At 38.8% G+C, this 72,089-nt stretch overlaps 2 protein-coding genes and 2 pseudogenes across 4 annotated transcripts in view; all 4 read left to right on the top strand.

Annotated features, from left to right (window-relative positions):
* The first annotated feature begins 8,098 nt into the window (after positions 1-8,098).
* Positions 8,099-8,496, top strand: LOC111540480 (annotated as a pseudogene).
* A 2,109-nt stretch (positions 8,497-10,605) lies between these two features.
* Positions 10,606-33,252, top strand: LOC111540475 (NEDD4-binding protein 2-like 2). Of its 2 annotated transcripts, none has more exons than XM_023208784.1 (6): positions 10,606-10,751; positions 12,474-13,732; positions 21,617-21,741; positions 27,871-27,959; positions 28,657-28,733; positions 32,136-33,252. In XM_023208784.1, exons 2-6 carry the CDS (start codon positions 12,474-12,476, stop codon positions 32,338-32,340), a joined length of 1,755 nt encoding a protein of 584 aa, XP_023064552.1. In that variant the 5' UTR covers positions 10,606-10,751; the 3' UTR covers positions 32,341-33,252. The 2 variants fall into 2 exon arrangements, with proteins under 2 accessions (XP_023064552.1, XP_023064551.1); XM_023208783.1 differs by having other exon boundaries at positions 10,615-10,816.
* Positions 33,253-38,814: 5,562 nt separating this feature from the next.
* LOC111540476 overlaps positions 38,815-72,089 on the top strand; it is a 72,482-nt gene continuing 39,207 nt past the window's right edge. The window contains exons 1-2 of one of the 2 annotated variants that reach the window (XM_023208787.2): positions 38,815-38,893; positions 71,362-71,409. The gene's annotated coding sequence lies outside the window, so the exon portion shown is untranslated. Of the gene's footprint in view, positions 38,894-59,414; positions 59,791-71,361; positions 71,410-72,089 lie in introns of those variants that run through there. The other variant, XM_023208785.1, reaches the window with a different exon arrangement.
* LOC111540479 lies at positions 52,227-53,730 on the top strand (annotated as a pseudogene).

Raw genomic sequence — 72,089 nt, forward strand, 5'->3', positions numbered from 1 at the left:
ACAAAAATTGGGAGAAAAGTTTAGGGGGTAAAGACCTGTTTACTTCATGCAGGAAAGAAAAGTCTATGAGCAATGTCTTTTGCCTGGTTGTGTTAAAAGCCTGTTTCCACCCTTATGGTTGTGGAGAAGAATGTGGTGAAGTGTTGTAGAAGGTAGCACCAAACCTACCCACTATTGCCTCCTCAGCACATCCACATCTCTGTACCCACCAGGATCCCCTACAGCTCATCCCATAGTAGCCAGAAAAGTACTGGACACATTTATAATCCTTAAGCACCCATTGGTGTTTTCTTGTGACAGAGTTTTGTTTTGTTTAATTTTTTTTTTTTTTTTTTTTGAGATGGAGTCTCACTGCAATGCCCAGGCTGGAGTGGAGCACAATGGTGTGATCTCGGCTCACTGCAACCTCCGCCTCCCAGGTTCAAGAGATTCTCCTGCCTCAGCCTCCTGAGTAGCTGGGATTATGAGTGCCTGCCCCCAAACCTGGCTAATTTTTTTGTATTTTTAGTAGAGATGGGATTTCATCATATTGGCCAGGCTGGTCTTGAACTCCTGACCTCAAGTGATCTGCCCACTTCAGCCTCCCAAAGTGCTGGGATTACAGGTGTGAGCCACTGTGCCTGGCCTGTTTTATTTTTGAAGTAGGGTCTTGCTCTGTTGCCCAGGCTGGAGTGCGCTGGTGCAGTCACAGCTCACTGCGGTCCCTCCTGGGCTCAAGTGATCTCCCAACAAGACTCTCAAGTAGCTGAGACTACAGGTGCATGCCACTGTGCCTCATGAGTTTTTAAATTTTTTGTAGAGACAGGGTCTCACTCTATTGCCCAGTCTGGTCTTGAACTCCTGGGCTCAAAGGATCCCCCACTTTAACCTCCCAAAGTGTTGGGATGACAGACATGAGCCATCTCACCCAGCCCTTGTGACAGCTTTGATTTTAATGTAAAGGTGTACTTGCTGTCTTCCTTTCTCCATATTTATTATAAGTGCACTATAATCTGAAAATCTTCTTTTATTATAATTTAAACATCCTAGTAAATATTCAAGCTTTTAGTATAATTGTTACTTAAAATTCATAGTACATAGCAGTTTTATGTGCATTTTGCACAAGTGTATTACTACAGAGATTTTTAGCACCATGGCAATAACAAACATTGCAAAAGCCTCAGCTTCTATAATCTAGATTCATAAATGATGGGTTTTCCACACAGAAAACTTAAAAAAAACTAACATATAGTTTTCCAGACACTGTTCTAAATGCACTACATATTTGATTCATTAAATCTCCTGAGCAGTCCTGTGAAGTAGAACTATTATCATTTCCATTATACAAGATAAAAAATCAAGGCTCAGAAGAGTTTTGTACTTTGCTCAAGGTCATATAGCCAGTAGGAGGGAGAGCCCGAATTTGCATCTAGGCAATCTGCCTTTGGAATCCACACTGTTAGCCATAAATGATACTGATTCTAAGCTTAAAGTAGAAGTACGTCTTGCAGAGAATAAGTGAATAAATTTAACTTTAGGAGGATTTGCATGTGTTCATGTTAAAAATAGTATAATAATTTTCATCCGATCACTATAAAACGATACTATGGAATGGAATTGAACTTGTAAAAATGCATGCAATATATTCTTGTAACAAGTCAAAAATACAGAGTACATAAAGAAAAAGTTAATCACCTCCCTGCCAGTCCTCACTGCACCAAACTCCTCTCGAGGCAAGCACTGTCTGCATCATAGAATGTCTACTTCTACATCACTTTTCAAGTTTCTACAAATATATACACACATATATGATGTTTCTTCTTTGCTGCTTCTTTTCCTTTTCCTCCTTCCTTTCACAAAACGAGATTACACCATATGTTTGCCCTTCCAGTCTTTCGGTGCTGGAAAGTACATTTCACCATGATTTGATGACCTACTTCTTTGTGGAAATTCCCTCTTCTGATACCTGTGTTGCGCAGAAGTCAAGGACAAATGAGGCCTGCCCGCCTGACAACCTGGGCCTTCCAGGGAAAACTGACAGGGCTGAGATAATCCTGTGGCCATTGCTGTGGGGGCATTGTAACTGCACAGGAGAAGGGACATTGCTGTGACACTGTGGAAATGTGAAACCTCTGGAATTGTCCTCTTGGTACATTTTGTTGCCCTTATAATTGTTAACAGGAAAATCCATAAAGCAAAGACATTGTGTATTTACCCTTTGGAGCACGGGTCTCTGAGTTGAAAATGGGGTGCACGTTCAGGCAGCCAGCCCAACTTGTGGTGTCCAAGAGTGGGCTGGAAGAAAACCATAATTAGCTTGCCTTTTGATCAAATGAAAATACTTCTCATGTTTACTGATGACTGATAATTTTTCCTGCTTTTAAGATTCTCATTCTTGGCCGGGCGCGGTGGCTCAAGCCTGTAATCCCAGCACTTTGGGAGGCCGAGATGGGCGGATCACGAGGTCAGGAGATCGAGACCATACTGGCTAACACGGTGAAACCCGTCTTTACTAAAAAAATACAAAAATCTAGCCGGGCAAGGTGGCGGGCGCCTATAGTCCCAGCTACTCCGGAGGCTGAGGCAGGAGAATGGCCTAAACCCGGGAGGCGGAGCTTGCAGGGAGCTGAGATCCGGCCACTGCACTCCAGCTCCGGCAACAGAGCGAGACTCCGTCTCAAAAAAAAAAAAAAACAAAAAACAAAAACAAAAAAACATTCTCATTCTTATGACATCTAAGGAAAAGGGTGAAATTCGATTCTTAAGAGTAATTTATAACACATGCCTCAAGGCAAAGCCTCCTTGAACAGCATGTATCTTCTTTACTGCTAGGGCTTGGAGGCGGCTGGACTCTGAACCATCCTGCGAAGTAAACTATCAGAAGAGACACCAATGTCACTGCCTTAAAGACAGTAGAACCCCAAGATTTTCTAGACTGGGCAGCCTCCTTATCCCCTTATCCAGGAAAGTTAACAGAAGAGACACGTTAGGAGCAGAAAATGTTCTCTAACAATCTCTGCAGCAATTTTTTCCCCAATGTTTTCAGTTAAAAAATTGTTAAGTGTAATCCTATTTTTTTCATTTAGTTTCCTTCAAAGAATTTTCTTTTCATTCAAGTACTTGAAAATATCTATTTTTTTATTACTGGATCTCCCTGTCACTATGACTTTGTAAAAAAAAAAAATTGGGTAAAATACACAAAAAAAATGTTAACATCTTGACCATTTTTAAGAATACAGTTCAGTAGTGTTAAATATATTTCACATTGTTGTGCAAAAAAACTCCAGAATTTTTATCTTGCAAAGTTGAAACTCTGTATGTATTAGATAACAACTTCCCATTTCCTCCTTCCCTCAGCCCCTGGCAACCACCATTCTGCTTTCTGTTTCTGTAAGTTTGGCTATTTTAGGCAGCATTTGTCTTTTTGCAGCTGGCTTATTTTACTACAATGCCTTCAAGGTTCATCCATATTGTGGCATGTGACAAGATTTCCTTCCTTTTAATTTAATTTTTGATATAAGGTCTTGCTCCATTCCCCAGCCTGGTCTGCAACTCCTGGGCTCCAGTGATCCTTGAGCCACAGCCTCCCAAAGTGCTAAGATTTCAGCATGAGCCATAGCATCTGGCCTCCTTCCTTTTTAAGGCTGAGTAATATTCCATTGCATGTTAATAGCACGTTAGGTTTACACATTCATCTGTCAATGCGTCCTAGGGTTATTTCTATGTTTTGTCTATTGAGAACAATACTGCTATAAACATGGGTGTTCAGATATCTCTGTGAGACCCTGCTTTCTATTATTTTGGGTATATACCCAGAAGTGGAATTGGATCACATAGTAACTCTATGTTTCATTTGTTTGACGATGCACCGTGCTATTTCCCACAGTAACTGCACCATTTCACATTCCCACCAATAACACACAAGGATTCCAATTTCTCTGCATCCTCACCAACACTTGTTATTTTCTGGGTTTTTTTAAAAAATTTTATTTTGATAGCAGCCATCCTAATGGGTGTGAGGTGATATATCATTATAGTTGTGATGTCTGCTGAGCATCTTTTCATGTTCTTATTGGCCATTTGTATGCCTTCTTTGGAGAAATATCTACTCAAGACCTTGCCCATATAAAGACATATAAAGACATGGGCAAGTATGAAGACATATTCAAGACCTTGCCCATTTGGAGACATTTCTCCAAAGAAGCTATACAAAATTATATTATAGTTTTCCTTTTTTTTTTTCCTGTCACCCAGGCTGGAATCCAGTGGCACGATCTCAGCTCACTGCAGCCTCCACCACCCAGGCTCAAGCAAATCCTCCCACCTCCCACCTCAGCCTCCCACGTACCTTGGACTACAGGCACGCACCACCACACCTGGCTAATTTTATTTTATTTATTTGTAGAGACAAAGTGTCTAAGTTTCACTATGTTGCCCAGGCTGATCTTTAACTCCTGGGCTCAAGAGATCCTCCTGCCTTCCCTCTGCAAGTGCTGGGATTACAAGTGTGAACTACCATGCCCAGCGTTGTCCATGTCTTTATCAAATTGTTTGTGTTGTTGTTTTGTTGCTATTGTTAAGTTGTAGCAGTTCTTTATACATTCTAAATATTAACCCTTTATCAGATACATGATTTGCAAATATTTCTTCCCAAATTTCCATAGGTTGCCATTTCACTCTGTTGATTGTACTTCAATACACAGAAGTTTTAAATTTTGATATAGTCTAATTTACCTATTTTTTCTTTTTCTTTTTCTTTTTGAGATGGGTTTCACTCTGTCACCCAATCAGGAGTGCAAAACAGGGTCTCATTCCGTCGCCCAGGCAGGAGTGCAGTGGCACGATCTCAGCTCACTGCAACCTCTGCCTCCTGGGTTCAAGCGATTCTCATGTGTCAGTCTCTTGAGTAGCTGGGTCTATAGGCGCCCGCCACCATGCCTGGCTAATTTTTGTATTTTTAGTAGGGACGGGGTTTCACCAGGTTACCCAGACTGGTCTCGAGCTCCTGAACTCAGGTGATCCACCTGCCTCAACCTCCGAAAGTGCTGGGATTACAGGCGTGAGCCACCGTGACCAGCCCCTGTTTTTTTCTTTTGTTGACTGTGCTTTTAGTGTCTTATCTATGAAATCATTGGCAAAACCAACATCATGAAGCTTTTCACCCATATTTTCTAAGATTTTTATAATTTTAGGTCTGATACTTAGGTCTTTGATCTATCACTTTTTTATTATAGTGAAATAAACATAACATCATATTTATCGTTTTAACCAGCTGCAAAAGTGTAATTCAGCTGTTGCTATCACTTTTTAACTCTTGGGATCTCATCCTTGGGGGAATAAATTATAAAGTTTTGTTGTCTGTCATCTAAGCAATGATAAAATCAATCATCTATCAAATGTGAACAGGATATGCCTTTTAGGATGTAAGGCCATGACATCTCAGATGAAGCAAAGCAGCCAATAGCACAGACAGATAGCCCTAAAATCTTCCGCCAAAGGCCCATCTCTCTTCGTTATTTTTATTGTGAGCTGACCATGCAAATTTATTAACCCAACTCTTACAACTGTTTTTTGATAGACAACAGTTGCCTTCAGTTGTTAGAATGAAGTAAAAAAATATTCTCCCCCCAACCTTGAGAGCAAGTTTCTGTCTCACAGATGCATTAAACATTTTTGTTTAGCAAGCAGGCACAAAGTAGCTTACAGAGCCTACGTAGTAAGCCTCATGACCGTTCTTTGTCCTTTTAGTGCTCTACTATGCTGCATGGCAGATGCTATAGTTTTCACAGTTGATATCAGACAACCAGAGGTGATCCTCCCACTTTGACCTCCCAAAGTGCTGGGATTACAGGCGTGAGCCACCGTGCAGGCCAGTTTGTCTATTTTTATACCAATACCATATTGTTTGGGTTATTATATCCATGTAATATATTTTGAAGTCAGGTAGTGTGATGCAAAACTTTGTTCTTTGTTCTTGTTGCTCAGGATTGCTTTGGCTCTCATGTTTTTTTTTTGTGATTTCATGAGTTTCTGTATTGTTTTTTCTATTTCTGTGAAAAAATGTCATTGCAGTTTTGATAGGGATTGCATTGAATCTGTAGATTTCTTTGGGTAGTATGTTCATTTTAACAATACTAATTCTTCTAATCTGTAAGCATTTATTTGTGTCATCTTCAATTTCTTTAATCAATATTTTATAGTTTTCAGTGTACAAATCTTTCACCTCCTTTGTTAAATTTTGTAAGTATTATATTGTAAAGATCTATGTGTAGGAGTATAGTGAGGTAAGTAAACACCCCATTTTAGATCATTGTAGCTATTGTGAATGACATTTTATTTTTCTTCAAATATTTCATTGTTAGCTTATACAAATGCTACTGGTTTTTGTATGTTAACTTTGTACCTTGCAACTTCAGTTAATTTGTTTTTTAAGTTATGGCACAATTTTGACATATCAAATATTTTAAGCTGAAGGATCTGAGAAATTGCAGGTATAAGAAGGGCTCTTTGACCTTCTCCTGAGGCAAGTCATAAGACTCTCATGTAAGAGGTGCCCTTACTCTTTGTGGAGAAAAGGAGCATCCTTACTTTTGAAAACAGAGGGACACCAACAGGAATTAAACAAAGAAGCCTGCTAATTTCCCCCAGTTTACTACACTTAGCTCATACCCCCTTTGTCCTATCACATTTTTCCATGACTTCTCTCTTCATCAAACCTTGTATAAAACACTTAGGTTTAACTATTTTTGAGGTCTTCATATTCTTATGAAGGTTTCCATGTATCAAAAACTTATGTTAAATAAATCCATATACTTTTCTTTAGTTACAGAGTTTCAGCTGAGAACCAAAGGGTAGAAGCAAAATATTTTTCCTTCCCCTACAGTATTCCACCCTAAAGGAGGAGGAGCAGAACACCCTATCTTAGTTTCTTTGTGCTGCTATAAAAAGTAGCACATTCTGCTGGGCTTGGCGGCTCATGCCTGTAATCCCAGCACTTTGAGAAGCCAAAGCAGGAATATTACTTGAGGCCAGGAATTCAAGACCAGCCTGGGCAACAGAGTGAGACCCTGTCTTTATGAAAAGTACAAAAATTGTCTGGGCATGGTGGTACATACCCATAGTCCCAGCTACTACTTGGGAGGCTGAGTGGGGAAAGGTCATTTGAGCCTGTGAGGTTGAGACTGCAGTGAGCTGTGACGGCACTACTGCACTCCAGCCTGGGTGACAGAGTGAGATCCTGCCTCAAAACAAACACCCTAGTAGAACAAACACCCTTTGGCAAAAAAAAAAAAAAAAAAAAAAAGAAAAGAAAAGAAAGAGAAAATAAAAGAAACAGCAGAGACTGGGTAATTTAAAAGGAAGAAAAATTTAGCCTGCACAACATGGTGAAAACCCATGCCTACAAAAAATGCAAAGATTAGCAGGGCATCGTGATGCATGCCTATGGTCCTAGCTACTCAAGAGGCTGAGGTGGGAAAATTACCTGAGCCCGGGAGGCTGAGGCTGCAGTGAGCTGTGATTGTGCCAGTACATTACAGCCTGGGTGACACAGTAAGACCTTGTCTTAATAAATACATAAAAATAATAACAAATAACAAACTTATTTCTCACAGTTCTGGAGGCTGCGAAAAACATCAGACAAATCCCAACATAAGAATATGCTACAAGATATCTGATCAGTTTTCCTCAAAATTGTCAAGGACTGCCAGGCACTGTGGCTCACACCTGTAATCCCAGCACTTTGGGAGGTAGAGGCGGGTGGATCGCTTGAGTTCAGGAGTTTAAGACCAGCCTGATCAATATGGTGAAACCCTGTCTCTAATAAAATACAAAAATTAGCGAGGCTTGTTGGTGGGCGCCTATAGTCCCAGCTACTCAGGAGGCTAAGGCAGGAGAAGCTCTTGAACCTGGGAAGCAGAGGTTGCAGTCAGCCGAGATGGTGCCACTGCACTCTAGCCTGGGCGACAGAGCAAGATTCTGTCAAAAACAAAACAAAACAAAAAGGCAAGGTCACCAAAAATAAGCTTAAGATACTAAAAAAATAAATTTAAGGAATTGTCGCAGCCAACTCCTTGCACTCTCCCCTCCGGTCTTCTTTCCGCCATCTTTCCGCGCTGCCGCAATGGTGCACATGAATGTCCTGGCTGATGCTCTCAAGAGCATCAACAATGCCAAAAAGAAGAGGCAAAGGCCAGGTGCTTATTAGGCCTTGCTCCAAAGTCATCGTCCGGTTTCTCACTGTGATGATGAAGCACGGTTACATTGGCGAATTTGAAATCACTGATGATCACAGAGCTGGGAAAATTGTTGTGAACCTCAAAGGAAGGCTAAACAAGTGTGGAATGATCAGCCCCAGATTTGATGTGCAACTCAAAGATCTGGAAAAAATGGCAGAATAATCTGCTTCCATTCCACCAGTTTGGTTTCATTGTACTGACCACCTCAGCTGGCATCATGGACCATGAAGAAACAAGATGAAAACATACAGGAGGGAAAATCCTGGGATTCTTTTTCTAGGGATGTAATACACATATTTACAAATAAAATGCCTCATGACAAGAAATTGTCACAGCCAAAAGGAGCCTAAGGAAACATGATAACTAAATGTAAGGTGGTATCCTGGATGAAATCCTGGAACAGAGAGGGCATTTAGGTAAAAATTAAGGAAATTTGAACAATGAATAAGTTATATAACTAATATATAACTGATACGTAACTTAATGTTACATATAATATATTATAACTAATAAGTTATAACAAGTTAATGTTAATGTATCAATGTTAGGTCATTAGTTGTAACAATGTAAGAGGTTAGTAATAAGGGAAACTGTGTGTGTGTGTATGTGGTACATGGGAACTCTACCATTTGCTCCATCTTTATGCGCATTTAAAACCATCCTAAAAATAGTCTATTAATAGTAAACAAGTAAGGAGAGCAATGGAGTATAACCGCCTGAACAAAAGAAATCCATAAATTCATACTGATAGTGAATAAATAAACAAGTAGGGTTCTCCTCTATAGCAGCATCTGGATTGACAAATGTGAAAGACTTGAAGGAGGTGGGAAAAAAAATGCCAACATTTATGAAATCTGAATCATAAGGTCAAGTTTGATTAGGAGCAGGATATTTGCTTGGTCTCAAAGTATAACCTCATAGATTGATTGCTTATTAGTTTTGTTTTTTGTTTTTTTTTTGAGATGGAGTCTTGCTCTTGTTTGCTCTTGTCACCCAGGCTAGAGTACAATGGCGTGATCTTGGCTCACTGCAACCTCCACCTTCAAGCGATTCTCTTGCCTCAGCCTTCCAAGTAGCTGGGATTATAGGTGCCCGCCACCATGCTCAGCTAATTTTTGTATTTTTAGTACAGATGGGGTTTCACCATGTTGGCCAAGCTAGTCTCGAAGTCCTGACCTCAGGTGATCAGCCCACCTCAGCCTCCCAAAGTGCTGAGATCACAGTCGTGAGCCACCGTGCCCGGCTGCTTATTAGTTTTAAGGGGGAAAATATGCCATGGAGAAACAGGACGATACCTTGATGGGGTGACAAAGATTAATATTATTTTATAATGAGCATAGTGTGCCTGCGGATGTAACACACTGAGAACGCCACAACCTCACGTAAATGTGGCTGTTTCAAAGGAGGATGCATGACTTTAATTATGAGAAGACAAAGGTCATAGTACAAATCTGTATTTGGGATAGATTTCTTTCTAAAAAGATGGGTTGCTTTGGTGAACTCCCTTGATCACAAGGCTGTTAAATAATCAAATGTATATATTCCAGACTGTAATTTTAACAACAAATGAAATTGTTAACACGTCGGAGATGGAAAAAGGTACATATCCCTAGAAATAATTACTTAAATATGAAGAGATGATCAGTTTTCCTTGCAAGGACCTGAAATTATGGGGGATGGGGAACCAGTGGAGGCAGGACGGGTTGGAGAGGTGGTGGGAAAAGAAGCCCTCAGTTGAGGACTGCCAGTTGTTTGATTTGTATTTATTTTTAATGCAACAAACAGTTACATAACGCTTATTCTTACCAGGAGCTCGCTGTCCTACGTGCTTTGCATATATTGACTCTTAATGGGAAAGCTCAGTCATCGGTCTGTATTTCCAAAAACAAAACAGCGACATGACACTAAACGATTTTGTTCATAAGTATTTTTATCTGTTATTGGGGACCTGCGCCGCAGTAATTCTTTCCTTCCACAGAAAAGCATGAACCTAAAATTACGTCAGGTGGTCTTTCGTAGAAACGGCCGGAATCCAAATTTGTGATACCAACTGTAGAGTTCCGTTGGAAAAGTCAGCTGGCTCTTTGTCTTCTAGAATGCCCTAGGAAGCATGCACTGAGAGCCAGTTACACATCTATTTCGGGTGCCAGGTTCTCATATTCCCTTTTCCTTCGGGGGCGAACGCCAGAGGAGGTCGCTGCTTTCTTTTAACTAAAGTTGGTGTTTTTCGATAACTTCCCTTCTCCAGATCTAGGAACTAATTCCGGTCTGCTTTAGTTGCCAAATTAGTGCGTTTATCACGCCATGGATTCTGGGAGACCTAGTCTCCGTACCGTGAGGTTTACGGAGCCGGTGTGAACGTCAGACTTCAATTCCCACAATGCCTGGCGCAAAAGCCTAGTTTTTGGCCCGGGTAACCGAGAGGTGGTCGCCATCTTGCGTACGGAGGTGCCGTTTGTTTCCGCGCTGGGGTTTTAGTCCTTCCAGACCTCGGCTTTAGGGCTGTGTCTCCGCTTTTCTTTCACCTTCACAGAGGTTCGTGGCTTCCTAGAAGAAGGTTTTATTGGGAGGTAAAGGTCAATGCGTAGGGGTAGAGTAAGGTGAGTAGACACCCCGTTTTAGAAGTGAGGGTGGGGTGGTGGTGGCGTTTTTCGCTTTCACTTCTTGACCCTTTAGCTGTAAACGTAGAAGCAAGCTCATTGTGAACTTTTGCGCCTCAGAGACCTCCAGAATTCCTGGACAGGACCTGAGCATGTCTCCATTGGGACAAAAATGCTGGGTGACGCACTTTTGCCTGGGCCGCTCACTGGAAGTCTGGAGTCATGGAGCTCGGATAGTGTATAGGCCGCGCTCTGTTAACCCAGCCCGGTTGCTCTTCTTCGGGACTTTTCTGACGCATTTCGAATGGGGAAATGAGAAACCGAGAGGAGGCCTGTTGGCGTTCTCCGCAGTTGTCCTCTTCCAGATCTGTAGCCTACTTCCATCATTCTTTAGTTCGCCTTTTTGTCCATTTCTTTTTCTCTCGTGTTAGAAACATCAGAGAGTGGCACAATGAAGAATTGGGTGGAATAGGCCTCTGGGCTGTACTTTGAGGTCCCTAAGGTGTTTCAATTTTTTTCTTTTCCCCCGAGAGGGGTCTCGCCCTGTCGCCAGGCTGGAGTGCAGTGGAACCATCTCGGCTAACCACAACCTCCGCCTCCCCGCCATCCCCCCCCCCCCCCGCACCCCCCCCCCCCCCCCCCCCCCCCCGCCCCGCACCCCCCCACGCCCCCCCAACGCCCCCCCCTACGCCCCGCACCCCCCGCCGCCGCCCCGGGCTCCAGCGATCCTCCCACCGCAGCCTCCCAAGTAGGTGGGACCACAGGTGCGCGCCCCCATGCCCGGCTAATTTATTGTATTTTTGTTACGAGACGGAGTTAGGCCATGTTGCCAGACTGGTCTCGACCTCCTAAGCAGCAATCCGCCCGCCTCAGCCTCCCAAGTGCTGGCATTACAGGCTTGAGCCACTCTGCCAGGTCTAAAGGGAAGCAAATTTTGTCTTCATGATAGACTATTCGGAAAAGATGAACGCTTTGAACTTGGGGAGTTGCCAGATTTCTTTATTAAACGAATTACCGTTATCGTCTTTGCAACTTTTCCTTCCTTTTAAATTAACGCACTACACCCATTTGGGAAACTCTTTTATACTAACTACTCACAGTAAAGGGCCTCCAAAGACTGGCATTTCAGTTAATCTAACATTTGGATGCTAAGGAGATTGGTTGTCTGAGGTTTGGGAGGGAATTGGAGCTATTTACTCTAAAAAACACAGTGATTTTAAGTAAGGAAATGCTTAGGATGCAGTGTGTCAGCCAGTTTGAGTATGTGTTAATTTGGTGTTGGCAGTTTCACTCTCCTTTTAAATACACAATTGTGTATGTATATCATAAAAATACATATTACTGACTCAACTTTGCAGACTTACTTAAATCTTTTAGGTCCTCGAAATTCAGAAATAGATCGTTTAAAGTTGAGATCTATCTATCTATCTGTATATATTTTTTAAAGGATATTCAATGAGATCCCCTCCCATAAACCACCCTGTTATGACTGTACTTAAATAATAAGTGGTTATAAAATTGACCCTGGTACTTTGGGAAATTGTTACCATTAAATATATCACAAATTTAAATGTCTTTGTCTAATTTCTTGTTTTTGAAGAAATTTTTATTTAGGTTTTTAATAAGCTAGTAATTGTATGATTTATTTATTTCTCAGATGTCTTATGGTGAAATTGAAGGTAAATTCTTGGGACCTAGAGAAGAAGTAACGAGTGAACCACGCTATAAAAAATTGAAGTCAACTACAGAGGCATATGTTTTTCACAATCATAGTAATGCCGATTTTCACAGAATCCAAGAGAAAACTGGAAATGATTGGGTCCCTGTGACCATCATTGATGTCAGAGGACAAAGTTATTTGCAGGAGAACAAAACTGAAACTACAGATTTGCATAGACCTTTACATGATGAGATGCCTGGTAATAGACCAGATGTTATTGAATCCATTGATTCACAGGTTTTACAGGAAGTACGTCCTCCATTAGTATCCACAGACGATGAGATATATAGCACAAGTAAAGCATTTATAGGACCCATTTACAAACCCCCTGAGAAAAAGAAACGTAATGAAGGGAGGAATGAGGCAGACGCTCTAAATGGTATAAATGGCAGAGGAGGACAAAAAGAGAAACAGAAATTTAACTCTGAAAAATCAGAGATAGACAGTGAATTATTCCAGTTTTACAAAGAAATTGAAGAGCTTGAAAAGGAAAAAGATGATTTTGAGAACAGTTGTAAAGAATCTGAACCTTCTCAGGAACAGCTGATTCCATTTTATCAGGACCATGATAATGGTCTCTTAAAACCTGACGAAGAAAAGAAAGATCTTAGTAATAATGTTTTTCCATCACATTGTGATTATCAACAGAACTTGGGGAATGAGACAGGCAAATATCCCTGTAATGGACAAATAATACCTACATTTTGTGACACTTCATTTACTTCTTTCAGGCCTGAATGGCAGGCAGTGCATCCTTTTATAGTGCCCCATGGTCCTCCTCTTCCCAGTTTGAACTATCATTTAAATATTCAAAGATTCAGTACTCCACGAAATCTACCATCACATATTTTCCAAGCGCAAGATGACTCTCAGATACAAAATGGATATTATGTAAATAATTGTCATGTTAACTGGAATTGTATGACTTTTGATCAGAACAATGAATATGCTGATTGTAGTGAGAATAGAAGTAGTGTTCATCCCTCTGGAAATGGCTGCAGTATGCAAAATGAATATGTGAGTAATGGTTTCTGTGAAGTCAGAGAAAGATGCTGGAAAGATCCTGGCATGGACATGCATAATGGAACAGACAGGTTTGTGAACCAGCAGTTTCAAGAGGAAAAGTTAAATAAATTGCAGAAGTTACTTATTCTTTTAAGAGGTCTGCCTGGTTCTGGGAAAACAACGTTGTCTCGGTGAGTAGAGGATACCAACTGAATACTTGATAATTCATTATTTAAAAATTATAAATGATACTTGTCGCCGGCTGCAGTGACTCATGCATGTAATCCCAACACTTGTGAGGCCAAGGTGGGCTGGTCACTTGAGCTCAGAAGTTTGAGACTAGCCTGGGCAACATAGTGAGAGCCTGTCTCTAAAAAATGAAATAAAAATGTTAAAACTATAAATGATATTTGTAATCAGTGACAAATGCTTTCATGTTTCTAGTAGAAGAAAATCTTTAATTTGCTATATTTGAGAATAGCATCTGACAGTGTAACTATTTAAAAATCTTTTCTGATAGAAGAAAGGAGAATTGGCATATATGTTTATATTTAGATTCTGCTAAGGGCTTTAAAAATAGATAACACTTTGTATAATTATGACAGTGATGAAAGCCAATGCTACTTGAGGACTGTCCTGGCCTGCCCTTTTGAGTCAGCTATTCAAGAAAAGTTGGACTCAGTGTTTGAAAATTTGGGTTTTTCAAATTCAGCTGGAGGTGAAAAAAGAGAGAAAATTTGGGTATTGACTCAGTTATTTCACTTTTTCACCTTGGGCAAGTTTTGCTCTGTTAATGGAATAAATGATACTTAATTTTTCTGGAATTATTTTGGGAATCAAATGAGACAACCTAAGGAAAGGAATTTTGATTGTGTTGAGCACTGTGCCATGTTCATACCACTGATTGGCTGAAGGAACCCTTTTTTGATTTCTTAAAATTCAGGAGTTTGAAGTGAGCAATATCTGAATTGGCATTAGAACTGGTGATGGTTTATTGTATTACAAGATATTTCAAATTCCTTTTTGTGTTTACATTTTAAAACTGTTGATGCACTTGAATATATTTATGCAATTGTGAAAAAATAGTGTAAAGTAAGCAGTACAAATTTTCTGCAGTTTATATAAGACGATTCAAGATTTGTGCCAGACTAGGGGAAAAAGAAAATTTTCTGGTATCTTTGGGTGAGGATGGAGAAGTCCAAGAAACCATTTTGCAAATGTTTTATATTTACTAACAAGACAATCTAAACAACCTAACTAAACTTTTTTTTTCAGAGAAAAAATACTAAAGATTTAATTTGTGATATTTTAGGCTAGATTATAAACGGTGATCTTTGTGAATGAATTAGTTCATTCCAAAGTTAAATTTTGGTCTTTGTATTTTGATTCCTTTTATGTTAGTGAGGATTTTGTAGAGAAGATAAAATTTCACCTCTATAATAATAGAAGTTAGGAGTGAGGTCTCACAAACATGGGCAGTCTTCTAGATTTGGGATATACTATCAGAGAAAATAAATAATTGAAATTTGGAAATTGGATAAAAGAATCTGCTAGTTAGGACCACTTGACTAAGAGGGGGTATAGAAGAAACCTAACGAAGAAAAGTTAGACTTGAGACCACATATTGGAGTATGTTGAAACTAAAGGTGAATAAAGTAGTGGAAATTCAATAGAATTTAAAGGAGACATTGTAGTGGGAGATGATAGAGGTGATTAGATATAATATGTATACTTATTTGAAGAATAGACCTAAGAATAGAAGTTATATGTAGCACCAACAAGTACTATTTGTATTGTGATTCACAATTTACAGAGTATTTCCATACATACAAATCTTGTGAGATGGGTTGTTTTTTCATTTTATAGATGGAGCAGAGGCTAAAAGAAGTTGAGGTTAAGTGATTTAGAAGTTACAAAAGCTAGCAAGAGATCAAACTAGGAATAAAATGATAGTATGTTTTTTCCCTTGCCTTCACTTTAATGCTTAATGGATATGTAGTCTTATACATGACTCCTGACTTCAAGGAGCCTGGTCTGTAACTCTTTAGGTCAACACTTTTTGAGTGAAGTGGTTTTGGTTATTTGGAATTAGATATAAAGTCACATACTCTTTGGTGAGGAATGGCTTCATATGGGAGTTCACATTCAAAACAAGCTTTGACAAAATAATAAAGTGAAAATTGATACATCAGAGTTGAGCTGATTTGGAGGACCAAATTAAAAGACCGGCTGAGCGTGATGGCTCACACCTGAAATCCCAGCACTTTGAGAGGCCAAGGCAGGCAGATTGCTTGAGCCCAGGAGTTCAAGACCAGCCTGGATAACCTGGGTGTCCCAGCTACTTGGGAGGCTGAGCCCCAGAGGCTACAGTGAGCCATGATCGTGCCATTGCACTCTAGCCTGGGTGATAGATTGAGACCCTGTCTCAAAAACAAGAAAAAAAAATTAGTAATGCTTGCATTTGGTATGTGGTAATGAGTGTAGGCTGTTGAATAAAATTCAGATTCTTTGGAGGTAATGTTCAAGTCCTGTTCTTATTTAATTTAGTCCTTGCCTACATCCCAATCAGCATGTCTCTAACATGGTAAGTATTCAAGATGTCTGATGATGGTTCTGAGAGAGACAGTAGGCCATAACAGCCTTGGCCATAGCTTTGGCCCATAGGGTGGTTATGGGTAGGATAGCCCAATAAAGATGTCACTTTTCTCCCTAATTGATTTATAAATTCAGTGAAACTTTAACCAAAATCCCAAAGGAGTTTTTGTATGAATTTGAGAAGCCAATAAAGTTTGTTTGGTATGTAACTATAACAAGGACAGTTTGAAAAAAATGAGACTTATCCCACCAGCTATCAAAATATACTTAGAAACTACTATAATCAAAACTTTGCAATAATTAGCAAAATAACAAGTAGATAAAATTAGAGAACCCAGAAACACATTAGGTGTGGTGGCTTACACCTGTAATCCCAACACTTTGGGAGGCTGAGGTGGGGAGCATCACTTGAGGCCAGAAGTTTGAGATCAGTATGGGCAACATAGACCCTGTCTCTATTTAAAAAAAAAAAAAAAAAAAAAAAGGAAAAGGAAAAGAGAATCCAGAAACATACCTACATATAAGAGAATTTAATATTTGATGAAATGACATTTTATATTAGTGGGGCAAAATATTCAATAAATGGTAATAGGATATTTGATTGTCAGTCTGGAAAAATATTTAAAGCCCCTGCCTTAAATCATTCAGAAAAATAACTTCTAGATGAATAAAGGACTAAGAGTAAAAACAAAACCAATAAGGAAACTGGAAGACAATAGAGAATGGGTAAACGCTGGGATCTTTCTTACCCCCCAAGAAATAAAAAGTGAGGGAATTTAAGAAATTAGTTTTTTGTTGTCATCTGTTTTTAATTACAGATTATTGTGGATATTTGCAATTGGAGGGTGAATAATGGCCCCCCTCCAAAGATATCCATGCTTTAATCCCTAAAAGCTGTGCATATGTTGCCTTACATGGTAAATTGGATTTTGCAAATTTGATGAAGTTAAGGATCTTGCAATGGGGAGGCTGTTCTGGATTATCTGGATTGGCCCAATGTAATAACAAAGATTCTTAATAAGAGGGAGGCAGGAGTAATTAGAGAAAGGGTAAGACCAAAGCAAAGGTGAAGAGAGAAGATGCTACACTGCTGGCTTTGAAGATGGTGGAACATCCCATAAGCCCAGGTGTGCAGCTAACCTTTAGAAGCTGGAAAAGGCAAGGAAACAAATTCTGTAGAGCCTCCAGAAGGAACACAGGTCTGCACACACTTTGTTTTTAGCCCAGTGAAACTGATTTTGGACTACTGACCTTCAGAAATGTAAGATAAATTCCTGTTATTAAGTTTGTGGTGTTATAGAAGTTACAGAAACTAATATGTTTACCATAGTTTAGGGAGAGATGGGAAAAGCCTTATTTTTTCTCCCTTCTTTTGGAGGAGGCAAGTCTCCTTAATTCCAGAGGAAAGACTTACCTTTCTTAGTGTAGGTCCCTTTATTCTTAATTCAGGGAGTGTTTAGAGTACCCCAGTAAAGTTGTCTCAGGAAGTATATAAAGGCACTCAGTAAATAAGGGGAAAAGTGTTCATGATGTATCAGTTTTACTCAGATTTTGTATTTTTTTTGAAAATCACTTGTAAATGCACATGAAAGTATTAAAATAATGTGCAGGTCGTAGAAATTTAAAAAACAAACCTTGAAAATGGACTCTCTTTTAGGCCTTGTTTTGGAAACAGGTTCTCTTGGTTCACTTGTTTCTTAAATGAGAAATTGTAAGTATAGAGTACCTTAGTTATTCAAGGCTGTATAACAGATTACCCTAAAACTTAGTTGTTTAAAGCAACGAACATACTGCCTCATAGTTTCTGTAGGTCTGGACTCTGGCTATAGTTACCTGGGTGCCTTTGGTTCAGTGTCTGTAAGAATGCTGTGACCAAGATGTTAGCTAGGACTGTGTTCTGGTCTGAAGGCTTGATTTGGGAAGGATCTGGTTCTAAGAGCTCTCTCAAGATTGTTGACAGAACTGAGTTCCTTGTGAGCTATGTTGGATTGAAGACTTCAGTTCCTTGCTGGCTGGAGACTGGAGGCTTCTCTCATTTCTTTGCTGCTTGGCCTCTCTCCATTCACAAGACAGCTGATTTATTTCAGAGAGAGAGAAAGCATGCAAGCTCAAGCCTTAAGACAGAAGCTACTTTTTTTTTTTTTTAAGTAATCTCCAAAGTGACATCCCATCACCTGTATCACATTCTATTTCTTAGAAGCTGGGGACTAAATCTAAGCCTACTGCAGAATAAGAGGATACAAGGTTGTGAGCACCAGGAGGCAGGGATCATTGGAGGCCGTTGGTTTTGGGGTCAAAGAGATGCCTTATCTTAGTTCTCCCAGTACCATCTAACTTGCCAAAATTATTTCTTCTCCTGAATTGGTTTATTATCAAATTGGCAGGCTTTTATGAGTTGGCAGGCTTTTATGAGGATTAAATGAGGTCATAGGTTTATGTAAAGTATTTGACATATAATAGATTCTCAAAAAGATAGCTATTGTTTTGGGGAAAAAAAAAAAAGAAATCAAGTGGCCACTGAGCCCAGATTTGATTTTTTAAAATTAGATATTTGATTTACTCAGATCTCTAAATTTTGACATTCTCTGAATCCATTTTAGTACCTGACTTGAGAGTTCTGACAGAGTCTAAGAATTTTGAAAATAAGAATGTTCTTAAATAATTTATTTTTGCTTTAGAGGCTTGGTATGACATTGAGATATTCCTAGGTTCATATAGGCATTTTTTTAAGTCCATAAAATAAAGCTTCATGGTTTGAAGTAATTCAGGGAATTTGAAAAAGATGCATGAACAGTCTGTGCTGCCTGGGAGGAAAAGTACTTTCAAGCTAAACATTTACTGTAGTTACGATTTATATATTTAAGAAAATGTTCTTCATTGAGATTTGTTCATATGTAATGTTTACTTGTTTCAATGATATAAATTGGTTTATTACTTCTCCACCTTTTATTTTGAGAAAATTTAAACCAGTTCTTAGATACAAAAACTATGATTGTCATGTAGAATGATATTATTAACATCTTAAAAATCACCCATGCCAGGCACGGTGGCTCACGCCTGTAACCCCAACACTTTGGGAGGCCGAGGTGGGAGGATCACCTGAGGTCAGGAGTTCAAGACCAGCCTGGCCAACATGGCGAAACCCCGTCTCTACTAAAAAGACAAAAATTAGCCAGGCGTGGTGGCATACACCTGTGGTCCTGGCTACTCGGGAGGATGAGGCAGGAGAAACGCTTGAACTCTGGAGGTGGAAGTTGCAGTGAGCCAAGATCATGGCACCGCACTCTACCCTGGGTAATAGAGCAGGACTCTGTCTCCAAAAAAAAAAAATCACCTGCTAATAAACTGGTAGAATGGAAAAAAAAAAAAAAAAAAAAAAAAACATAGAGTATTTACAAAAGGTGTTACCTGGATTTCTGGTACTGTTGAACATAATTAGATATTATGTGATTGATTACAACCAAAATCTCTTTTTGGGTGATTGAGTTTTGCTTTAGAATGCTAATATCATGGCATTTTCATATTCTGGGTTATCTGCATAAGCAGTAAAATGCCAAATGTGTCATACAGACATGTTTTGGAAAAATCATGGCTGCCTGAAAAAGAAATCCAACTCCAGTCCCCCAAGGAAGCAGACACACAACCCAAACCATTAACTTTCATTTGGTTTGTCTGAAGTGATTTGAACTGTAATTCTGTAAGTGGAAATAGAGTTTTGTGCAAAAGTAATCGCAGTTTTTAATTGGCGTTTTAATGGCAAAAACTGCGATTACTTTCACACCAACCTTTACGTACTTAAATTGCTTTATTTTGATACTAGTGGTTTTATTTTTATAAAATATACCACTGGCCCTCCATTTTTGTTGATTCCACATCAGTGAATTCAACGAACCTTGGACTGAAAGTATTTGAGAAAAAATATTGCGTCTGAATTGAAATGTACAGACTTATTTCCTTGTCGTTATTCCTTCAACAATACAGTATAATAACTATTTACATAGTATTCACATTGTATTAGGTATTATAAGTAATAGATGAGTTAAAGTGTATGGAAGGATGTACATAGTTTATATGCAAACAGCTATTTCTGTATCAAGGTCTTGAGCAGCAATTGTGGTCTTGGAACCAATCTCCCATGGATATTGAGGGAGAACTGTATATGATACCATTATAAGCTGAGGGATGGAGAGATGACACTTGTCATCTTAACAGTTGAAACCCTTCCTACTACTTTTTTAGTAGGAAATAAGTCAATTTGACTCATTCCAGGCCAATATTCTTTTAGTCTCAATTCCTTCCACCTTCCATCCCACCAATCCCCGCAGAAGTATACAGTGGTGTCCAGTTGCCTAAAGGTTGAAGGAGAGGAGAGAAACAACAGAATACTTTCGTTGTTGCTCTCACCAAGTCATTATCTTGCTGCATTTTCCCTATCACAGCACACTCCCAATTTCTTTCCTGAGTCATTGGTAATGCAAGTTCTCTCTGAGTACTTCTTAATCTTGCTGTGCTTGTCAATTTAAGGCAGTATCATTTTCAAAGCAAAGCTTGATTATCATTGATTTGAACTGAGCGTTTTTCATTTAGTGTTTAATAATTAATTTGATTTAGCAACTTAATTTCTTGAAAATTTGAACTTTGATTATACTTTGGAGGATCACAGATTGTTCCATAACCTTAAGCCTCCAACTATTTCTGACTTTCACTAGAGGATCATATATGTTTCATGGAAATGAGTTTATTAAAGCTGTCTAGAGTCACATATGGTTTTTTCCAAATGAATTGCTTGCTTAGGCTTACTTGCTTTTTAGGTTACGTGTTGCACTAGATTGAGGCAATTTTAGACAACAAATACAAAATTTACTAACGTGAAAACATGGATAATAGTTGATATAATTTTGAGATTGGGTAAAGAATGTTTTAAAAAGTTGCAATACAAATGCTGCTTTAAAAAGTTTTTGTTACGGCCGGGCACGGTGGCTCATGGCTATAATCCCAGTACTTTGGGAGGCCGAGGCAGGTGGATCGTGAGGTCAGGAGTTCAAGACCAGCCTGACCAACATGGTGAAACCCCGTCTCTACTAAAAATACACAAAATAGCCGGGTATAGTGGCACATGCCTGTAATCCCGCTACTCAGAAGACTGAGGCAGGAGAATCACTTGAACCCAGGAAGTGGAGGTTGCAGTGAGCCAAAATTGTGCCACTGCGCTCCAGCCTGGGCAACAGAATGAGACTCCATCTCGGGAAAAAAAAAAAAGTTTTTGTTAGTGTCTGTAATTGTGTAGGTGTGAAATGATTTGAACTCTGAAATCTTTGTAAGATTATTCAGCTCTTAGGCTGTTAGGTTCGTAATATACTTTCAGGTAAGTATCAGAAATTCATTTAATAACCTTTCCTGTGTGATTTATTTCAGTTATATTTATTTCTGATGGTTATAGATTTTGTAAATGGCACCTTTATGATTTCTTTTGTTAACAGAATTCTGCTTGGTCAGAATCGTGATGGCATTGTGTTCAGCACTGATGACTATTTTCACCATCAAGATGGGTACAGGTATAATGTTAATCAACTTGGTGATGCCCATGACTGGAACCAGAACAGAGGTTTGTTTTGGGCCAAGTCTCCCGGGGTAGAATATTTGGCTCAGAGTCAAAAGACCTAGATTTTGTTCTCAACTTAGGTTTTTACCAGCTGAATGACTTTTGGCAAGCCGTTTCAATAGCTTTGAGACCTAATTTCTTCATCTGTTAGAGGTGGTGATAATTATACTTGCCCTACCTGATCAGGGTTTTTGTGAAAAGCAGAGAATTTAGATAAAATGCCTTGTAAACTGTAAATAGTGTATCAGTATAAGCTGGTAAAATGATAGCAGTGTGGGATATTTTAAGAGGCTTTATTTTATACTTGATGAGTAAATTCAGAGAACTGTGAATCTGTACCGTTGTTATGTGGTTCCAAAATTATTTCCCTGAGAATAATGCTAATGTTTTCCAAGGCTTAATATATTGGTTGTGAATATTAAAAGGTTTTCTCAATATTGCTCTATAAGAAACCTACTTAAGGCTGGGCGCGGTGGCTCACGCCTGTAATCCCAGCACTTTGGGAGGCTGAGGCAGGCAGATCACCTGAGGTCAGGAGTTCAACACCAGCCTGATCAACAGGGTGAAACCTCTACTAAATATAAAAAATTAGCCGGGTGTGGTAGCACATGCCTGTAATCCTAGCTACTTGGGAGGCTGAGGCAGGAGAATCACTTGAACCCAGGAGGTAGAAGTTGCAGTGAGCCAAGATTGTGCCATTGTACTCTAGCCTGGGCAACAAGAGCGAAACTCCATCTCAAAAAAAAAAAAAAAGGAACCTACTTAACACATAGGTTCCTTTTTTTTTTTTTTTGGAGACGGAGTCTCACTCTGCCGACCAGGCTGCAGTGCAGTGGCCGGATCTCAGCTCACTGCAAGCTCCACCTCCTAGGTTTAGGCCATTCTCCTGCCTCAGCCTCCCGAGTAGCTGGGACTACAGGCGCCCGCCAAATCGCCCGGCTAGTTTTTTGTATTTTGTAGTAGAGACGGGGTTTCACCATGTTAGCCAGGATGGTCTCGATCTCCTGACCTCGTGATCCGCCCGTCTCGGCCTCCCAAAGTGCTGGGATTACAGGCTTGAGCCACTGTGCCCGGCCTTAATACATTTTTTTAGCGGACATGGGTCAGTTTCTGTTTATCATTAATAGGGATTCTTGACCTGGCTACACTTTTGAATATCTTGGGGACTTTAAAAAAAAAGCAAAAAAAAAAAAAAAAAAAAAAAAAACCCAGACAAAAGTGTGCCTGACCTCAGCCCTAGATATTTTGGTTTAATTGATCTGGGGTGGGGCCTAAACATTGATATTTTTTGTTTTGAAAGTTCTCCAGATGATTCTGTTGTATAATAAGAATTGAAAACTGTTCATCTAAACTATAAGTAAATATATATACAATGTTATTTTAAAAGAAGGATGGATTGATGATTAAACAGATAGCTTTTATTATGAAAAATTTTAAAGAGATTAAAGAGACTGTAATGAACCTCATAGACCCGTCACCCAGAATGATCAGTTATTAAGATTTTGGTATATGGGCTTTTATCTTTTTGTTTTTACCCCTTCCTCTGTTTAAAGCAAATTCTAGATACCATACTTTATACATTTCAAATTAATTTTTTTACTTAATCACATCTTTCACTTTATTGCCGTTATCACACATATTAAAAAAATACCAGTTCCTTCAGGTCATGTAACCCAGTATAATTGAATTTCATCTGTTGTCCTAAAAATCTCTTCAAAGTTATTTTGTTTGAATTGGGATCCAAACAAAGTCCTCAAAATGCATTTTGTTTTATTTTATTAAGTTAAACCATAGCATTTTCCCTCTTTTAACCCTTATACCATTGTTACAGAAACTAGGTTGCTTATGCTGTAGTTATCTATTTGCTTCTTGGTGATAACCATTGAACTTGCTCCTCTTCTTTGTTTTATGTGAATGGAAATTAGCTCTAGAATAGAGGCTTAATTAGGTTCACCTTTTTTTTTTTCTTTTTGGCAAGCAGGTATTTGGTTGTCCTAGTCTTAGTAATAGTGAGCTTAATCAGTAGCTTCACAGGGACAACCCTTTCCCTCTGTCGGTTATCAGGTTCCCTATTAACCTTATATATGATGGTTTTATCCAACAATAAATTGTTTCCTGAGTCAGTTATTTCATTCAGAATTGCAAAATGGTGATTTTTAGGTTAGTTATTCCTTCCATGTTTAATAGAATTATTCTGTAATGAAGAACTTATCTCAAAGCTACCAACTAGGGTTGCCCAAAGTATAATATATACAAGAAAAATAGTAATACTTTTCTTTTTATTTGTCAAATACAGTAAGGAATTTCAGTGAGGATGTTTGTGTGTGTGTTTTAGAGATGGGGTCTTGCTTTGTTGCCCAGGCTAGAGTATAGTGACACAATCATAGCTCAGTGTGGCCTTGAACTCCTGGGCTCAAGAGATCCTCCTGCCTCAGCCTCCTGAGTAACTAGGACTACAGGCAAGTAGTTGGGACTACATACGTGTGCCAGCACACCCAGCTCTTTTTTTAAAAAACTTTGTAGAATTTTGAATGAGCCACAGTGCCCACAGAGAAAACACAGTGAGGGTGTTTTCGAGTAAAAAGTTTTCACTCTGTTACAATTTATGGTTTCACGAGGATAAATTTGATCGTAAGACTGTTTCCCAGTATTGATTTTATAACTCTCTAGAATTTCTCCAATATATTGGAGAGTGGCATAGCAGTCTCAAAAAACACTAATTTTTTGATTTTTTTTAAATGCCATAGAACATTGCTGCTCAAATCAAATAATGATGGGATTGCAATTCTGAAAATGTTTGGGGTTACTGGCATAAAGTTAAGGGGAACAAGATTAGTTGATAAGTTGAAGGAATAGACAGGGCAGAGCCAGTATACCTTTGGTGAACTAGTAAGTTTATTTGTGTGGGACATTTTTTTCTCATTGCAGTACTAGAATAGCTGGGTGTGGTGGCTCATGCCTATAATCCCAGCACTTTGGGAGGCTGAGGCGGGCGGATCACTTGAGCCCAGGAGTTAGAGACCAGCCTGGGTGACATGATGAAACCCCATCTCTACGAAAAGTATAAAAATTAGCCAGCCGTGGTGGTACATACCTGTAGTCCCAGCTACTTGGGAGGCTGAGATAGGAAGATGACTTGAGCTAGGGAGGTCAAGGCTACAGTGAGCTGAGATTGTGCTACTGTACTCCAGCCTGGGTGACAGGGCAAGATTCTGTCTCAAAAAACACAAGCAAACTAGTACAGAATATTTCATTAAAATGTTTATGTCATTTGTATTATGTTAATTATATGTGTTAAATGGAGTAATGGTATCTTATTAAACTGGAACAGTAAATATGGACTTGAATATCTTTAAATGCTAGGCACCATTCTATGAAAGTCTGTCTGCTTCACATTTATTATTAAAATAATGTAAATTAATTTTAGAACACCTAAAAATGGAAAACATCTCCAAAGTGTAATTCTTCTCTTTCTTACAGTGTGATAGTTCATTTGTTTAAGAAAACTATTCCCATTATTTGGGTACTCAGACATGTTTTTACTTAGGAGCTCTTTTCTAGCGAAATGTGCTAGACTGTGGAATTGGATGATAATGGAAAGAAGATAATCTCCCCATTCTTACAAATCAGAAATTTATTTGGTCAATAAAAACTTATTTTCTAGAACACAACTCCTTGGATGTGTGAGCGTATCAGACATTAGGAGAATAATTTTAATAAGGTTTTGAATGGAAGATTTGATCATTATGATTAGAGATGGAGCAGTGGGAGATGGTAGTCTCTTGGTGCTAGCATCAAGCTAGCACTAATAGATGATGGCACCTATTTATGACCCAAATTCTAAATTTATTTTGGTGTTTAGAGACATCTCCCAAATATGTATTTCCCCATAGTGATTATTCTAACTGACCTTTAGCATTCTGTCTGTCCTAGACAGCTGTATAAATGTTTTCATTCTGTTGAACTTAGTGGTTTGAATTCTAACTCCTGAGAAAACTTCCATATCTTTGCATTTTGCTTCAGCCTTTTTTTCCCCATAGTGTATTGGGGAACAGGAGGTGTTTGGTTACATGAGTAGGTTCTTTAGTGGTGATTTGTGAGATTTTGGTGCAGTCATCACCCAAGCAGTATACACTGCACCCAATTTGTAGTCTTTTATCCCTCACCTCCTTCCCACCCTTTCCCCCTGAGTTTCCAGAGTTGCGTCATTCTTATGCCTTGGGATCCTCATAGCTTAGCTCCTGCCTGTGAGTGAGAACATAATGATGTTTGGTTTTGCTTCAGCCTTTTAATTTTTTTTTTTTTTTTGAGACAGACTCTTGCTCTGTCACCCAGGCTGTAGTGCAGTGGTGCGATCTTGGCTCACTGCAACCTCTGCCTCCCGGGTTTAAGCAGTTCTCTTCCTCAGCCTACTGAGTAGCTGAGATTATTACAGGTGCCTGCCACCACACCCCACTAATTTTTGTATTTTGAGTAGAGATGGGGTTTCACCATCTTGGCCAGGCTGGTCTTGAACTCCTGACCTTGTGATCTCCCTGGCTTGGCCTCCCAAAGTGCTAGGATTATAGGTGTGAACCACCATGCCCGGCCTTTTTCTTTTCTTTTTTTTTTTTTTTCAGAAATAGTCTTACTCTCTTGCCCAGGCTGGAGTGCTGTGGCGCGATCTTGGCTCATGGCAACCTCCACTTCACAAGATTCAAGCAATTCTTGTGCCTCAGCCTCCCGAGTAGCTGGGACTACACGTGCACACCACCAAGTCTGGCTGATTTTTGTATTTTTAGTAGAGACGGGGTCTTGCCATTTTGGCCAGGGTGGTCTTGAACTCCTGACCTCAGGTGATCCACACCACCTTGGCCTTTCAAAGTGCTGGGATTATAGACCTGAACCACTACACCTGGCCTTAGTTTTTTAAATTTATCAAAGGTTCTTAATTATTTTTCTTCTCTCGTATATCTCAGAGACATACATACTCCTGTCATTAACAGTGGCTTCTTGTGACAGTGATTCTTTTTTTTTGAAATGGAATCTTGCTCTGTCACCCAGGTTGGAATGCAGTGGTACGATTTCAGCTCACTGCACCCTCTGCCTCCAGGGTTCAAGCGATTCTTCTGTCTCAGCCTCCTGAGTAGCTGGGACTACAGGCGCACACTACCACGCCCGGCTAATTTTTGTATTTTTAGTAGAGATGGGGTTTCACCATATTGGCCAGGTTGGTCTCGAACTCCTGACCTCGTGATCCTCCCGCCTTGGCCTCCCAAAGTGCTGGCATTACAGGTGTGAGCCACTGCGCCCGGCCTTGTGACAGTGATTCTTATCTCTTGGTAGAAAAGATGGCATTTGGATGGGAGTCAATAGTTTAGAAAAGTTCCATTCTACCGCAACTCCCAATTTGAAGACCATAGTTCTAAGAAATATCTACAAAGTCAGTTGAACTATGATTTTTAGCTACTTGATATATAAAGTTTTGCTGGTAAGTAATGACTTAAATCCATAATTTTTCAAAAACATGAGCCTTAGTTCAAAAGCATTATTTGTACATTGTAGAAAATTAGAAAATACAGATAATCATCTGCAGTAACTTTCCCAAAAAAGAGAAAATACAGATAAAATATTAAATGAAAATATTCTTACCACCTGCAGGTGACCACTTTTAACATCTCCATAAATCTTCCCCAACTCTTTTGACCTAAATAGGATTATATTTAACTATTGTCTTGTAACTTGCCATTTTCATTTAATAATCTCCATCCTTCTGTGTCAAAATAATTTTTCACCTCTTCTCTTACTTAGTTTATATTCAGATGTAAATTGTTCATCTCTTATATTTCCCATAAGTGAAAGTTAGTTCTAGACTTGAAAGCCTTATTAGCTGTAAGTTCAACAAAATGTCTTTCAGAGCCAGTTTGTCAAAGCCAGCATCCAGTCTGGAGAATACACCTGGCATATGATTATGTCCTTTAATTCCCTTTCAATCTATCGGAGTTCTTTTTTCATGACACTGACTGAAGAAATTGCATAGTTTCGGTTTTAAGTAAAGAGATGTAGTACATTTCTTAACAATGTTTAACTTTTATTTTGTGTATTTTAACCTAATCTGTTTTTTTTCATTTTTAAATTTATATTTTATTTCAGCAAAACAAGCTATCGATCAGGGAAGATCTCCAGTTATAATAGATAACACTAATATACAAGCTTGGGAAATGAAGCCATATGTGGAAGTGGTAAATATGAAATATGAGAAAGTTTTTATTTTTTATTGTCAATTTTTTCACATTCTAAAATTTGGGCTGGTTTGATCTTGATTATTAAAACATTTGTCCTTTGTTTTCTAAAAAGGTTTATTGGTTTGCTTAGTTTTTTAAAAAAATTGTGAATGATGTTTTTTTAAGGAACATGTTCATCTTGTTAATTTTTTTTGTTTGTTTTTTTGAGACGGAGTCTCGCTCTGTCGCCCAGGCTGGAGTGCAGTGGCACCATCTTGACTCACTGCAACCTCCGCCTCCCCAGTTCAAGTGATTCTCCTGCCTCAGCCTCCTGAGTAGCTGGGATTACAGGTGCCTGCCCCTATGCCCAGCTAATTTTTATATTTTTAGTAGAGACAGGGTTTCACCATATTGGCCAGGCTGGTCTCGAACTCCTGAGCTCAGGCAATCTGCCATCCTTGGCCTCCCAAAGTGCTGGGATTACAGGCATGAGCCACCATGCCCAGCTTCATCTTGTTAGTTTTGAGTTTCCTTGAGAATAGTAATCAAAATTTATCCAGTTAAGTAGTCTTAACTTTTATAAACCATGTTATTTTATAAAGCATCATTTTTCTTGGTTGAGCAAGTTTATAGTATTGTTGAAATGAAATTTATCCGTCTGCCTTTTTACTTTAAGAAGTACTTCTCTGGGTTTTTGTTCCTTTCCTTTGTGTAGGCCATAGGAAAAGGATACAGAGTAGAGTTTCATGAACCTGAAACTTGGTGGAAATTTGATCCTGAAGAATTAGAAAAGTAAGACACTCGAATTTTTATTGAATCCTTAACTTCATTCTTTTGTGATTTCCAACATCATTTCACAGTTTATTGAATACAAGTGTAGGTTCAGGAAACTGAGGGTAAAATGTGAGGACCTTTTTTCTCTGGTTTTTGGCTAGGCCACTTCTCTGCATTGTCCTTCCACCTTCATCTCCTACCCATTTTAGGTCCCATCAGCTTTTTACTTTGTGCCTTCATGTTGCTCCCACTTTTCTGTCTTTTCAACTACGGGACCATAATGCTATACCAAGATCCTTGGAAACAATGTGTTTTGGAATTTAGGTTTTAGTGATTTTAGAAAGGTAATGTAGTACATAAATACCTAATCTTAACTCCCTTTTCAGAGTTTGGGGGAGCATGTTATAATCAAACATCTTAATATTTCTGCAGCAGATCATGACTTGTCAATTCAAGTAAATGACAAAGAATCAGCATAATGTAAAGTCAGTTCTGATTATGTTGTGCTGCCAAATGTGTATAGATCTGGTTAGAGTTTGCTGCCAAATGAGTCAGTGGAGAACTGAATTTTCACAGCTTATCAGATTTCAGTATTTGTGGTGAGAGAGTGTGGACTTCTCTTATTTTCAGTCCTACTCTTCCATTTGTACCTACATTTACCTTTTCCGTTCATATCACAGCATTTCCTGACTGTTACTCCTTTTTTTTTTTTTTTGAGATGGAATCTCGCTCTGTCGCCCAGGCTGGAGTGCAGTGGTGTGATCTTGGCTCACTGCAAGCTCCACCTCCTGGGTTCATGCCATTCTCCTGCCTCAGCCTCCTGAGTAGCTGGGACTACAGGCACCCGCTACCACGCCCAGCTAATTTTTTGTATTTTTAGTAGAGACGGAGTTTCACTGTGTTAGCCAGGATGGTCTAGATCTCCTGACCTCGTGATCCACCTGCCTTGGCCTCCCAAAGTACTGGGATTACAGGTGTGAGCCACCGTGCCTGGCCTTTTTTGTTTTTTTTTCACTTCTAGTCTCTTCCTTATCTCCACCTCCCGACATCTATTTTTAGGTAACAACTTTATTGTGATACAATTCACATACCCTTACAATTCACCTGTTTAATTGCATACAATTCCGTGTTTTTCTGTATATTCACAGAGATGCGCAGCCTTCACCCGTCTTTTTTTTAAACCAGTTTTTCCCCACCTACCTCAGTTTGCTTCAAGCTGTTACTCTGTGTATGGGGTCAAACTAATTTATTTCTCTCTTGCCTTTCATTCGTTTGGCTACTTTCTCTTTCTCATCTGTATGCTGTGTGTTCATGTATAGACAGACAAACAGATTTATTAGTATTAATATCCGGTATTTTTTGCCTACCTAGGTGTGTGTGTGTATCACACCTGAAGTGAAAGAGACAGAAGCTTAAAAATTAAAAGTATTTGAGTAATGCTGAATAAATGAATGATAAAATGCTATGCAGTTATGGCTTCATTACATTTTTGAGGAATTGTTAAAATTTATTATTTTCTTATTACAAATTCACCTTTATATAACAAAGCCACGTTAGCTGATATCTGGCGTAGTTTGAATTTTTAAAAGAATAGATTGAATCATAAGTCTTGACATCTTATGGATTTAGTCTTTTTTTTTTTTTAATTAAAATATTTTTTGAGACAGGGTCCACTACTGTCACCCAGGCTGGAGTGCAGTAGCAATCTATTTTTATTTTTTTCAGACAGAGTCTCATTTTGTTGCCCAGGTTGGAGTGCAGTGGGGCAATCTCAGCTTACTTCTGCCTCCCAGGTTCAAGCGATTCCCCTGCCTCAGCCTCCCGAGTAGCTGGGCATATAGGCGCCTGCCACCATGCCTGGCTGATTTTTGTATTTTTAGTAAAGACAGTGTTTCACCATGTTGGTTAGGCTGGTCTCAAACTCCTGACCTCAAGCAATCCACCCGCCCTGGCCTCCCAAAAGTGCTGGGATTACAGGTGTGAGCCACTGCACCTGGCTTGTAGTAGTGATCTTGGCTCACTACAACCTCTGCCTCCTGGGCTCAAGCAATCTACCCACCTTGGGAGTAACTGGGACCACAAGTGTACACCACCATGCCCAGCTAATTTTTGTATATATATGTATTTTTTTGGTGGAGGGAGGATTTCACCATATTGCCCATACTGGGCTTTTGAACTCCTGGGCTCAAGCCATCAACCGGCCTCAGCCTCCCAAAGTGCTGGGATTACAGGTGTGAATCACTGCATCCAGACAGATTTAGTCATATCTTGCCAATTTTCAACTTCATCTCAATTTTTTTCCTATCTTTTTTGCTTTTTCTTTTTATCTTGAATGTAGACATCAGCTTTGCAAAGTAAACATTTCTGGCCTTTTTTTTTGTGATAAGTAAATTGGCATTTGTACATCTAGAATGATAAATGTAAAATATGTTTTCTGTATGTTTTGTCATGTCCAGGTCAAGTTACAGGAAACTATGAGGGTAAAATAAGTTGTCAGAAGTTCTTTGAGGGTCCAAAATAAATTTTAAACCACTTTTTAGTGTTATATAACCTCACATACAGAAAAATACATAAATATAAATATATAATTTAACAAAGTTCTTACAAGATCAACACACGTTTAGCTATCATTCACGTCATGGGAGCATTACCAGCACCTCAGAAGCTCTTTGCATTCCTCTTCCCAGTCATAGTTACCTTTTTTTCTCTAAAGGTAACCATTGTTTTGCCTGGGTAATCGTAATCTTTCTTTTCTTTAAAGTTTTGCCATAATATCTTTGACCTTAATATCATCGTTTAGGGGGCAGGGGCAAGGTTAAAAAAAATACCATAGCTTAGGTTTGCCTTTCATCAAACCTTTATATTACTTATGTATAAGACATATGTATATATGGAATCATACAGTTTATATTCATTGTGTCTAATTTATTTCACTCAACATTATGTTTGTAAGATGTTCAAATTGTGTCTCTAATAATAATTTGGTGTTGATAATAAATTTTAAAAATGTGGTAAGAACCGTCATTAATAAGTTCTAAAAAATGATATTTTACTTCTCCTTTCTTAAGTCCTAGAAGTCCACTCAATCTTTCTGTAATTCTTAAAACAGTATCTCATAATCTTCAATTTTGTTATTAACAAGGGGATATAGTCAGCAGGCTTAGTGAATAAATAGGTAGTTCTATGTGAAGAGGATGTAATTAACATTTTTCTGTGATGTATGGAATCCTTTTACCTTTTTAAAGTATTGATAAAAACATTGAGTTTTTAATCTTTTTATGTCAAATGTGGACAGATGAAACATATTCTGTTTATTTGCAAAATATTGTTTAGAATTTGTATACTTTTTCTCTAAAACAGTTAATCTCTAAGCCTGTACATTCTGCAACAAAGATTTATAATCCTTTTCTTTTTTGTTAGGAGGAATAAACATGGTGTGTCTCGAAAGAAGATTGCTCAGATGTTGGATCGTTATGAATATCAAATGTCCATTTCTATTGTAATGAATTCAGTGGAACCATCACACACAAGCACACACAGACCTCCTCCCCCTGCACAGGGGAGACAGAGGTGGGGAGGCTCTCTTGACTCACATAGTCATGTCTGTGTCACAAATAAGAATTAAATTAGCTATTTTCAGCTAACACATTTGTTGTTGCACTTGAAAGAGTTAGTGAGCCTGTCTTGGAGTTTAAATAGTTTCAAATAAAAAAAGGCTACATTGCCTCACAAAGGATTTTCCCAGCAAGTTGTTTAATTTCCCAGCAAATTGTTAAAGTGTAAATAAAAATTAAATGAAATTGTATTTTAAATGTTTTTATATTCTCTTGTTGTAATGATTTTGACTGTTATGAAAACACCTGAGTAGTAGAGTGGTGGGTAGGAGCTAGGATGTTTTTCTACAATCGAATTTTAAACTAACTTTATCTATTTTATAGATACTATTGAACAGTTTTTTAATAGTTTGTACCTAACTCTAACTTTTCATAAAACTTTAGTGTTTTTCCTTCACTACCTTAAATATGCAAGAAATACTAACTTGTTATAGGGCACCTTAACTGTTTTCTCTATTCATTAGGTAAAATTATATTTCAGCTGATTGATCTGTGTGACAGAATTATTACTTAGCTATAATCAGCACATCACTTACTTCAAACAAAATTTCCCCAGCAATAGTAGTAGGTATATCAATCACCTGGGGAGTTTTCTTAGTAATATACATATTCATCTTGTAAAGCATATGTAGTCATCATCCTCCTTCTCAACCCATCTTCCTAACCCCACATGCTTGCCAGTTCTTGAAGGGATAAAGTGATTCTAATAATGTTTGATTTCTCTCTGTTCAATTTAATGTGATATAATTCTAGTATAAAAATATTTTAGACAGTTGTTTAACAATTGGTCCTCAGTGGATTTGTACTGTCGAATATCTTCTAGTACTAATTTTTCTGTAGAGCAAACCATATTTCTCTCACTGGATAGCTTTCTTTATTAGATATGTTTCTTCACTTAAGATTAAAAACTGAGATGGAATTCATTTCAGAGGTCTTGTCATTCATCCCCTGCCTTCAAACCAAGCTTTACCTCGACTAACCTAGATAATTAAGCATTTCTCTTTGCAACATGAGGGAAAAAACACTACTACCTCTCTTAATACCATTGTTACCAATGTCTTATGAAAAATATTTCTTCAATAGTTTTGATTTACAAAACCCCCAGCTAATTAGAATGCTGTTTAAAAAAATTAAGCATTATAATTCTTTATATGTTTTACATAATATTTTGTGGCCTTTAAGCTTTCTCCTAAACCATCGCATCTTGAATCCCATAGTATTTCTTTGTTTTAAAACGTTTTGCTATTCCTTTCAACTTTAAATATTCTCTCCATGTTTATATTACTTTTTAAGTTGTGAGGCCAAAAACTAGATTCAGTGCTATCAACAATGTCTTTGTTAAATTGCCTTTAGTGAAATAAGAATATGATTTTTATTTGTACTATTCAGTGCTGTTAACATTTGAATGAATATTACCTTTATCTTGTTTAATACGTGTGTTTGTATATATTTGTTCATCTTAACTAAATACGATGTAAGAATATGCTAATTCATGTTTTGTGTGTAAATGTATATTATATACATATACACATCTTCATCTATGTTTTCATACTTTTATTTCAGAGTAATACTTGTTAGTATTTGCACTTGTGTTTCTAAGGATTTTATTCTATAGATTAGCACAGTTTGAAAATTGTACAAAAGGATTTCATTTTGGGACAGGTGAAACAACTCTTAGGTAGACTGTGTATCCCTTTCCCTCTGTCTTCATAAACTTAGGAGAAGTAGTACTATAAATTTAGTTTTTTGGCTGGTGCAGTGGCTAATGCCTGTAATCCAGCACTTTGGGAGGCCAAGGTGGGTAGATCACCTGAGGTTAGGAATTTGAGACCAGCCTGTCCAACACAGTGAAACCCCGTCTCTACTAAAAATACAAAAAATAGCTGGGCGTGGTGGTGTGTGCCTGTAATCCCAGCTACTTGGGAGGCTGAGCGGAGAATCACTTGAACCTGGGAGGCAAAATTTGCAGTGAGCTGAGATTGCGCCACTTGCCGTCCAGCCTGTGAGACAGAGTGAGACTCCATCTCAAAAACAAAAAAAAAAAAATTAGTTTTTTAAAATAACTTTTAATCAAATTTATTTTCAGAAAGTAGAGGATTGCCTTTGGGAGAAACATGATGAGGAAATATGTTCATATTAAGTTTATTTATTTTAATACATTTCCAGATTTTATTTTAGACTTGTCTTCATCTTCTAGTTCCAGCTACTAAATAATAATCATTTAGAGATCATTTGTCATTACCAATTAATTTTTTTACATTATAATGTTAGTGAGATGGCTACTGTTGCATTACGAGGTCCACATAAATAAATAAATCTTACTGAGGCAGGAAAACTAACATTCTTACTCAGAATTAAACAAACGAGGTCTTGTCCTGTTACATGTGCTGGATGTAGTGTGGTGGCGTGACCATAGCTCGCTGTAACCTTGAACTCCTAGGCTTAAGGGGTCCTCCTTTCTCAGCATCCCAAGTAACTGGGACTTCAAGCATGTACCGCCACACCTGGCTTATTTTGCATTAAAAAAAATTTTTTTTTTATGGAGATGGGATCTTGCCATGTTGCCCAAACTGGTTTTGTACTCCTGGCCTCAAGTGATCCTCACAAAGTGCTGAGGTTACAGCATGAGCTACTGCACGAGCTTTAGTGGGTTTTTTTTTTTTTTTTTTTTTTTGTGGCAGATTCTTGCTCTGTCTCCCAGACTGGAGTACAGTGGCACCATCTCGGCTCACTGCAACCTCCACCTCCCGGGTTCAAGCGATTCTCCTGCCTCAGCCTCCCAAGTAGCTGGGATTACAGGCGCGTGCCACCACACCCAGCTAATTTTTGTATTTTTAGTAGAGCCGGTGTTTCACCATGTTGGCCAGGCTGGTCTGGAACTCCTGACCCCAGGTGGGCTGCCTGCCCCCCAGAGCAGTGGGTGGGATTACAGGCGTGAACCACCACACCTGGCCTAGTTGGTTTTTTTAAGGCAGAAAAATAGTTGTTTTCCTAAACATTGTGGCTGATTTTAATTTAAAACAGAATGGAGGAATGAATATGCAGTGGAAATACTAAAATCACTAAAGTCATTGCTTGGTATTTGAAAATCTATAAAAATGTGAAATTTACAATTTTTCATCAAAATTCTATTCAGACTTTTTTGGGGGGCGGGGTTAAGAGAGGAGGTCTCTTTCTATTGTATAGACTGGGCTTGAACTGGTCTCAAGTAATCCTCCTGCCTCAGCTTACCTGGTAGCTGGGAGTACAGGCACCCAGCCAGATACAGTGTTAGTGGAATAGACCCCTGCTGCTATACCCCATTCTAACCATCTCCATCACAAAGAATTAAAGTAGGCATTAATCATATTTAACTAAGATGGAGTACATCTTAGTTAAGTAGAATACAACTTCTAGTTTGGTTCAATAAGATTAAATTATATGTAGTTGTTCTTTTGTTCCATGGGTTTAGTGCAAAAGTTACTTTTTTGTGGTAAATGAATATATAGTTTTTTATGTTTCATAATTTTAGTAGAAATTCTTGTGTGGTAATTAAGTTGAACTTTTGGTACTGCTTTTGAACCAGGTAATCTTTATTTTCAGTATTTATCTTTGTAAAAGATAATATTAGCTTTTTCATATTTTTGTTTTAAAAGTAAGATTATTTACAAAAGATTGAACTTTTTAAATTGTTGTAGTGGGTGATTTAAGTATTTGAACTTTGCTTATCTCTTGTCTAATTAATATAGATTCTGGAATTTTCCAGTTTTACATATAGATAAGTTTTGAAAGTTTATGATTTAAGAGGATATGAAATGTTTGTATTGGCTATACTTGAATATTTTTATTGCAAAAATGTCTGATTTTTGTGAGACTGGTTTTCTAAGTATTTATAAAGGAAATTGGTGGTGGTGTCTTTGGAAAATGTAGGAGACATGTAGTTGTGTGTTTTAGTGCCTTGACCAGATAGACTTGCCAGTCTTTATTGAAGTTTAATGTATTCTGATAGGAATACAATAACTAATAAGGGCTAAAGTTGTATTGTTGTTTTTTTTCTTTTTTTTTTTTTTTTTTTTTTGAGACGGAGTCTCGCTCTGTCACCCAGGCTGGAATCCACATTGAACAGTGTCTTAGTCTGTAATCATAACAAAGTCTTAGCTTATGATTCAGAATAAATAATTCAGAACATTCAGAATAAATAATTTGGTGGCAGCAGCAGGAGTAAGTTAAGTTGGTGATTTTTAGAGTTAAGTTTTAGGAGCTATAATTTTTATAAATTAAAATTTTTCCTATTAAAGTTGTCAGCTCTATCTTTGTAAATTTTCTGAGAAAGAGAGATTGTATTAAGGGATTAATGAACGTTTGGTGATAAGATTGGCATGCAAATCTTTATTTTTAAAATTAAGGTATCATTAAAACAGCTGGCTTCCCTGTATGTATACTGTATTTTCTTCTTACACTATCCTTAGGATGGTAAGAAGTAGTATTAAATTTCTTGAAATAGATCCTAAAAATACAGGGATTAGTGATTGTCTTATGTGTCATTTTGATTCCTTTTTTACTTTGCAAAGCAGTATTTAGATTGATTCAATTTAGTTGATTAAAATTGCCAAATATGTTAAGCCTAAGTTTTCACTTTTGCATGGTTCGTAAGTTTCAGAGCAAACCTTGAAAAGCTAATAATTATGATTGTCTGCAACTAAGTTCAGAAAACATTGTAAAAGAATGGTTAAAATTTACTCTCAGTAATTTAGACTACATTGAGTGGTGTAATTTTTGTAATAGAATATACATGTATGTAAGCAGTTTTTTGGAATATCTCCTACAGAAATTCTTAATATATTATCACTCTTTATGCACAAGAACAAGGAGAAGGAGTAGCACAAATAACTTTGGAAAGAGAGTCTCAAGAGTAAATAGTTACTAATTCCAGTAGCTAAGCTGTATGAGTTGAAAAGTTTTGACTTTTTATACATCCAATAGAAATTCATTTTAATCATTCATAATCTCTTTTTCTTTCTTCTCCGTCTGACAAATTTTGCTCTCTGAAAAATAACCCTGTCACATTCCAGTTGTGATAATTGTAATAATTACACATTATAATTCACTTTCTAAAATGGAATATGTTAACTTCAATAAGTTCTCTTAAATTTCAGTGTGAAAAAAATAGATTATTTTTCTGTAGCACGGACACAGGCGTAGTCCGATCCCTAATCTCAAAACTAGACACAATTGCATTAGCAATTGGTGAGTAACTGAAGACCTCACATGGAAGTGTTGGTTTGGTTTTTAATATTACCATTTCCTTTTTTTTTTGAAATTGAACTACTTTTTGTAAATCAATGGGAAGATTGAAATATTTTGAGAGGAGCTGTTGGGTTTGCCTCTAAGTTTTGCTGGTAACTAAGGGAAAAAGAATAATGTGGTTATTTGTGGTTGAAATTGTGTTTTAGTAGAATCCATTAAAATACACTTTATTATTTGGATTATTTTCTTATTTTTCAGTTTTAACTGTTTTCAGATGATACATGTAAAATTAAAGTTTTATTCTTGGTATTAATTTACAATTGGTAATTATAATTATACAGCTTTCAGAATGTCTTCATTTTTTTTTTTTCGGTTTTTCTTAATCTTAAAAATCGTATTTCTTTTTCTTTCATAGTCTTTTCTTGTATGCATGTTTTCTTTCATTCTCTCCGTTTTTTGCTCAGCTATCCTCCTGTAACCTCATAATGTTTTTATGAAGATGATGGGATGGTAAGTGACTGGCAAAGCTGGAGATAATATCTTTTTCCCTCCTGTGTTATACTGAACTTGTTGTTCCTTCTGAGCGTTACTTAACCAAGTTAAACTTACAGACCACCAGCTCTGCATTTAGTTTCCTGACCCTGTGGGTTAGGTAGAATTTAGATACGAAAGTGGCTGGAAAGATTTGTAAAAATCTTTGTGTTAATCGTTGGTGGGGAATCCATAACATGGCATGGAACTTGAATGTACAGATTTGAGAAAAAATATTTACATTAACTTAATTATATGATGATGGATGTTAATTGATAAGCACTAGGTTGAAATTCACTGTTACAGAATTCACTATTATGTCATGATTGCTGGTTGCCCTTAACTGAATGATTTTGAAGGAAAGCTGATAACTATTTTGAGTTAAATTTTTACAAGTGGTTCCTTATATGATGCAATGCTGCTGCAACAAACAGTAGGAATTTTGTAGCAAAAAGTCTTAATATCCATTTAAATAACTGCTGTTTATTTAATGCCCATCAGTGCTAAGCCCCCATCTAAATGTGATTGTTACAGTCTCTAAATTTTCACAATTCTACAATGGTTTTAGAAAGAGGAAACAAAAATTTAAGTTAAACAACTTATCCAAAATGATTTCTCTAGAAAGAGCTAAAACTGATTCAAATCTATGTTAGACATTTATCTGCTGTAACCCTGTATTATTTTTAAACCACATAGTTATCCTTTTTTTTTTTTTTTTTTGATTTAGTGTTTTTCCAAGATTAAAAAGAAATTCCAGTGAAGAGTTGATTCCATCTTTATGGTATCTTTATTTTATAAGGTTATAAGGTATGTTGATTTATCACGGAAGTTGAATGAAGAAATCTTTAAGTGGCCATTTAGAATTCTGTTTTTAAAAGTCAAAATTGAAAAGAGTTGGGCCGGGCACAATGGCTTACACCTGTAATTTCAGCACTTTGGGAGGCCAGGCGGGTGAATCACCTGAGGTGAGGAGTTCGAGACCAGCCTGGCCAACATGGTGAAACCCTGTCTCTACTGGAAATAGAAAAATTAGCCGGGTGTGGTGGCGTGTGCCTGTAATCCCAGCTACTTGGGAGGCTGAGGTAGGAGAATCGCTTGAACCTGGGTGGCGGAGGTTGCGGTGAGCTGAGATTGTGCCACACACTCCAGCCTAAGTGGACAGAGTGAGACTCCGTCTCAAAAAAAAAAAAAAAAAAAAGGAAAGGGTTTATACTATTTGATGTTAAATGTTTTCTGTAAATTAAACATCCATACACTTAAGCATATCTCCGGAACATTTTTTTCCATTGAATTATTTACATATAGTGTTGTGCTTTAAGGTTTTAAATTAATTTTAATATTTGATGATTGTAATTAGCATTTGAAATGTATAGTGTTCAATAAATGGATTGTTACATTATGTAAGTTGGGTTTTTTTTACCCTAATTAATTTTCAGGTAGTATTTCCTAAAATAAGTCAATACTACTTGTAAGTGGTTTTACTTATTTTTCTTTTATGTCCACTTACTGCTTAAGTATGTTAGTAGTAGGTATCTTGGAAATTACATAAATTTTCTGAATATTTGAAGAATTAAAGGAGCTTTTTCTCTATAGGAACTTTTTTATTCTTTTATGATATTTTAAATTAATTTTCTAAAAACACTAAAAGAAACAATTACTTAAGTTTGCTTTGTAAATAATTTAAATTTTACGAGGAAAATCTTTAAGTATAGAATTCTTACTGTTGTGTATTTGCTTTATTTTGTTTTAGTCAACTTAAAAAAATGGAAAACCTGGGTCTTGTTTGGTTTCTCTTAATTCCTTAAGAGTAGTTTGTGTTTTTTCTTCGTTCTAAATGTTAAACTAGAATTGGAGTTTTTGTTTAGAATAGAAAAGATTTCATGAAAGAAGAAATGTGATTGGTTTTATGAATAGATTACATAGTTTTCAATTCAGGAAAGTGGTAAGCAGTACTTAAGAGTATTGAGATTATTGGTATATAGTTCAGTGTAACCCTTGGCAGAGATGCAGTTAAGACATCTAGAATATTAGTAAACTGAAGTGTTTATAGGAAATGTGATAGGAGCTATGGGCTAGACATTTTGAAAATTAAAACCAGGGATCTTGTTATCTTTGGATCACTACTGTGTCCCAGGAGCTTTATCCTTTACTAAGAATCAGTAACTGTTTATTGGATATTAGGCACAGTCTTCTCCCTGAAACAGTCAACAAACTTTTGATGCAAAGGAAGCAGTGATCAAAGAAGAGCAATATTACAGGGCAGTTCGTAATAAAAGTTTAATGAATATCCCTATCTGAAATGCTTGAGACCAGAAGTGTTTTGGAGTTCCGATTTTCTTTTGGATTTTGGAATATTTGCAGAATACGTACTGATTGAGCATATCTAATCTGAAAATCCAACGTGCTTCAGTGAACATTTTCTTTGAGCATCATGTCAGTGCTCAAAAAGTTCAGGATTTTGGAGCTTCTTGGATTGTGAGTGCTGAACCTGTATAGGAAATGTGGACATGGAGCCTGAGTTAATTGTATTTGATACTTGCTGAGGAAAGGATGTCCAGACCACCAAAGAAGAAGGATCACCCATTTAACTTGGTGTATCCAATGTCATATCAGAGCCTTTTCTTCCATTTTAACCTCACCAGTAGTCTTTATTTAGATTTGTGGTTTATGATCAATAAATTAAATCCTAGAATACAGAGTAGTAGAGCAGAGTTGAGCCTTTTCATTATTTCTTTTAAGGTTCTTTTCAGATTGTGTTCTAGTTTTTTGCTTTAACAGTTTACAGAAGAATTTCTAGACTATCACTTTTTAGAACGCTTTTTCCAAAGAACTGTAATCCTATGTGTAACTTAAAAAAAGAAAACATACAAATGCTTGCATCTTTTTTCACATATTTATCTGTATTCAGCAATCAAGAATAGCTTGTACTGATGCATATCTTCACATGATTTTTCATTATTTATCTGAAAATAATATATATTGGGTCATTATTTGGCTCTTCAACCTCAGTAATTCAGTAACTTTCTTTTGGTTATTTTGTTGACCTGTTTTGGACACTTTTCAAAATATTCATAGCATGATTTTAGTGGGAAGAACACATTATTATGAGAGTTAGGCAGTCTGAATTCCACCTCCATTTGTGTCCATCCTTTCTTCCATTTGTTTATTGAATGCCTTCACCTGTACTCTGAATTGCATCTCTTTCCTTCTCAGGAAATTTTATGCATTGTCGGTTATTCCTTCTCTCTGTAACTTCAACCTCGCCACCTTTCCTGAGTCTGACCCATCAACAGTTAAACATGATCAAGTCTTCCAATCTGACAGAGCTCATTTATAGCCAAACTTCTTTCTAAAGAGCAGTCTACATTCCTTGTCTTTTTCTCCTTCACCTCTGATAATATTGAACCCACTCCATTTTAGGTTCTGTCCCTATCATTCCTCTAAATTGATTTTTAAGGTCTCCAGAATATTCCTTTGTATTCATGGGCATTATTCACTACTCATCTTATTTGACTACTCAGCAAACATGTAACTTTCGATCAGTTTTTCCTTAAAATACTTTACTTGACTTCCTTGACATATGATTTTTGTTCAGATCTCTGTGGCTATTTCTGTCTCCTTTGCTGCCGCCTTCTCCTCTTGGTTCTTGACTTTTAGAATTCCTCAAATTTCGTTCTAGACAATCTTCTATTCTTACTCATAGCTTTCCCTGTGTGGTCTCATCATTTCTCATGTGGACATAGTAGTCTCCCCACTTTTATTTTTGCCACCCTACAATTTTATCCACACAGCAGCTAGAGTAGTCTATAAATTCTTTTTAAAATACATAAATAATATCATTCACTGCTTAAATGCAACATAATCTAGTCCTTGGCGGCTTCTCTGACCCTCTTATATCAGTCTTCATTTACTACAATCCATCTATATTGGCCTCTTTGAACTATTCTTCAGACATGATAAGCTTGTCCTTGCTAAAAGCTCTGGCTGTTATTTCTCCTTGGAATGCTATTCTTGTCTACTCTTCCTATGCCTAGCATTTTCTTAATGTTCAGGTCTCACCTGAGATGTCACTTTCACTGTAGTACTTGTAGTTGACGTTGCTACTGATTTGTTGACAGTATTCCTGAAATAGAATATAGGATCAAGGTGGACATGTTTATTTTGTTCACAGCTGTGTCCACAAAATCTAAAGCAGTGCCTGTAGTACTGTAGGAGCTCATTAAATAGTTGGCTGATTGATTTTTGTACCTACTGGTTCTATTAACAATATTAACCCCCAAATGTATTTTCTTCTTAACCTTATCCTCTGAACTCCAGTCTGTATATTTAACTGTCTATCTGACATTTCCACTTATAAGCTTAAAAGGCTGCTCCAGTTGAACCTGTGATCTCTCTAAATCTGGGACTCCAGGATTTCCTGCCCACAGTGAATGGATTTACGTTCATCTATTTCTGTAAGCTAGACTGTTGAGAGTCTTCTTCAATGCCTTCTTTCCTCCTCATATTCAATCCATCAGATAGATTCTATGGACTTTGCCACCTGAATATCTCTTGGATCTATTCCTACATTTTTAACTACCATCATTTGATGGATTTTCACACAGTGAGTGTGTCTATATAATTAATACCCAGGTCAGGAAATATGACATTACCAGCACCTTAGAAGCTCCTTGTCGCCTCTCTCTGTCAGAGTGATATTTTCAAGGGAAAATGTGATCATGTTTAACGCCTTTCAGTTGCTTCCCATTGCTCTTAGAATAAAGACCAGAAATCATAATATGATGTTTAAGATCCTGGATTATTTGACTGTTTTTCCTATCCGACTTCATGTTTTTTTAGCTACTCTTCTCACTTTCTGTATTCCAGCCCTGATGGCCACCTCTTAATTCCTTGAATGTGCTATGCTGTTCCCTCTTGCTAAAAAGTATGTGCACATACCCCTCCCATTCTTGTCCTTCCGATTTGAGTTTTCTTGGACATAGCAAGCTTGATGAGGTCTCAAATGCTCTCATGTACTTTATTCATTTGTATATGATTATTTCCCTTCATTATTTTTAAGCTACATGAGTCAGGTATTATACCTGTTTTGCTCACTATTGCATGGTCATCAGTTAGCATGGTGGCTGGAAAAGATTGGTATTCAGTATTCATACAATAAGTGAATGCGAATAGTTTGGGTTTGTTATGGGATGAATTATCCACCTCCCCCCGCCCCCCACCCCGCACACACACACAGACACCCAGCTCATATATTGAAGATTAAAGTTCTAACTGTAGAACCTAGAATGTAACTATATTTGGAGATAGGGCCTTTAAAAAGGTAATGAAGATAAAATGAAGTCATATGAGTGGACTCCAATCCCATATGAGTGGTTTCCATTAAGAAGAGGTGATTAGGAAGCAGACACACAGTAAGGTAAGACCATGTGAAGACACTGGAGGAAGATGGCCGTCTACAAGCCAAAGAGATCTACAGGCTTTAGAAGAAACCAACACTGCTGACACCTTGATCTTGGACTTCTAGAAGTGTGAGAAAATAAATTTCTGTTCTTTAAACTGCCCAATCTGTGATACTTTGCTGTGGAAGCCCTAGTAACTAATACGGATTTTGGTATTGGAAAATGGGGTGCTGGTGTAATTAATACCTAAAAATGTGGAAGAGGCTTTAGAACTAGATAATGGGTAGAGGCCAGAAGAAGTATTTGTTAGAAAAAGCGTAGACTGCCTTGAGGAGATTGTTGGTAGAAATATGGATGTTGAAGGTGATTCTAGTGAAGCTTAGAAAACAGAGCTGTAGAGAAAGCTTCTGTCATCTTAGAGGTACACATATGTCACCTTGAATAAATATTGGTAGAAATATGAATGTTACAGGTGTTTCTGGTAGGATCTCAAACAAATGAGGAAAATATTGTTGGAAACTGAGGGAAGGACAATGGTTATTATAATGTGGCAAGTAACCTAGCCAAATTGTGTTTTGTGGAAAGTGGATGAACTTGTAAGTGATGACTTGAATGTTTAGCTGAGATTTCTAAGCAATCTAAAGATGTGGTGTGGTTTCTCCTTGCTGCTTAAAGTAAAATGCAAGAGGAGAGAGAAATTTAAGAAGGAATTATTAAGCCAAAAGGAACCAGAACCTGAAGATTTGGAAAATTCTCAGTCTATTCATATTCAAAAATTTAGCATGTTCGGAGAGAACATCAAAGTTGTTGCAAGACAACCATTTTCTAAAGCAGGGGTATGTGACTCATGGATCCAGTCAGCCATCTTGGCAGCAACTAGCAGAAACCAGGATAGAGATGGGATTATACCATTGGAAATGCTGCTGACTGGTAGTGAAGGGAACAGAGGGATAAAAATGAAAGAAGTCTGTTGGATTTCTGGGGTTCTATAAAATGGGTCAGTAGAGCTATCTAGCTGTGAACATGTGTTCTCCTTCAAGAAAAGGGAAGAATGACCCTGAAGATGATTAAGAAGTCAAAGGGGCTACTGTTGCTACCACAAGACTAGAGGGCTCAGGCCTGAGGAGTCAAGGTGGGCTACCATACTGGTGGGCTCAGAAGACAGGGCTGCCACCCCTGTCAGCTGGGAAGATGGAAAATGAAGCTGAAGAAGATTATTCTTGAGCCTTAAAATCTAATGGGATTTGCCTTGATACGTTTCAGACTTGCTTGGGACCCATCACCCCTTCTTTCTGATTTATTTGGAATAGGAATGTTTATTGTATGCACTGGTGTATTTTGGAAGCAAATAACTTGTCTAGTTTCACAGGTTCATGCTGGAGAAGAATTTTGCCTCAGGATGAAACCTTGAGTATGCCTGTACCTGATCTAAATGAGATTTAGATGAGATTTGGGGCTTAGAGTTGATACTGAAATGGGTCAAGACTTTTGGGAGTGTTGGGATGGAGTGAATGTGTTTTGTGTCTGAGCAGGACATGAAGTTTGAAGGACCAGATGGCAGAATGTTAGGGGTTGAATTGTATGCTCTCCATATTTATAGGTTAAAGTCATAACTCCTAGTACCTAGAATGCGAGCATATTTGGAGATGGAGCCTTTAAAAAGGTAATTAAGATAAAATGACATTATACATATGGGCCCTAATCCAGTATGAATGGCGTCTTTATAAGAAGAGGTTAGGACACAAACACAAAGGGAAGATCATGTGAAGACACTGGAGAAGGCCATCTACAAACTGAGGAGGGAGGCCTGAGAAGAGACAAACCCTGTGGACATCTTAATCTTGGACATCTAGCCTTCAGAAGTGTGGGAAAATAAATTTCTATTGTTTAAGCCACTTAGTCTTTGTACTTTGTCATGGGAACCCTAGCAAATAAATATGTAGCTCTTAACACTGGTTAGTTGAGAGGCACTTAGGAGACATTTCCTTCTTTTCTGCAGTTCCTTTGTGTGTAAAGTTAGGGCATTTGCCTTAATCAGTGGTTCTTTTAAATTTTAGGTCCTAATTCATCTGCTGTATGTTCTTTCCAAAAATTTTTGCAGTTTTACATATCCCTAGAAGTCCATCGGGACCCCAGGTTCAGAATTCTTAGACAAGACTCTTTCTTATATTTTTTTTTAAGAGAGTCTTTGTTTCACCCAGGCTGCCAGGCTAGAGTGCAGTGGTGCAATCATAGTTCACTGTAACCTTGAGCTCCTGGGCTCAAGCAGTCCTCCCAGCTAATTTTTAAATTTTTTTAGAGATGGAATCTCACTGTGTTTCCCAGGCTAGTCTCAAACTCCTGGGCTCAGGTGATCCTCCTACCTTGGTCTCCCAAAGTGCTGGGATTACAGGTATGAGCCGCTGTAGGTGGCCATGATTGCGTTCTAAGGAAGTTTTACCTTGTTTTTGTAGCTTATGATCTATTAATATAATTTGACTATTTGAAGTGAAAAAGTTGATTGTGTGAATTAATGATGGAAATAACTTGTTTGTCGTTTATACTGCTTAAAACTTTAGCTTTTTAAATTTTAAGGAATTGTTACCTAGACTTGCATTGAACATTTATTGCACCGCTTTTACATGCTAGTGATGGAAATATAAAAGTAAATAAGGTAAGCCTCCTACTCTTGAATATATAGCTTGATGAAGGGAATATATAGCTTGATGAAGATGGTGGGAACCCGATGGCTCTTACATAGAATGTGGATTAGTACTAGTCTTGCTTTGTGGGATTAACATTTTTGAATGCAGGAACTGTGTTTTTATATCCTTAGGGTCTGGCTCAGTATTAAGCACCTAAGAAAAAGCTTGATTTGTGTTTGAAGAGTGAATACCGCCAGAAATTATTTCTGCTGGCAACTTTAAGCAACACTGAGATGTTAGAGTATTATACCTTAAATTTAATTAAATCGTACTGTGTTCCATAACTGTTTTGAGGCACTAATTAGTGCAATATAAATGCTTTTTTTTTTTTTTTTGGAGATAGAGTCTCGCTGTGTCACCTAGGCTAGACTCCAATGGCACGATCTCAGCTCACTGCAACCTCCACCTCCTGGGTTCAAGCGATTCTCCTGTCTCAGCCTCCGAAGTAGCTGGGATTACAGGCGCGTGCCGCCATACCCAGCTAATATTTGTATTTTTAGTAGAGACGGAGTTTAGTAGAGCCAGGCTGGTATTGAACGTATGACCTCAGGTGATCTGCCTACTTCAGCCTCCCAAAGTGCTTGGATTACAGGTGTGAGAGACCATGCCTGTCCAAATATAAATGCTTTTAATGACTTCCAGTATTCAAAGCTTTCTGAAAATGTAATGTGTTTCATCAAGAAGTATATAGTAAGTTGCTTGACAGTGGTGTTCACGGAGCAATGGAGTTCTGTAGTTTCAGACTGCTCCTTAGAAGTATCTCAGGGATTGTTGTAAAGGGCAGAGGGAGACAGAAACCACTAATTTAGTACAACACAGAGTTTGAAATTGCAGAATTCAAAGTTAAGTTGCAATTTTGACTGCAGCTTGATCAACTCACGTAATTTTCTGAAACTTTTCCTCATAATTAAATGATCAAGTCTTTTTAATCTACAATGTAGGGTTATTGGATGGATTAAGCAACATGAATATTTTAGAGTTTCAGCTGAAATAGTTCTTATTTTAGTCTTGGAATTCTGTGATTTTTGTTTGCCTTTTGATGATTTTACCTCTTTTGATAATACACTGAAGAAGAGCAGAGAAGGAAACAACCCATTTTTATAGTAGTTAGAAATGCTGTAATAGGCTGGACTCATGCCTGTAATCCCAGCACTTTGGGAGGTTGAGGAGGGTGGCTCACTTGAGGCCAGGTGTTCAAGACCAGCCTGGCCAACATGGTGAAACCCTGTCTCTACCAAAAATGCAAATAAAAAATAAAAAATTACCCTGCTGTGGTGATGCATGCCTGTAATCCCAGCTACTTGGAAGGCTGAGGTAGGAGAATTGCTTGAACCCAGGAGGGCAGAGGTTGCAGTGAGCTGAGATCGAGCCACTGCACGCCAGCCTGGGTGACAGAGCAAGACTCTGTCTCAAAAAAACAAACAAAAAATGCTGTAGTAGGTCTAGAAGGATAAAGTTTGATTTTTTTCATTATCGAATTTATCAAAGATATATTCCTTATTAGCATTGATGGATTAGTCTGGAATTGCTCAAAACAATTTATGATGATGCAAATGCCTTTTTATCGTGAGTAATGGCAAAGTTTTCTCATCTATGTTGCATAGTCTCTTGGTATGATCTAATTACATTGATATTTCCTTTTGTTTTTGAGACGGAGTCTCGCTCTGTCACCCAGGCTGGAGTGCAGTAGAGCGATCTCTACTCACTGCAAGCTCCGCCTCCCGGGTTCGTGCCATTCTCCTGCCTCAGCCTCCCGAGTAGTCCGGCTAATTTTTTGCATTTTTAGTAGAGACAGGGTTTCACTGTGTTAGCCCGGATGGTCTCGAGCTCCTGACCTTGTGATCCACCCACCTTGGCCTTCCAAAGTGCTGGGATTACAGGCATGAGCCACCACGCCCGGCCGATATTTTCATTTTTTTACTGGCAAATTTGGTATGATTAATTTCACACAGCAGTGTATTGGGCAGCCCACACAAACCCATTTCTTTAAAAGAAAAAAAAAAGGTTTTTATTTTAATGTCAAGTTAATGTGGCAAGTCTTTTTCTCCTATCTCTTCGTTTTCATGGAGACATTTTCCCCCTTGTTTCTCATACATAACATTATGTGTAATGTTCATGTGATGGTGTGGTATCAGCCTACCTGTGGTTACATGAAACCATTACTTAACTGCATCCTGGGCTCCTGTGAAATGACTCATTCAGAATGGAAGCATCATTTTGAGAGAATATCAGTTTTCTATTTTTACAATAGTTAGAAAAGTGGGCCAGGTGCAGTGGCTCACACCTGTAAGCCCAGCACTTTAGGAGACCGAGGTCAGCAGATCACTTGAGGTACCAGCCTGGGCAAAATGCTGAAACCTCATCTCTATTAAAAATAGAAAATTAGCTCGGTGTGGTGATGCATGCCTGTAATCCCAGCTACTGGGAGGCTGAGGCAGAAGAATTGCTAGAACCCAGGAGTTGGAGGTTGCAGTGAGCCGAGATCATGCCACTGAACTCTAGCCTGGGCAACAGAGTGAGACTCCATCTCAAAAAAATAGAAAAAGAAAAAAAGTGATAGAGATGTCTTAAGACTCAGTAGACAGAGAGGAAGAGGGTACAGTTTGGAAGGCACAAGAGGCAGTTTATAATATTTTAAGATACTGTTAACACATTTTTTATTTTTAAGAATAATAGTATTTTTTTTTTTTTTTTTTGAAATGGAGTCTTGCTCTGTCACCCAGGCTGGAGTGCAGTGGCATGATCTCGGTTCACGGCAACCTCCACCTCCCAAGTCCAAGCAATTCTCCTGCCTCAGCCTCCCAAGTAGCTGGGATTACAGGCGCCCACTACCACACCCAGCTAATTTTGTGTATTTTTAGTAGAGATGGGGTTTCACCATGTTGGCCAGGCTGGTCTCGAACTTCTGACCTCAGGTGATCCACCCACCTCAGCCTCCCAAAGTGCTGGGATTACAGGCGTGAGCCACCACGCCCAGCCTTTTTTTTTTTTTTTTGGTGATACGCAGTCTCTGTCACCCAGGCTAGAGTTCAGTGGTGTGATCATAGCTCACTGCAGCCTTGAACTCCTGGGTTCAAGCAATCCTCCTATTACAACCTTTTGAGTGGCTAGGACTACAGGCATGTGCCATCCTGCCTGGCTTTTTGTTTGTTTGTTTTTTAATTTTTTTAGAGACAGGATCTCTACAGGCTAGTCTTGAACTCCTGGCCTCAAGTGATCCTCCCAAAGTGCTGGGATTATGGGTGTGAGCCACTGCACCTGGTGACGTATTCTGAATGTTTAATTATATTGTTCTTCCTGACTTTTTATTTTCTACTTTTAAACTGAAGTAGAAGTTATTTAGAAACAATTTACTTGTAGAGAAGTAATTTTATTTGTAGACAGGATAGATAGCATTCAGTAGAGAAAGGAAATGAGAAGCAGCTCATCAGTAGTTAAATAATAGTTCAACCAAGATGTGGATAAATTGCTATGGTATGCCATTGATGTGGAATTTCTAAGAAATGTGTTTGGTCACGTGAATTGTTTTGGGACCTAGGTAGACCTGCTAAAGGCACAGAGCCCATAGTAGATCTCCAGGGCTGAAGCTCAGGTGGGCATCATACCCAAGGCAGCAGGCAGTGAAAAGAGCCACAGTAGAACTTTTAGGAGACTAAAAGTCTCAGAAAACACCAAAGGTTATGCTTGGGAAAAAAGTTCAGTCAACAAATATTAGACAAGGGCATGGTAAACTGGTAGACAGAGTCAGGAGCCAAGAACTAAAATGGAACTGAGTAAGGTTAAGTGTAGAAGAATGATTCTAGAGCATTGCCATGAATGGTGTTGGGATGTTTGAGGCTTGTTTAGTGGCTGTTAGCTGTATGGTTTCTTGGTGAGAGATGGACTGATTTAAAAGTACAGAATTGGACTACAAGCTTCCTGCCTGCCTTCCCAGCCCTGAACAAGGGCTTTATCTGGATTGTCCTTGGTCATGATAGGGGGTGGGACAGGAAGAAGTAAGCTTGGGTAAATTTCCATAGTTTACTCTGACTCTTTATGCCCAGGTTGTCTGTGCTTAGCCAAGGTACAGAGCAGAGATTGGAGTCCATGCAGGTCAAGAACAGTGTGAAGAACATGATAGATGTAAGTTGGAAATGAGAGTTCATGAGATTGACTTTGAATAGACCCAGAAGAAGACTTCTAGCATTTGGCAGTCATGAGAACATTGTATAGAAAAAAAATGAGGCTTCCTCGCTGCACTGACTTTCCCGGTGTATATAGGAATGCTTTTTTTTTCCCTTAATTTTTTAAGGTGTATCTTGACCCTTGGGACAATGTATGCAGTTAATGTAAAGAAGTACTTAGTGTAGTAGGGAAGTAACAGGTGGAAGCCGTAGTTACTAGGGATGGAATGGTGTTTTCTGGTTTCAGAAATATGAACCAGTAGTGAGGAGAAGAAGTAGTAAAATTCTGTTGTCTGCGTGAATGTGTAGCTGTGTAGTTACTTTTCACTGTTCAGTTTATGGATTGGTAGTCAATGAGTGAAAAGTAGAGGGCCAGGTTCAAGGAGTGCTTCCTGTAGGAGTTGGTGCCTAAGCCTAGTTTAAATCATACTTGGCAAGAAGGAGAGAATATGAGAAAAGGGCCTGTAGGCAGTGGCAGTTGAATAATCAAAGGTTTAGAGGCAAGAAACAGTAATGTATTTATTCATGCAACAATATTTCTTTTTTAAATTTAATTTAATTTAATTTTTTTTTTTTTTTTTTTGAGACAGAGTCTCACTCTCACCCAGTCTGGAGCGCAATGGCACAATCTCTGCTCAGTGCAACCTCCATCTCCTGGGTTCAAACAATTCTTGTGCCTCTCAGCCTCCTGAGTAGCTGGGACTACAGGTGTGCGCCACCCCGCTCAGCTAATTTTTTTTGTAGAGTTGGGGTTTCACCATGTTGCCCAGGCTGCCTCGAACTCCTGGGCTCAAGCGATCCACCTGCCTGAGCCTCCAAAAGTGCTGAGATTACAGGGGTGAGCCACCATGCCCAGCCAAAAGATAAATTTTTTAAAAAATTCCAGTCCATCACAGTCTGATACTTTGGTAATGTGTAATAAAGAAATGATTACTAGGTCAGGGTGTGGTGGCTCACACCTGTAATCCCAGCACTTTGGGAGGCTGAGGCGGGTGGATCACTTGAGGTTAGGAGTTCAAGACCAGCCTGGCCAACGTGGCAAAACGCCATCTCTACTAAAAATGCAAAAATTAGCTGGGAATGTTGGTTCACACCTGTAATCCCCCCTACTCAGCTGAGGCATGAGAATCGCTTGAACCCGGGAGGCGGAGATTGCAGTGAGCCAAGATCGCACCACTGCACTCCAGCCTGGGCAATAGAATGAGATTCTGTCTTGAATGAATGAATGAATGAATGAAGTGAATTACAAAAAATTTTAAAATACAAACCAAATATTTTGTTAAATTCAACAGACATAATTACTGTGTCAGCTACATGCAGTCGCTCACGCCTGTAATCCCAACACTTTGGTAGGAATTACAGGGACCAGGAGTTTGAGACCAGTGTGGCCAACATAATGAAACCCCATCTCTACCAAAAAATATAAAAATTAGCTAAGTATGGTGGCTCATGCCTATATCCTAGCTACTCGGGAGGCTGAGATGGGAGAGTCGCTTAAACCCAGGAGGTGGAGGTTGAAATGAGCTGAGATCACGCCACTGCACTGCAGCCCGGGTGACAGAGAGAGACTCTCAGAGAAAAAAAAAAAATTACTGTGTCAAATTTCTATACCCGTTTTTGTTTTTTTTTTTTAAACTTAATTTCTGTACTTGTGGATCAGTAGCATACTTCATGGGCTGGCATCAGTATAGATGACACTTGAGTAGCACTGTTTGGTGTGGAGGGAGGCCACCGAACATTTTGTCATGTTTGTTGAATAACTTGTGCAGCCTGAGGCAGCCTGTCAGGGCAGTGGTGTGGCAAAGCCATAATATTTGTGTGGGGCTCATTCTACTGAGAGGCACATCTGCCCATCTGATAGTGTAGTCTCCATTTGTCCTCCAGCACTCTGCTCTTTGGAAGGCACTGCAGGGTGGCCGTGACTTTGGTCAGGTGTAGCTTATGTTTGGCCATCTCTTGGTTGATCCAGTTTATTTGTCTTAGTTTCAGTGTTGGCCAGAGGGTTTGGTGTGGAGCATCTCTCAGGGTGATGTGACCTCTGTTGTTGCCTGGATTTCCAGATCATGTGACAGAGAATCAGCTGGATCATTTCAGCTGTCCAGGTTATCGGTTAGAAGAAACTGAAAACTTGGGAGCAAGGAGACCTCTCTGATGTAAAGAAAGACGAGTAGACTGGTTTATCCCTTCTGTGCAGTTAGTACATGAGACTACCCTGGTCCTTTTAGAGCCAGAGTTCTTTGGGGTTTTTGTTTTCCCCCATTGAAAAGCACTAGCATTTATTAGGGGAAGATGGGGTTCTCCTCAACTCGTGTTTTCCCTCTCTGTATTGTGGAAACTGAACCTCACTCTGAAAGTGAATACATCCATTTGAAAGGGATGACAGGTTACCAAGAGTGTCATTTAGTGAAACCCCTCTTTTTCTTGACCAAAGGAGACTTGTTTTCTTTGAAAAGCAGGAGTTCACTTTAATTTATATGAACACCTCACATCACTCCCATATAAGCCTACCTACCCTAATATGGGCTGGCCTGTCAAGTCTTGGGCAAGAATGGTGATAAGGTGCTATCAGGTCAGAACTCATATTAGAGTAGTTGAAAGATTCAAGAGTTCTTATTTTGAACTTTTGCGTGTAGAATCATTACAAGATGTCTCTTAAATGCAGTTAGAATGAGAGGAAAGCTGGAGCTGTGGGTGGGGAACATGTCAGAGGTGGAGCTGAGCAGGAAGTGGGACCAGTGCCTGCTGGATGTGTTAGATAGGTACTGGTTTTGGATTAGGGATTGTTTTCTCACTTACCTTCTTTAAAAGAAGAATGTGGCCATTAGCCTTTGGTTCTGGCATGGGATTAGGAATGGTTTATTCCAACTGTCAGCATGATTTCCATGTTCCATATCTTCTGCATGGAAAACATGTCAAAGGACAGGAGCAGTGACCACCTGACAACATCCCAGTGGGAGGAAAAAGAGAAATCATGTTTATTCCCCAGGAATACCGAAGTACCCTGGAGTAAGCTGTCATTCTTCTGTAACAATGTTATTAGTAATGCTTTAAACTCCAGCACACTCTTTATGTATTTGAAACCAAGTCTGTTTCTTGTTTCGTATTTTCTCTCTGGAAATTGTAAGGAGGTGGTCTTAAATACATTAAACAAAAATAGTAAAAAAATGCAGTTAAAATTTGATGGCCTATCAGCTAGCTGACCCAATTCTTGGCACAATCAACAAGTGTCTTTGATTGTTTTTTCACCAGGGCTAAGTCATCAGATATGTTGGAAGGGGTAAAAAAAACATAGGTAGCTTGGTTGCATATGCCTTTTTTCAGAAGTAATATTTAAATTATGTAATAGTTGGTGTGGTGGCCCCATCCGCCAGCTAGCATATTGCCCTTCCTGGCTGCCTCATTCAAAATTCTGGGCCGGCTGCAGTTCCCACAGGTAACCAACCACATGAAGGCAACTCCAGGGAATCAGTGGTGAGTAGTCACAGCCTCGGAATCAAAAGGCACCGGCAGGGCAGGGTGACTCATGCCTGTAATCCCAGCACTTTGGGAGGCTGAGGCAGGCGGATCATTTGAAGTCAGGAATTAAGACCAGCCTGACCAACATGAAGAAACCCCATCTCTACTGAAAATACAAAAATTACCCGGGCATGGTAGCAGACACCTGTAATCCCAGCTACTCAGGAGACTGAGGCAGGAGAATCGCTTAAACCCAGGAGGTGGAGGTTGCAATGAGCTGGAATCATGCCACTGCACTCCAGCCTGGGCAACAGAGCGAGACTCCATCTAAAAAAAAAAAAAGGCACCGGGCATTTGCCTGATGAGGTGCCAATACCATTGCCACTGGTATCGTATCTCCTGTCGGGTACCAGGCCAGCTCTGGCAGAGGAGACATGAAAGAACTGGATTCAGTAATCTGGACTGGCTAGTGCTATATCTAACTTTCCAGACCCATTTGAGTTGCCCCACGTCTGGGTGGGAAAGGTAAGAAATGCACAGCCTAGTCCTTGGGAGTATCTAGAAGAATCCAAAGGCATTGTCCAGAAGGTACAACTTTGGGGGCTGGGAGTAGGGGTTGACTGCATGGCTACTAACCAGTCAGAATAGAGGCTGGTTACTATGCTAGAGAAGGGACCTGTGGGCCCTTTAGGGTGCCCATCCTTAGCCTGTTGATGGGTTAGTAAGGATCCTAGAGAATATGCTGGGCTACAGGATTAGGCAGTGGCTCAGGACACTATGCCAATGGTAAGAATTTCAGTATTTTAACAAACTTTGAGGTCGTAAGAGTATACTGGCTGATGTTAGCCCTTTGAAGTCTGAGACTCATGCATTCTTGAGTGTCCATGGCAGCTTGTGCATAAGAAAGCTGTGCAGTTTATTCAGTTTTTTTCTGGGATAGATGGAGTCCCAGAGAGACTGAGACGAGAATGCCTAATGTGAAGTGCAATTTGCTGGAACTAGTTGGAAGCTAGAATTTACACCCTCCACCTTTCCTGGGTACAGGGAATAGAGTGTGACCTCTCACTTGTACATGTCTGCCAGTTTTAGGGAGAAGTCTGCAAACTTGTGCGGGGGAGGTGGGAGCAAAGGGACTTTGTTGAGGTTTTGGCCAGCCAGATTATTGATAGAACATACATACGTCTTAGAGAATACAGCTAGGGCAGGATATTCTGCTTGGGAAAGTTATGGAAAAATGTGGAAGGAATGTTCAAGCCAGCGTCTTTAGAGAACCTGGGAAACCAATTTCATTCATTGATATCAAGGAGTGGGAGCCTGGGAGTCCTGAAAGAGCATAAGAGAACAATCACGGAGGAAGGAAGGTCCAAAACCACTGTAGCAAATAGTACAAAGAACCTCTGGTGTCTTTTTCAGCCACTTGATGCTTAGGTGTATTGGATCTGTTTAAAGGTACCGGCCTCGAGCAGATACTGATTAATGTAGAGATAGTAGTGACAGAGTCTTTATGTGGTTAAAATTTATGTAGAAAGTAAATTATATAGAAAATGAGACAAATCCTGTACCTGGAACTCTAATTTGTATCCTTAGGAAACGAGAAGGTATCATTGGTAATTATTCTAATGCTAGAACTGAAGGGGAAAGAGAATGTTTTGAATACCAAGCAGTAAAAAACTGAGCAGGGTAAGTCTGAGTCCATTAGAGAGAAAATTGGCTAACTGGGAGTGGGAGAGGTTCCACACATTGCTAAATATTGCCAAACAGCAACAAAGGTAGTATAGAGAATAGAAAACTGCAGTCACAACCAAGATACTAGGACCAGCCTGGTGCCGTGGCTCACACCTACAATCCCAGTACTTTGGGAGGCTGAGGCATAAAGATCACTTGAGCCCAGGAGTTTGAGACCAGCCTGAGCAACATAGTGAGACCTCATCTCTACTGAAAAAGTAGCTGGGCATGGTAGCACATGCCTTTAGTGCCAGCTACTTGGGAGGCTGAGGAGGCAGGATCCCTTGAGCCTGGAAGGTCGAGGCTGCAGTGAGCTTTGATCGTGCCTGGGCGACAGAGCAAGACCCTGTCTCTAAAAAAGGGAAAAAAAAAAGTTAAAAATTAGTGTAATTGTTCTCAGGATGCTACAGTTTTGTGACCTTTTACAAGTTGCTGTCCCAGTCCATGACTCATACTGCATATAAAGATAGTACTTTTTTTGTTTTCTCCTGTGAATACTGTGAATGAGGTGCTATTTATGGATTTTCTGGATTCTGTCAAAAATAGTAAACATCTGATTGGTTTCTATTTGATGGTATTTAACATGCTAAAAAAATGAGTGTTAGGGCTAAAAGGGATTTACAGGATATCTCCTTCAAATCTCACATTTTATTTTTTATTTTTTGAGACTGAGTCTCGCTCTGTTGCCCAGGTTGGAGTGGAGTGACACGATCTCGACTCACTGCAACCTCTGCCTCCCAGATTCAAGAGATTCTCATGCCTCATCTACCTGAGTAGCTGGGATTACAGGCATACACCACCCAGATAATTTTTTTTTTTTTTTTTTGTATTTTTAGTAGACCTGGTGTTTCACCATGTTAGCAGGCTGTTCTCAAAACTCCTGGCCTCAAGTGATCTGCCAACCTCAGCCTCCCAAAGTGCTGGGATTAAAGGCGTGAGCCACCACTCCTGGCCAAATCTCATATTTTATAGATGAGGAAAGCAAAATCCAAAGAGAGAAAATAACTTACCACTTACAGTCAGTAGAGGGACTAGCATCCAGGACACCTGCCGTTTAGTCATTTCTTTGCTCTACCAGAAATCTAAGTATTATAGTGAGTGATATTAGCTTGCAGTATTTAATAGTTAATCAATAAGTCTGAATCCTTGTCAGTTGCCACGCTGGCTACCCAGAAAATTTCAGGCAGTTATATGCCTATGGCAGTTACATGAAGGTTGATTTCCTTCTTATACACTAAAAATAGTGTGAAACATGATTGAAAATACACTGTTTTAGTCTCTTGATTTTGTATCCACTTTCAACATTTTAATATGAAACCTTGACAGAGACTTTGCTGTAATTTTGGTCTTGAGGAGCAGGGGGACTCATCCAACTCACAGTACCCAGCAGTCTGAGTTCTTCAGATAGGCATAAAGAAACAAGTTATATAATTTTTGAATGAGTATGGTGATGTTGTCTAATGATAAAAGCCTAAGAAAAACTGTTTGTGTACCAATTTAAACCATGAATGTACTGTAAATAGGTATTTTTGTTGGTTTTTTTTTTTTTTACTTTGACACCACTGAAAGTCAACACTTAATTCTTGGACATGTGCAACGTAATGAAGCACAAATAGGTAGAGGCATGAGAACTGAATCAAAGAAGTCAAGCCTGAAGGAAAGCCAGAAAATGGGTGTGAGCTATCGCTTAAAAGAAAAAAGAAACAGGCCAGTTGCGGTGGCTTAAACCTGTAATCCCAGCACTTTGGGAGGCTGAGGTGGGTGGATCACCTGAGGTCAGGAGTTCGAGAGCAGCCTGGCCAACATGGTGAAACCCGATCTCTACTAAAAATACAAAAAATTGGGCCGGGCGCGGTGGCTCAAGCCTGTAATCCCAGCACTTTGGGAGGCCGAGACGGGCGGATCACGAGGTCAGGAGATCAAGACCATCCTGGCTAACACAGTGAAACCCCGTCTCTACTAAAAAAAAATACAAAAAACTAGCCGGGCGAGATGGCGGGAGCCTGTAGTCCCAGCTACTCGGGAAGGCTGAGGCAGGAGAATGGTGTGAACCCGGGAGGGGAGCTTGCAGTGAGCTGAGATCCGGCCACTGCACTCCAGCCTGGGCAACAGAGCGAGACTCCGTCTCAAAAAAAAAAAAAAAAACAAAACAAAAAACAAAAAATTAGCTGGGCGTGGTGGCAGGCACCTGTAATCCCAGCTACTCAGGTGAGTGAGGAGGAGAATTGCTTGAACCTGGGACACGGAGGCTACAGTGAGCTGAGATCGTACCACAGCACTACAGCCTGGGCCACAGAGTGAGACTCTGTCTAAAAAAAAAAAAAAAAAAAAAAGCTACAAAACATTCACACATTTTGTTGTTTTCTAATGTCCCTGTATAAATGTTTAGCTTAAAAGTTAATCTCCCGTTTTAAATATACAAAATTCTTAATGTGTACTTTTGAGGCCATGTAATTTTGGAAAATTTTTATTCTTTGAGAGCATGATACTTATTTGTTACTCTCGTGTTTGAAAAGGTTTAGAAATGTGGTTGCTAAATTTGTTTTAAAACAACTGTGACTGTTTTACATGTGTCCAGTATGTTGAGAACTCAAAAAGTAGTAAATCGGGCTATCTTAATAGTGCGCCTGTTACTAATGGAATTTACTAAAAAGTAAGTTTGCCATATGAAAGGGTATTAATATCCTTTTCAAGCGTAACATACAAATGAATTTTCATCTTAAATATATTAAGTTCTGATAAAACAGATGCTAAGCCTAAAGATATTTGCTACATAGGAAAAATTATTTTTTAAAAATTTGTCTTGGGCGCCTGTAGTCCCAGCTGCTCGGGAGGCTGAGGCAGCGGAAGGGCGTGAACCCGAGAGGTGGAGCTTGCAGTGAGCCCAGATCGCGCCACTGCACTCCAGCCTGGGCGACAGAGCGAGACTCCGTCTCAAAAAAAAAAAAAAAAAAAAAAAAAAAAGTCCTAAATCTAAGTTTGTAAGAGTGATGCACATATGAAATTATGCACAGATGTCATCTATCTCATTTCAGGCTCAGGACAAGAAGCAAAATTAAACAAGTTACGTAATATAACATTTTTCTTTTCTGATAGTTTTCAGAAAGCCATTTGTTGCTTTTCAAGTTGTCAGAGTTAGACCTTTGTGGGGAGTATGTGAAAAGACTTTTCTTACAAAGTAAATCTTTTTTCTATTATGCAAATTTCATAATAACTCGCCAGTGCAATTAGGAAGAGCTTCTGGTAATAAATATACTTTTTTTGGCCAGGTGCAGTGGCTCACGCCTGTAATCCCAGCACTTTGGGACACCGAGGCGGGTGGACCACGAAGTCAGGAGATTGAGACCATCCTGGCCAACATGGTGAAATCCTGTCCCTACTAAAATACAAAAAATTATCCAGGCGTGGTGGCATCTGCCTGTAGTCCCAGCTACTTGGGAGGCTGAGGCAGGGGAATTGCTTGAACCGGGGAGGCGGAGGTTGCAATGAGCTGAGATCGCCCCACTGCACTCCAGCTTGGTGACAGAGAAAGACTCTGTCTCAAAAAACAAAACAAAACATACATATATATATATATATATATATACACACATATATATATAGTTTTTCAGTTTTTATTATTATAAAAACTGTTGATTGTTGGCATAACTACTTTGTAGCCTAGAGTTCTTTTGGTGTGACCAGCCCATCAAAAGGCATTATTTGTAATTTAAAATTATTAGAATTTATTCTACATCCACAGAAATTATTTTCCCTTTTTGTGTTTCATTTACTTAGTATAACAGGAGCATGAGAAGTCAAAGTAGTAATGGTAATGCTGGAATCTGTGAACCTTTGTAATTTATCATGAGCATGTAATATAGTTTTATAATGTATGTAAAATATGCATGGTAAGTGTGATGAAAAACATTGCAATAACCATGCAAGAAGAGTCTTTTGAGACTTCCTCCAAGATAGCAAAAAATTACCACCCTGCCCCTTTTCTCTTCAAAATCTCAGAACTATGAATTTTCTTTGGGTTCTGTTTTGTTTTTTTCTTTTCAGGTTCAGAGCCACTGTATAAGTCTGTCTTAAACCTTGAAGGCATTAGTAGGTCTCAAGGCCCTGAAAAAAGTTTTTTTTGCTTTAATCTGGGTGAAAAATGAGGATTTACTCTAATTACAAAACTAACCATTACATTTCCACCCATTTGTATAAGTCAGGGATCCCTAACCCCTGGAACTTCGACCTGACCTGTTAGGAACTGGGCTGCACAGCAGGAGGTGAGCGGTGGTCAGGTGAGCATTACTGTCTGAGCTCTGTCTCCTCTCAGATCAGCAGTGGCGTTAGATTCTCATAGGAGCACGAACTCTATTGTGAACTGTGGATGTGAGGGATCTAGGTTGCTGCACTCCTTATGAGAATCTACCTAATGCCTGATTGTCTGAGGTGGAACAGTTTCATCCCCGAAACCACCCCAAAAAACGTTGGGGACTGCTTGTGTAAGTCACCAAATACTCAGATAAAAACAGTAGCTTTGGCCAGGTGCAGTGGCTCATGCCTGTAATCCCAGCGCTTTGGGAGGCTGGGGCGGATGGATCACCTAAGGTCAGGAGTTCAAGATGAGCCTGGTCAACATGGTGAAACCCCGTCTCTGCTAAACGTACAAAAATTAGCCGGGCATGGTGACAGGTACCTGTAATCCCAGATGCTTGGGAGGCTGAGGCAGGAGAATCGCTTGAACCCGGGAGATGGAGATTGCAGTGAGCCGAGATTGCACCACTGTACTCCAGCCTGGGTGATGAGAGTGAAACTCCATCTCAAAAAGTAAATAAATAAATAAATACATAAAAAAACAATAGCTTCCACTGCCAACCTAGTGGGTAAAATTATTCATTCAACAGCACCTGGTATGTCACAGGCGCTGTCCTATGTACTAGTAGGCAGACAACTTCACAAGTGGAAGAAGACAAGTAAATTATATGGATGTTAGAAGGTGATAAAGAGAAAAAGCAGGAGGAGGAGAAAAGAGTGCTTTGCCCAGGGTAAGATTATGTGTGTAGGGGAGGGGGTTGGAGGGGAACTGGTTGCAGTGTTAAACAAGGTAGGAGTCAATATGGTGGGCTTTACCTGGGAAAGTGACATTTGAGCACCTTAGTTGTCCTAATTTTGGTTTAAACAATTATTAAGAGAATTATTGCACAGCATAAAATCTAAGCCTGATTTTTTTTAGTGTTTATTATATGATAACAAAAAATTATATTTAGCTGTACAATTTTCTTAGCAGTAGGTATCTGTGAAGCAATGTTGTCAATGTATTGTGTTATTTCTTAGCATTGGAAATGAACTGCAAGTATTTTTTTTTTAATCAGGAGGGGAATTGACCAAATCTTTTTTTTTTTTTTTTTTTTCGGAGTCTTGCTCTGTCGCCCGGGCTGGAGTGCAGTGGCTGGATCTCAGCTCACTGCAAGCTCCGCCTCCCGGGTTTACGCCATTCTCCTGCCTCAGCCTCCCGAGTAACTGGGACTACAGGCGCCTGCCACCTCGCCCGGGTAGTTTTTTGTATTTTTAGTAGAGACGGGGTTTCACCGTGTTAGCCAGGATGGTCTCGATCTCCTGACCTTGTGATCCGCCCGTCTCAGCCTCCCAAAGTGCTGGGATTACAGGCTTGAGCCACCGCGCCCGGCTGACCAAATCTTAGTGATTAAACTAGATTTGTAATATTAGAGGATGAACATTTTGATAGAATTGGAGTTAATGTTAGAATATTGAACCAATTTACCTTGTTAATCATAGTTTATATACACACAGCAGTGTGATCTTGTCAAGGGGAAATAAAAAGTTTTTCTATATTTGAAGCACTGAAGTAATGAGAAGGTGTTAGAAGATTTGGAAATTAACTAGTTCCTTTGAGGAATTTAACTTTCAGGAAAATTATGTTTTTATAATCTATATTCTTAAAATATATGCCGCTCGATCTCCATACATTTTTTTAAAAATTTGGCTAAGGATAAATATAATGAGGTCCGTTTATTTAAGGTTAAGGTAGATGTTAACTTTGAGGACTTAGCAGTTGCTATTGTTATTACTGGCAATAATAAACTTTAAAGCACTATTATCTCAGAGTAAAAACAGCGTACGTGACAGAAACAGAAAAATTCAACACATCACACTATAGTTCAAATTGGAATTATTCCAATTCATAGCTGATGAGAATGTAATGAAATCATCAAATAAAAAACTCACCAAATAAACTTTTTTAGAATCTGAGAGTTAACAATTATTGTTAAGCCTTATTAGCTAAGACTGAATTTGCACACAGGGTGTTTCTGTTACAGAGTAAGTTTTGTTTATTTGTTTGTTTGTTTGTTTTGAGACAGAGTCTTGCTCTGTCACCCAGGCTGGAGTGCAGTGGCGCAATCTCAGCTCACTGCAACCTCCCAGGTTCAAGAGATTCTCCTGCCTCAGCCTCCTGAGTAGCTGAGATTGTAGGTGTGCGCCACCACGAGTTTATGTTTGTTAATCAAAGTTTATACTCAATATATAAGTGGATTTATTATTCTAAAGTGGAGCTTAAATACTGAGAAAACTTTAAACACATTGATTTGTATATTTTCTTTTTTTGCCTAATTTCTTTATTGAAGAAAATATTTGGAGTGCATTTATTTATTCTATTACAAAAGTAGCTTATTTACCACACATAATCACAAAGAAACCAACCCCTAAAATTTACCACTATTAACATTTTGCATATTCCTGTCTTTCTAAAACATGTATATGCATATGTTTAAATACATAAACAAACACATATACACACCTTCATTAAAATTGTGGGATGATAATTTACAATTTAAATGTATAATTTTGTTTTATTTTTATTTCAACTTATAGTTTAGTTACAGGGAGTACATGTGCAGATTGAGTACATGGGAATATTGTGTGATGCTGAGGTTAGGAGTATGGATTCCATCGCCCACGTAGTGAGCATTGTACTCATTACCCATCCCATCCCTCCACCCTCTAGTAGTCCACAGTGTCTCTTGCTTCCATATTTATATCTATGTGTGCCCAATGTTTAGCTCCCATTTATAAGTGAGAACATGCAGTATTTGGTTTTCTTTTCCTGCACTAATTTGTTTAGGATTATGGCCTCCAGCTCCATCCATGTTGCTGCAAAGGACATAATCTCATTCTTTTTATGGCTGCCTAGTATTCCATGTTGTATATATACCACATTTTCTGAATCCAACCTAATGTAGCTGTATAGTATAATGGTACAGAACATAACATTTGCAATCAGAGAAGTTTGGGTTTAAGCCTTTAGTTCAATGTATTTATTAATTATGCAAGCTAGGAAAGTTTGTTAGCCTTTATTTCTTTATTAAATGGGGATGATAGTACACCTCTTATTAGTCGGGCGTGGTGGCACACACCTGTAATCCTAGCTACTTGGGAGGCTGAGGCAGGAGAACCACTTGAACCTGGTAGGCGGAGGTTTCAATGAGCCAAGATTGCACTATTGTACTCCAGCCTGGGCTACAAGTGTAAAACTCTGTCAAAAAAAAAAAATTTTTTTTTAGTTAATATAGTAAGCATAATTATTCAGAAAAACGAAGAGCTTGTAAACATGCTCACAACATAGTGAAATAAAAATAACTAAGAAATGATTCATATTTCCTGTATGCCTGTGATGGGGAAGATATTTGTTATGTATAAAATCTCACCTAATCCTATGATAACCTCTTTCTTTTTTTCTTTCTTTTTTTTTTCTTTTTGAGACAGAGCCTCACTCTGTTGCCCAGGCTGGAGTGCAGTGGCGCGATCTTGGCTCACTGCAACCTTTGCCTCCCGGGTTCAGGTGATTCTCCTGTCTCAGCCTCCCAAGTAACTGGGATTACAGGCGCGTGCCACCACACCTGGCCTGAATATTTTATCTTTTACTTTGATTTTATTTTATTTTTCCTTTTTTAAAAAAAAAAAAGACAGGGTCTCACTCTGGCTGGAGTGCAGTGGTGTGATCACGGCTCATTGCAGCCTCAACCTCCCTGGGCTCAGGTGATCCTTCTACCTCTGCCTGCCGAATAGCTGAGACCACAGGCACATGCCACTGTGCCCAGAAAATTTTTATATTTTTTTGGTAGAGATGGGATTTCACCATGTTTCCCAGGCTGGTCTCAAACTTCTGGGCTCAAGCAATCCTCTTGCCTCAGCATCCTGAGTAACTGGGACAACAGGCATGTATCACCACACTGGCTGTAGTCTCTGGCTGATTTTTAAAATTGTTTTAGTGATGGGATCTCGCCATATTACCTAGGCTGGTCTAGAAATCCTGGCCTCGTGTGATCCTTCTTCCTTAGCCTACTGAGTAGCTGGGATTACGAGTGTGGGCCTCTGTGCCTGGCTTCTTTAATTTCTTGCTTTATGTTTTTTTTTTTTTAGACAGAGTATCACCATGTCACCCAGGCTGGAGTGTAGTGGTGCAGTCTAGGCTCACTGCAACCTCCACCTCCAGGGTTCAAGTGATTCTCCCGCCTCAGCTTCTTGAGTAGCTGGGAGTACAGGGGTGCACCACCATGCCTGGCTAATATTTAGTAGAGACGGGGTTTCACCATGTTGGCCACACTGGTCTCAAACTCCTGACCTCAAATAATCTGTCCACCTTGGCCTCCCAGAGTGCGGGGATTACAGGTGTGAGCCACCACACCTGGCCTTTTCAACATAGTTTGTAGTCTTCAGAGTACAGTCTTTTTTTTGAGATGGTCTTGCTCTGTCATCCAGGCTGGAGTGCAGTGGTGCAATCTTGTTTCACTGCAACCACTGCCTCCCAGGCTCAGATGATCCTCCCGCTTCAGCCTCCTGAGTAGCTGGGACCATAGGTGTCCATCATGATGCCTGGGTGGTTTCTTGTGGAGACAGGGTTTTTGCCATGTTGCCCAGGCTGGTCTCCAGCTCCTGTACTCAAATCGATCCACCCACCCCGGCCTCCCAAAATGTCAGCATTACAGGCGTGAGCCACTGTGCCCACCCCAGACTATAATTCTTGTACTTCTTTTTTTTTTGAGATGGAGTGTCAGTCTGTCACCAGGCTGGAGTGATCTTGGCTCACTGCAACCTCTGCCTGCCAGGTTTGAAAGATTGTCTTGCCTGAGCCTCCCAAGTAGCTAGGACTACAGGCACATGCCATCACGCCCAGCTAATTTTTGTTTTTTTTTTGAAACAGAGTCTCGCTCTGTCGCCCAAGCTGGAGTGCAGTGGCTGGATCTCAGCTCACTGCAAGCTCCACCTCCCGGGTTTACGCCATTCTCCTGCCTCAGCCTCCCGAATAGCTGGGACCACAGACGCCCGCCACCTCGCCTGGCTAGTTTTTTTTGTATTTTTTTTTTTAGTAGAGACGGGGTTTCACCATGTTAGCCAGGATGGTCTCGATCTCCTGACCTCGTGATCTGCCCGTCTCAGCCTCCCAAAGTGCTGGGATTTAATTTTTGTATTTTTAGTAGAGATGGGGTTTCACCATGTTGGCCAGGATGGGCTGGATCTCTTGACCTCGGGTGATCCGCCCACCTCGGCTTCCCACAGTGCTGAGATTACAGGCGTGAGCCACCATACCTGGCCAAGTCTTGTACTTCTTTTATTAAATTTTTTCCGAAGAATTTTATCCTTTTTGATGATATTGTAAGTAGAATGTTCTTAATTTTTAGACTGTTAATTGCTAATGTATAGCAATACTATTGATTTTTATATATTGATCTCATATCTTGAGATTTACTAGATTTTTTTATTTATTTACTTATTTTATTTATTTATGTATTTTTTTGAGATGGAGTCTTGCTCTGTCGCCCAGGCTGGAGTGCAGTGGCACAATCTCAGCTCACTGCAACCTCTGTCGTCCGAGTTCAAACAATTCTGCCTCAGCCTCCTAAGCATCTGGGATTACAGGTGCAAGCTACCACGCCCAGCTAATTTTTGTATTTTTAGTAAAGATGGGATTTCACCATATTGGCCAGGCTGGTCTCAAACTCCTGACCTCAGGTGATCCACCTGCCTCGGCCTCCCAAAGTGCTGGGATTACAGGCGTGAGCCGCCACACCTGGCCCAGTTTATTATTTTTAATAGTTTTTAATTACGTTCCTATGAATTTTCTATGTATAAGATCCCGTTATCTGCAAATAGGCATGTTTTACTTCTTCTTTCCAATTTGTATTTTAGAATATTTTTTGGATTTTTTTTCTTGCCTAATCGCCCCTGGTGTAATGTTGAATAGAAACGGTGAGAGTGTACATTCTTGTCGTCTTTTTTCTGATCTTCAGGGTGAAATATTTAGCCTTTCACTGTGAAGTATGATGAATGTGGGGTTTTTGTACATGTTTTATATCAGATTGAGGAGGTTTGTTTCTGTTCCTAGTTTATTTTGGTTTTGGTTGTTTTTTTTTTTGAGATGATGACATCTCCGTTACCCAGGCTGGAGTGCAATGGCATAATCTTGCTTCACTGCAACCTCTGCCTCCCAGGCTCAAGCAACACTTCCACCTTAGCCTCCTGAGTGGCTCGGAGTACAGGCCCACACCACCATACTCAGCTAACTTTTTAATATCTTTGTAGGGGCAAGGTCTCACTATATTGCCCAGACTGGTCTTGAACTCTTAGGCTCAACGGATCCTCCTACCTTGGCCTCCCAAAGTGCTGGGATTACAGGTGTGAGCCACCATGCCCAGCTCTTAGTTTTCTTCCTGTTTCTAGTTTGTTAAGGGTTTCTGTCATGACAGAGTGTTAGATTTTGCCCATGTTTTTTCCTGTATCTTTTGAGATGATGATTGATGATGTGGTTTTCATCCTTTGTTCTACAGATATGGTTTATTACATTAATTGAATTTTGGATGTTAAACTAACCTTGTTTTCCCGAGATAACATAACATTTGGTCATGGAGTGTAATCATTTTTTTATGTAGCTAGATTTAGTCTGCTATTTTTTGAGGTTTTGGCATTCATATTCATAGGAAATATTGGTTTGTATTTTTCTGTTTTTGTGTAATGTTTTTGGTTTTGATATTAAAGTGATACTGGCCTCAGGCTAAATTGGGAAGTATTCCTTCCTCTTCTATTTTTAGAAGAATTTCTTAAGAATTCATATTCTTCTTTAAATGTTTGATAGCGTTCACCAACGAAGCCATCTGGGCCTGGGCTTTTTTGTGTGTGTGAAGTTCTGGACATCTTTTAAAATCTAGTTTACCGTCTTTTCCAGCTGTTCTTCATTTACTTCAGGAACTCTTCTGATTTTGTGTGGGTAAAAAATAAATGACTTTAATCTTATTTGACAAGAATAATAATCATGTTATACCATTTTCAATAACAAAGTAACAAGGAAGGTGAGAATAAAGGAAGGAAAGAAAACAACATATTTCTAATGAAATTTTTTGAGGTTAGCCTGTGACTATAATAAAATTATTTTGTAGCAGCATACCAATATGTCAGTTTGCACAACTCTGTAGAAAACAACTATTTTGTAAGCTGAAAATTTTCTGCTTTCTAAGTATTCTTTATAAATGTCGTGTTCTTATGCTTTAATTTTATGGCTAGAGGCTATTCATATTGTGGCAATAATTTAGTTATGAAGTTATCTAAGTAGAAATAATTCAACATATTCTAACAGTATTTCATATACTTAAGATGAAGGCAAGATTGTATTTTCTAGCTGTTTTTAAAAAAGAATTACAGCCGGGCATGGTGGCTCATGCCTGTTTTCCCAGCACTTTGGGAGGCTGAGGCTGGTGGATCACTTGAGGTCAGGAGTTTGAGAACAGCCTGGCCAACATGGTGAAACCTCATCTCTACCAAAAATACAAAAATTAGCTGAGCGTGGTGGCGCTGTTCTAGTAATCCCAGCTACTCAGGAAGCTGAGGCAGGAGGATCCTTTGAACCCGGGAGGTGGAGGTTGCAGTGAGCCGAGATCGTATCATTGCACTCCAGTCTGGGTAACAAGAGTGGAACTCTGCCTCAAAAAAACAAAAACAAAACAAAACAAAACAAAAAAAAACCTACCCTAGATCCATTTTTAAGAAGAAAATGACTTTATTAAAGATGAAAAACCTTTAGCTATGTTTTTTCAAGTTATATGTTTGCAGTTAAATGCAACTTATAGCGCGTCAGACTGTTTTTTCTTATACTTTTTTATTTATTTTTTATGTATTTATTTTTTGAGACAGAGTCTTGCTCTGTCACCCAGCCTGCAGTGCAATGGCATGATCTCAGCTCACTGCAGCCTTGACCTCCTAGGCTCAAGCAATCCTCCCATCTCAGTTCACCCCCCAGGAACTAGGACTACAGACATGTACCACCACACCTAGCTAATACTTGTATTTTTTGAAGAGCTGGAGTTTTGCCATAATGCCCAGTCTGGTCTCAAACTCTTGGACCCAAGCGCTCCTTCTGCCCTGGCCTCCCAAAGTGCTGGGATTATGTAAGTTGTGAACCACTGGGCCTGGTCCCGACTGGTTTTTCTTTTCTTTTCTTTTCTTTTTTTTCTTTTTGAGATGGAGTTTCACTCTTGCTGCCCAGGCTGGAGTGCAATGGCGTGATCTTGGCTCACTGCAACCTCCGCCTCCCAGGTTCAAGCGATTCTCCTGCCTTAGCCTCCCCAGTAGCTGGAATTACAGGTGTGCCCCACCACACCTGGCTAATTTTGTATTGGTTTTCTTAGGCTAAGACATACACAACTCCTGAAAGTGAGCCTGGTAGTATCATTCCCAGCTTGTAAATGTATTCCGTAATGGTGAGGGGTGTTAGCAAAAAAAAAAAAAAAAAAACTGTAGCATAAAATTACTAAATGGTTATTATTTTAGAAATTAATTTTTTAAAAGTAATCATGCAGTGCTGTTATCCATTCCTGCTCTACCCCCATACAGTAAGTATAAATAAAGATCATCTGCCATGTTTCTATCTTTCACCGTGTGCTAGTCTGGAGGCCAAGATGTACTGAAATTTAGTGATGTACAACCTACAAAAATCAATTGTATTTTTATATACTAACTTAGTCTTACTAAGTAGTTATAGCAGGAAAGCTTACCTATATTCTGAAGCTTACCTTAATAGCTTTAATGAAGAAATTTTAAATAAGAATATAGAGGTTAAAATAGGTTGAAGAAAAATATTCTGTTCATCAAATGCCACCTGCATTTTTTTCTTTTTTGAAAATGAGATGACACTTCTCTGCCCTTATCTGTAACATATGAACTTGACTTAATTTTCCAGTTGCCCTGATAGATTTGCTTTGCCCATCTACATTTTCCCGCAGCACTTGTCTTCAGTTGAACCCATTTTTGAAAATACTAGTGGTGAATTATAGCCTGTGGCTAAGTGTGAGAAGAGGGTTTCCCAAGTTAAGATTTCATTTGACTAATAAACATTAGTGCTGGGCTGTAAGTAAACTAATGGACCAAATATAATGGCTACTGCTTCAGATATCAATGTTTAAGTTTACCACATTAGTGAAATAATTGGATGAAAATTCATAGACATTGAAAAGTAATTGAATTTAGAGCACACTAGAATTTAAAAAGTCTGAATAAGTATGTCTTAGTTTGAAATACAAACAAACTAGTAGTAGATGGAACCAAATACCAACCCAAAAGGTAATATTGTCATATGAAATTAGTGTAAGAAAAATTTAAATTTTATAGCCAAATAAAACATCTAAACATTCTTAACAGATGAAATAGCATGAAAACCTTTACAAAATGATGTCTTAGTTTTATAATCTTTCCTTTTATTCTCTGGGATTCAGAGTAGAAGCAGTCTTTTTCTCTTTCACCTACTGATGGGACAACCATATGAAATATGACTATAAAGAGTCTAAGGCCAGGCACAGTGGCTTACGCCTGTAATCCCAGCACTTGGGAGGCTGAGGTAGGAGGATCACTTGAGGTTAGGAGTTTGAGACCAGCCTGGCCAACATGGTGAAACTCTGTCTTTACCAAAAATACACACACACACACACACACACACACACACAAAATTAGCCGGGCGTGTAGTCCCAGCTCCTTAGGAGGCTGAAGTAGGAGGATCCCTGGAACCCAGGAGGCAGAGATTGCAGTGAGCCGATATGGCACTACTGCACTGCAGCCTGGGTGACAAAGTGAGACTCTGTCTTAAACAAGTCTAATTACAAGTAATCAATTTAATTATAATCACACTAGGTATGTAAACCCCACTATAACAACTCATTGTATATAGTCAGCTAAAATATATTGTGTCATCTTAAGTATAATGATAACCTGTTAAAACAACTAAACCTACTATGAATAAAAATTTATTTAACAGATAACTATTGATCACTCATTATGAATCAGGCATTGGCTAGGATCCTGGAGGGTATTGCTTAAGTTTTATATGTCTTTTATTGACATTTTACATGCAACATTTAAGACATACAAAAAAGATAAGTGTAAGCCAATGGTATTCATTTATTCGTAGGCCAGCTACAAATATAGTTGAAAGCCCCCATGTACCATATACCCTGGAAGATACAGGCAACAGAGCTCTGAAAGTTTAAAGTATAGGTTTAAATTAAAGGTTGAAATTATTTACAAGAGTATATGCTTAAATTTTGAACTGTAGAATACTGTAAAATTCATTACACAAAACAAAGACAGTATAGGCAATATTTGCGTCTAGTTCCCAAGGCTAGAATATGACAGGGTCGCCATCTGCATTCAGATATAAAGTTCCAGAAACTGGACTAGACTGAGTCAAGTATTTACAGAATAAGAGTTTGAATAACAGTCAAGAAGCAAAGCTAAACAAAAACCAAGAAAACTGGCCCTGAATGTAAGATTTGAGGTATGAATTAAAGCCATGATCTTATAAGCCACAACCAGAGGCTTACCCCTTTTTTGGATCATGGACTACTTTCAGAACCCAATGAAACAGTTTCTCTGCCTATAAACAGTCCTTGTAATAGTCCCTCTTCCATTAAAATTACATACATGTACGTACATATATTATTCAATTTAGGGGAGTTCAAAGATCCTCTGAAGTCTTGAATATCTGTAAGTGAATACTGGTAGTCAGCTTGGGGTGGAGAGAAAGTGATTTGAGTTAGGAGACTAAGTAATGTGAATGAGTCTGAGACTATAAGGTGAAAGTAGGATGATAGTGTCAATCAGTGAGCTTCAAACTAGTCCACAGAAGAGTTCAGGCAGATAGTGGGAGGCTGTATAAGTGGAGCTTTGACTATGCTGTCTCTTCAACCAGAACACTTCCTTTCACTTTCACTTGTTTGTATATGTGGCTTTCATTCAAAATTTTGATTAATAGATGTATTTTAATCCTAAAGATATTTAGGGGACTTTTAAAGGCTGAACACAATCTAAAAAGTGCAATCTTTTTTTTTTTTTTTTTGAGATAGAGTGTTACTCTGTTGCTGAGGCTGGAGTGAAGTGATCTCGGCTCACTGCAACCTTTGCCTCCTGGGTTCAAGTGATTCTCCTGCCTTAGCCTCCCAAGTAGCTGGGGTTAAAGGTGTGCACCACCATTCCTGGCTAATGTTTGTATTTTTAGTAGAGAAGGAGTTTCACCATATTGGCCAGGCTGGTCTTGAACTCCTGACCTCAAGTGATCTGCCCTCCTCAGCCTCCCAAAGTGCTGGGATTACAGGCGTGAGTCACTGTGCCCGACCTAAAAAGTCCATTCTTAGGTGCAAAAAACCTTTTTGAGTTATATTAGCTATACAATCTTGGAGAAATCATACTCTATGAGTTCTTCAGTTTATAAAATGAAAATAATAGTACCACAGTTGTGAATTTGAACAATATGACGTTTATGAAAGCACCTTAAAAGTCATGAAGCACAATCTAAATGTTATTTCCATTTTCAGGTGTGACTGAAGAAATATCAAATGTTTCCTAGTAAGACAGCAACTCAGGTGAGATGGAAACTCTAAGTAATGATATAATGGATCTAGCGTCTGACTTTCAAAGATTAAAACTATGTACAAAAAAGTCTCTTTATTGTTGAAGAGACTTTAAATATGATGCCATCCAACTAACTAGTAAGTGATTGAATTCTCACTAAAATTCCCTGTCAAGTGGACTTTTAATCTGAACTCTATCTGATACTACTTTCCTTCTGCCTGAATTTCACTCTTTACAATTGCTTTAAATAAGGTTCTCCAGGTCAAATCTCTGTTTTTGTTTCTTTGAAAATAAATATATTTATTTTGCTCCCCTCCATGAACAATATTGTCAATAGATATAGAATAGTAGGTTGACAATTCTTTTCTCTCATTACACTGAAATTATCATTCCACTGTCTTCTTCCTCAGTTGTTACTGATAAGAAGTCAGCTGGAAGTCTAATCGTTGTTCCTGTGAAGATAGCCTGTCATTTTCTGGCTGATTTTAAGGCCTTCCCTTTGACTTTAAATGTTTTGAAGCTTCATTATAATGTGTCTAGGTGAGGACTTTTTGTGTCTTTATCCTATTTTGGATTTGCTACATTTTTTTTTTTTTAAATCTGGGATGGTGTATTTCATCAGTTTTAGAAACTTATCAGTGATAAATCTCTTGAAACATTGACTCTGTCTTATTTTCTTCTCTCTCTCTCT

Source organism: Piliocolobus tephrosceles, chromosome X (genome assembly GCF_002776525.5).
Source record: "Piliocolobus tephrosceles isolate RC106 chromosome X, ASM277652v3, whole genome shotgun sequence".
NCBI classification, from domain to species: Eukaryota; Metazoa; Chordata; class Mammalia; order Primates; family Cercopithecidae; genus Piliocolobus; species Piliocolobus tephrosceles.

What these genes read in the sequence shown, in the direction of transcription:
- LOC111540475 (XM_023208784.1), top strand. Translation starts at nt 12,474, where the DNA reads ATGTCTTATGGTGAAATTGAAGGTAAATTCTTGGGACCTAGAGAAGAA. An exon ending in GGGAAAACAACGTTGTCTCG is followed by an intron (nt 13,733 to 21,616) that starts GTGAGTAGAGGA and finishes TTTTGTTAACAG; the next exon opens with AATTCTGCTTGGTCAGAATC. An exon ending in GATCCTGAAGAATTAGAAAA is followed by an intron (nt 28,734 to 32,135) that starts GTAAGACACTCG and finishes CTTTTTTGTTAG; the next exon opens with GAGGAATAAACATGGTGTGT.